General features: G+C 49.5%; 1 protein-coding gene across 7 annotated transcripts; it reads left to right on the top strand.

Moving 5' to 3' along the window:
- The first annotated feature begins 13,066 nt into the window (after positions 1-13,066).
- Positions 13,067-50,493, top strand: KCTD20 (potassium channel tetramerization domain containing 20). 7 transcript variants are annotated; one of them, XM_051855729.2, is made up of 10 exons: positions 13,084-13,204; positions 26,302-26,723; positions 33,909-34,114; positions 36,589-36,681; positions 40,841-40,943; positions 41,071-41,167; positions 41,267-41,387; positions 42,651-42,848; positions 45,495-45,605; positions 47,469-50,493. In XM_051855729.2, the coding sequence occupies exons 2-10, from the start codon at positions 26,635-26,637 to the stop codon at positions 47,759-47,761; spliced, it is 1,311 nt and encodes a 436-aa protein (XP_051711689.2). In that variant the 5' UTR covers positions 13,084-13,204; positions 26,302-26,634; the 3' UTR covers positions 47,762-50,493. The 7 variants fall into 7 exon arrangements, with proteins under 7 accessions (XP_069930246.1, XP_002714706.1, XP_051711689.2 ...); XM_070074145.1 differs by lacking the exon at positions 26,302-26,723 and having other exon boundaries at positions 13,067-13,204; XM_070074144.1 differs by lacking the exon at positions 41,071-41,167 and having other exon boundaries at positions 13,089-13,204; positions 36,589-36,862.
- Positions 50,494-53,047: the final 2,554 nt, after the last annotated feature.

The following is a 53,047-nucleotide window of genomic DNA, read 5'->3' as shown; positions in this document are numbered from 1 at the left end:
GACAAGTGAACCAGGCCGGCGCCGCGGCTCACTAGGCTAATCCTCCGCCTAGCGGCGCCGGCACACCGGGTTCTAGTCCCGGTTGGGGCGCCGGATTCTGTGCCGGTTGCCCCTCTTCCAGGCCAGCTCTCTGCTGTGGCCAGGGAATGCAGTGGAGGATGGCCCAGGTGCTTGGGCCCTGCACCCCATGGGAGACCAGGAAAAGCACCTGGCTCCTGGCTCCTGGCTCCTGCCATCGGATCAGTGCGGTGCGCCGGCCGCAGCGCGCCGGCCGCGGCAGCCATTGGAGGGTGAACCAACGGCAAAGGAAGACCTTTCTCTCTGTCTCTCTCTCTCATTGTCCACTCTGCCTGTCAAAAAAAAAAAAAAAAAAAAAAAAAGACAAGTGAACCTCCTAAGTAATTTTGAATTCTTGTAGCTACATTAAAAAGAGTGGGAACAGTGCTGTGAATAAGGATTAAGCCTCTGCGTGCAGCGCTGGCATCCCATATGGGTGCCCCGTTCTAGTCCCGGCTGCTCCTCTTCCAATCCAGCTCTCTGCTATGGCCTGGGAAAGCAGTGGAAGATGGCCCAAGTCCTTGAACCCCTGTACCCACGTGGCAGACCTGGAAGAAGCTCCTGGCCCAGCTCCGGCTGTTGCAGCCATTTGGGAAGTCAACCAGCAGGAGGATGGAAAACCTTTTTCTCTGTCTCTCCCTCTCTCTATAACTCTACCTCTCAAATAAATAAATAAGTTTAAAAGGGGGGGGGCAAGTGTTGTGGCAGGTTAAGCCCCTGCTTGGGCTATCTACACCCCATTTCAGAGTTTCTGGCATCAAGTCCTGCCTCTGCTTCTGATTCAGCTTCCTGGAAGGCAGCAGATCATGGCCCAACTACTTAGGTCTGCCACCCACATGGGAGACCGAGATGGAGTTCCAGGCTCCTGGCCCAGAACTATTTGGGGAAATGGGATTTGCAGATGTGATTAAAGTAAAACCCTTGGGGCTGACGCTGTGGTGTAATAGGGTAAGCCTCTGCCTGTGGCACCATCATCCCATATGGGTGCCAGTTCATGCCCCAGCTGCTCCTCTTCCGATCCAGCTCTCTGCTTATGACCTGGGAAAGCAGTGGAAGATGGCCCAAGTGCTTGCGCCCCTGCACCCACCTGGGAGACCCAGAAGAAACTCCTGGCTCCTGACTCCTGGCTTTGGCCCAGCCCAGCCCTGAACATTCCAGACCTTTGGAAAAAGAACCAGTGGATGGAAGATCTCTCTCTCTCTCTCTTTCTCTCCCTCTCTCTTTTTCTCTCTCCCTCTTTTCTCTCTGTAATTCTACCACCAAATAAATATTTAAAATATACATAAATCCTCTATTAAATACCAGGCACTGCACTAGATGTAGCTGTGAGCAAGAGAGAACACGGTCTCCCGCCTTGTGGAGCTGCCAGTCTAGAAGGGAAAATGCAAATACACTTAATTGGAGCCAGGAGGATACAGACCTAACCCAGTGTGGGTGGTCAAGGACTCATCTAAGAATGCTGTTAAGGTTGGGATCTAAAAGAAGACTCAGAATTGGCAGGCGGGAAGATGAGGCAGGAAGGAGGGTGTCTGGGAGCTGGAACACCAAGTGCAAGCTTTTCAAAAGCAGTCAAGAATTCAAGGCATTTCAAGAACCAGAAATGAAAACAGTAAGGACTTTCCCATCAAGACAGCCAAGATCTTCCCCATTCCACCCTTTCAAAAGTCACCCAGAAATAACAAGAAGGGGAGAAAGCACCCAGAAACACCCACTTGGCCTTTACCGAGCTGGGGGTCACCCCAAACCACAGGGGACGAAATGGGAAACGGATGGCGCTAGTGAGGGAGGTGGCGGATGGAGGGAAGGTCAAGCTCCTCGCAGGAGGAGCCGGGCAGGCCACCCTGGGGAGCCCTGGAAAGACGCAGGTGTACGAGGCCAGTGAAGTGCAGAGGAAGGTTCAAGGAATTGAGGTGGATGCTTCCGAAGAGAGATTTGTTTGCATACGCTTTAATAAGTCATGAACTCCCTGCCTGCTCCATCTAATGGCCTCAAGTTACTACTTTTACCTCCAGAGGAACCAGGAAATGTCACCTCTGAGAATTCTAGGCATCACTCAGACTGAAAGTCCTGTATCTTAACTGAAAAGGGAGGAATCGGCTAATGCTGAAAAAGAAAACCCAGGCTTCTTCCCCCTGCTCAGACACAGGACTTCCCAGCCAGGTGACACTCTCTGGTAGAAGTAGAAAGGTGGGTGGGGATGTGGGGGAGGTGCTACTTCTGGGAGAACATGAGCCATGCCAGAAAAACAGCCACGGACTTTTGAAAGTCTCCATTCAAAAAGCCTGCAGTAAATTTCTTCAGTTGACCAGACTCAAACATACACTGTCAGAGACTCCAAATAAATCTTAGAGCACTTCTTAAAATACAAATGGACAGGGGGCCGGCACTGTGGTGCATCGGGTTAAAGCACCGGCCTACAGTGCCAGCATCCCATATGGGCACAGGTTCGAGCCCTAGCTGCTCCACTTCCAATCCAGCTCTCTGCTGTGGCCTGGGAAAGCAGTAGAAGATGGCCAAATGGCTGGCGCCGTGGCTCACTAGGCTAATCCTCCGCCTGCAGCACCGGGAGGAGGCACCTGGCTCCTGGCTTCGGATTGGTGCAGCGCCGGCCGTAGCACCATTAGGGGAATGAACCAATGGAAGGAAGACCTTTCTCTCTGTCTCTCTATCACTGTCTAACTCTGCCTGTAAAAAAAAAAAAAAAAAAAAAAAGAAGAAGAAGATGGCCCAAGTCCTTGGGCCCCTGTACCCACGTGGGAGACCCAGAAGAAACTCCTGGCTCCTGGCTTTGGATCAGCTCAGCTCTGGCCATTGTGGTCATTTGGGGAGTAAACCAGCAGATGGAAGACCTCACTCTCTCTCTGGCTCTACGGCTCTACCTCTCTCTGTAACTCTGTCTTTCAAATAAATAATCCTTTATATATATATAAATATAAATGGACAAAAGGGCCTGTTTTAGAAGCACTGGGTTAAGGCACTGCCTGCGACGCCAGCATCCCATATGAGAGCTGATTGGAGTCTGGGGCTGTTCAACTTCCAATTCGGCTCCCTGCTAATGTGCCTGGGGAAGCATAGATCACCCAAGTCCTTGGGCCCCTGCACCCATGTGGGAGACCTGGAAGAAGCTCCTGGCTCCTGGCTTCAGCTTTGCCTAGTCCTGGCCATTGTGGCTATTTGGGGAGTGAACCAGCAAATGGAAGATCTCTTTCTTTGTAACTCTGCCTCCTAAATAAATAAATCTTTAATATATGTATATGTGTATATATATATATATATATATGGACAAAAACCCCAGACACCAGAGGAAAGCCTTCAACATGAAATAAAGTAAAAAGCTACAACGTGGGAGAATTGGGGCAGGGGAGACAAGGAATCATGGGAAACAGATAATTCAGGGAGCATACAAATACTTGAAAGAAGCTAGGATATTGGCCGGCACCATGGCTCAATAGGCTAATCCTCCACCTAGCGGCACCGGCATACCGGGTTCTAGTCCCGGTCGGGGCGCCGGATTCTGTCCCGGTTGCCCCTCTTCCAGGCCAGCTCTCTGCTGTGGCCAGGGACTGCAGTGGAGGATGGCCCAAGTGCTTGGGCCCTGCACCCGCATGGGAGACCAGGAGAAGTACCTGGCTCCTGCCTTCAGATCAGCGCAATGCACTGGGCATGGCGGCCATTGGAGGGTGAACCAATGGCAAAAGGAAGACCTTTCTCTCTGTCTCTCTCTCTCACTGTCCACTCTGCCTGTCAAAAAAAAAAAAAAAAAAAAAAAAAAAAAAAAAAAAAAAGAAGCTAGGATATCATCGGAGCAATGCCATGCCCTTAGGCGTTACCATTTCCCTCATGATGGTCGGGCTCTCTGGCTGCTGTGTCTCGCCAGCACCACAAGCGAATCATACCAGAAATTGCTAGCCCAGGAAAAGTTCAAACTCCAAAATGCCACATACAGTTTCTGCTGAATGTGTATCGCTTTTGGACTACCATAAGGTAAAAAAAAAAAAAAAAAAAAAAAAAAAAAAATCCAGTCAAACCATCGTAGGTCAGGGGCCACCTTTATCAATGATTGATTTTAATTAAAGATTTATTTGCTTATTTGAAAGGCAGTTACAGAGAGGCAGAGGCACAGAGAGGGGTCTTCCATCCACTGATTCACTCCCCAAATGGCCGCAATAGCCAGAGTTGCGCCAATCCGAAGCCAGGAGCCAGGAGCTTCTTTCTGGTCTCCCATGCAGGGACCCCAGCACTTGGGCCATCTTCCACTGCTTTCCCAGGCCATAGCACAGAGCTGGATCGGAAGTGGAGCAGCCGGGACTCAAACTGGCACCCATATGGGATGCTGGCACTGTAGGCAGCAACTTTACCCACTACACCACAGAGCCAGCCCCAACAGTGATTCTTAAAAATTATGTGCCTGAACTAGTTTAGTGAAAATTAAAAAAATAATTTTTAAAAGAAGCAAGACAAAAGAAAATGTGATTGGAGAATAGTAGGTAAGTGGCCCCAGATAAGAAAAGATCCACAGGCAGACGCCACTGCTGCAGGGTCTCATACCCTGCTAAGGGTTTTTGATTTTATCGTAAGAGAAATGGGAAACCATTAGTGCAAAGTGGGGAACATCTAGCCCGCAGGCCGCATAAAGCCAGCGAAATCATTTGGTCTGGGCCAGGCCAAAGCCAGGAGCCCAGAACTCACTCCTACATGGGTAGCAGGAACTCAAGGACTTGAGCCATCATCTACTATCTCCCAGGGTGCACATTAGCAGGAAGCTGGATTGGAAGTAGAGTAGCTAAGACTTGAACCAGACTCTGTCTGATATGGAGATGAGTGTCACAAGAGGCAGCTTAACTTTTCGAATAACATTTTACTTGAAAGGCAAAGAGGTGGGGACAGATAGCAAGAGAGATCTTCCATCTGCTGGTCCAGTCCCCAAATGCCCACAACAGCCAAGGCTGGTGTAGACCAGAACCAGGAACCTGGAGCTCCATCTGGGTCTCCCAGCTACTTGACGCTTGACTCTTCCCTTGTTGCTTCTCAGAGTGCATGTAGCAGGAGGTTGGATTGGAAGTGGAAGCAGGGGGCTGGGCTGTGTTGTAGTGGGCTAAGCCTCTGCCTGTAGAGCTCGCATCCCATATAAAGGCGCTGCTGTTGTCCTGGCTGCTCCTCTTCCAGTCTAGCTCCCTGCTTATGGCTTGGGAAATCAGCGGAAGATGGTCCAAGTGCTTGTGCCCCTGCACCCACATGGGAGACCCAGAGGAAGCCCCTGGCTCCTGGTTTCAGATCAGCTCAGCTCTGGCTGTTTCTGCCATTTGGGGAGTGAACCAGCAGATGGAAGACCTCTCTGTAACTCTGCCTCTCAAATAAATAAATAAGGAAGTGGAAGCAGAACTGGAACGCAAACACGCCTATATTGGATGTGGGTATCCCAAGCTACATCTTAACCATTGCACTGATTGCCTACCCCTGAATCCCTGGAGTTTATAAGTGGAACATGAAGCCGGAAGGGTAGATTTGCTAAGGAGTCTCAGAGAGTTAAAGTCAAAACAGTCCCATCAAGTCTCTTCTAACGGCTCCTGAAATGATAACTCCATCTCCTCAAGCCTTGATTTCTCCATCTGTGATATGGAGTAAGAAGCACTGAGCTGGGGCCAGCACTGTGGCACAGTGGGTTAAAGCCCCAGCCTGCAGCACTGGCATCCCATATGGGCACCGGTTCGAGTCCAGGCTGCTCCACTTCCGATCCAGCTCTCTGCTATGGCCTGAGAAAGCAGTGCCTTTGCCTCTGCCTCTCTGTAACTCTGCCTTTCAAATAAATTAAAAAAAAAAATTAAAAAAAAAGAAGGCCTGAGCTGCCAGGCTGCTGGGAGAGTTGAGCTGGTGCCTGCCTACCGGATGGAAGGCACTAGGCAAACAGTAGCTGTCGTTACAGCTCAGCTTCCTCATTTTTACATAAAAATATCGAAGACCGAAGAGGGAGTGACTGGTCAAAGGTGTCTGGGCTGGTGCCAGATGCCAGATCTGTTCCATTCCTTTTCAATCTTCTACAGAGATGGTTCCCTTCCAGGCTGAGGATCTACTAATTTTCGGCATCTTACAGGCCTACATCCATGAACAAGAAACAAAAAATAGACTAACCTAAATTGCTAAGTAAACTTAAATGTTGGGTGCTGCAGACAGAGCAGAAAAGGAACTGTCTGAAATTGCTCTTAACCTTGTTTACATGTCGCTGTCATTTGGTTTATTAAAAATCGAACAGCAGCTAGGAATGAATAACAAGCTAGCAATTTCCTTCCAGATCCATCTAAGGACATTGACATTGCCTCTGTGTGTGTGTATGTGTATGTGTGTGTGTGCGCACGCTTGTGGATGCATGAACCATTTAAGAGTAAGAACCAGCTGACTCCATGGCTCACTTGGCTAATCTTCCGCCTGCGGCGCCGGCACCCGAGGTTCTAGTCCCGGTTGCTCCTCTTCCAGTCCAGCTCTCTGCTGTGACCCAGGAGTGTAGTGGAGGATGGCCCAAGTGCTTGGGTCCCTGCACCCACATGGAGACCAGGAGAAAGCACCAGGCTCCTGGCTTCAGATCGGTGCAGCGCCGGCCGTAGCGGCCATTAGGGGAATGAACCAACGGTAGGAAGACCTTTCTCTCTCTCTCTCTCTCTCTCTCTCTCTCTCTCACTGTCTAACTCTGCCTGGCAAAAGAAAAAAAAAAGAAAAAGAAAGAAAGAAAAAGAGAGTAAGAACCTATGAGAGCAATTACGTGGTACATCATTTAAAAAAGAGAAAACCAAATATCCCCTTAAGAAGTGATGGTCAGGGCCAGCGTTGTGGCACAGCAAGTTAAGCTGCTGCTTGTGACACCAGCATCCATATCAGAACACTGTTTCAAGTCCTGGGTGCTCGCCTTCCAATCCAGCTCCCTGCTAATGTGCTTGGGAAGGCACTGGATGATGGCCCATGTACTTGGGCACCTGTTATTCTGGTGGGAGGCCTGACTTCCACCTGGCTCAGACCCAGCTGTGTGGCCATTTGGGTAGTGAACCAGCAGATGGAAGATTGAGATCTCTCTCTCTATCACTCTGCTTTTTAAATAAGTATACAAATCATTAAAAAAAAAGAAGAAGTGATGTTTAATTCTCCCCAAATAGTAACTCCACTGTCATCCATGATAATAGAACATGTTGATATTTTGTCACTGTAACATGTTTTTATTTTCATCCAGGTTGCATAATACATGTGAAGGAAACCAGTATATTTGATGTACAAGTCATTTAAGGTTGCTGTCAGGGAGAGCAATTTTATCTCAAGAAAACGTCCTTGGGTGTTGCTTTGAGGGATCTTATTAGTTTGGATGGAGTGCATATATATATATATATATTAATACTACCTTAAATTTCTCAAGAGCTTTGAGGTTGTAATGTACTTTTGCATACATTTTGATTATTTGTCTTCTCCATGACAACTTCATGGCAAAGGCAGAGCAGTTATCATCTTACAGGCTAGGAAACCCAAGCTTGTGGGTGACTTGCTCCGTAAGTGGCAGAATGGCCTCAAAAGGAGGTCAGCCGGCTCTTGTGCCGCCTTGTTTTCACTACCTCATACAGCCTCAAGAATTTGAAAGTCACTGCGTGTTTTTCTGCTCCATTCATACATCCAGAGACACTGACTTGTTTCCAAGTAGGCATCAAGAATTCCGCATAAACCAGGAGAAAGTGTAGTTTGGGCTCTGGGTGGACAAGCAGACGCAGCCCGTTTTAACTTACCTAGGTCCCATTGTTTATCTTTTTATTTGTTTATTTTTCATTACGAAGTTTCTCAGAGGGGAGATGAGAGGCCAGGACATATGCTTGGGTAAACAGATTTTGCATGTTTCCAGTTATTGCAAGTGTCGGGGGAGGGAGGGTGTGATTTGAGCAGGGAAGAGACTTTTGTGGTTTTCTGTGATGGCTCAGTGGGTACAAACCTATTTTAATTTGTTCACTGCTTCACGTCCTAGTTGAAGAATCTATCTTTGGGGGTTTGTTTATTTTTATTTTCCTTTTCAAATATGATTTATTTTAAATTCGCCTAGGGAAAAACAAACAAAAACACCTTCCCAGGACTCTCAGCATGGGGCGCAGGAATGGGAACTGTGTATTCACAAGCCCCGGAGCTGGCACCGGGCCAGTGCAGTCAGTCAGGGTCTGTCTGCAAACTGGCAACAGGAGTCACAAGGGAAAAACACTTTATCAGCTTACAACCAGCCTGTGCTGCACCCAGGCTGCCACGCTTCTGTACCTCCCCACCCCTGCCTGCCCAGGGCACTTCTAGTCCGCTCCAGACTCTCGGGCTCATGCCCTCGTCAAAACACCATTGAGAAATGCCTCCAGATTACTCTCTTGGCCATGACTGGACACTGGTCTCCTTATCCTCCCTTGTCCTATTATACCCATGCTCTCACACTCAAAATATTGAAACACAGTTCCAAAAGTGTGAGGATCTTTCAAAGGCTCTGGTGTTTCATGAGATGTTTAGTTCTCTTTTTAAGTCACTTAACCTTTTTTTTTTTTTAAAGATTTATTTATTTATTTGAAAGTCAGAGTTACACAGAGAGAGGAGAGGCAGAGAGAGAGAGGTCTTCCATCCTCTGGTTCACTCCCCAGATGGCTGCAACGGCCAGAGCTGCGCTGATCTGAAGCCAGGAGCCAGGAGCTTCTTCCGGGTCTCCCATGTGAGTGCAGGGGCCCAAGGACTTGGGCCATCTTCCACTGCTTTCCCATAGCAGAGAGCTGGATTGGAAGTGGAGCAGCCGGGACTTAATCTGAATAGTGTCCCAGAAGAGCAAATGGATATAATTTGCAAATAGCTTGGTGAGGAGAAACTATCTTTAAGTTCATGGGTAGGGCTGATCTCTCAAACTTTTTTCTTTTGAAATGCTGTAATGTAAAATAAGACATAGAGACAGCCAAGCACACGAAGGAAGTGTTTGCCGTAATGGATTACTGGTAGGCAGGGTCCTGTACCCAGCGTCAGAGAGACAAAGCTTTTCTCCTTATCCTAGAGGCCTCTTCCGTCCTCCGTTCTCCATCATAACTGCGCTCCCCACCCGAGAGGTAAGCTTTTCCCTGACTTTTAGTCACTTTCAGTCCCGTTTTTCTATAAACGTTTTAGCAGACAAAGGTGTTCCCCTGGACTGGTCTGTCTCCCTTGCCACATCCATGCCTTTATCTTTCTGTTTCTTAACTTTCTGCTGTCTCCCGCAGCACAGAGGCCTCTGGGCCTGTAGCATCTTCAGGGCAGGACTTTGCAGATGGCACGCTCCTGGTTCAGTGTGTTCTTCTGTTCCCTGTGTGTCCTATAAACTGGCAGCAGGATCTCAGGGTGGGCTCAGACTGAGGTTTGTTTGCCTCATTTTAGATGGTGTTGTCTTCCCCCAAGAGGCCCTTGATGTTCGCTTCTCTTTTTCTGGTCTTAGGGTGTGTTGATGCCTCCACTTCCGATCCAGCTCCCTGCTAATGTGTCTGGGAAAGTAGTGGATGATGGCCCAAGTGCTTGGGTTCCTGCACCCACTTGGGAGACCCAGCTGGAGTTCCTGTCTCCTGGCTTCAGCCTGGATGTTACTGCCATTTGGGGAGTGAACCAGCAGATGGAAGATCTCTCTCTCTCTCTCTCTCTCTCTCTCTCTCTGTCAGTCTGCCTTTCAAATAAATAAAATAAATCCTTAAAAAAAAATAGAATAGAGTTTAGGGGCGGCGCTGTGGCATACCGAGTAAAGCCACCGCCTGCAATGCTGGCATCCCATATGAGTACTGGTTCAAGTCCTGGCTGCTCCTCTTCCAATCCAGCTCTCTGCTATGGCCTAGAAAAGCAGTAAAAGATGGCCCAAATCCTTGGGCCTCTGCACCCACCTGGGAGACCTGGAGGAAGCTCCTGGCTCCTGACTTCAGATTGGCACAGCACAGGCCATTGCGGCCAATTGGGCAGTAAACGAGCGGATGCAAGAACTCTCTCTCTCTCTCTGCCTTTCCTCTCTCTGTGCAACTCTGATTTTCAAATAAACAAATAAATAAATAAATCTTTAAAAATAGAGTTTAAAAATCTTGGAATTTCAAATTTCTTTTTATATTTACTACATATGCTGTATTAGGTAGAACGGATAATTAGCTTTGCAATAGCCACTTTTTAAAAATATCTTCATTTTTTAAAGATTTATTTGTTTATTTGAAGGCAGAGTTATGGAGAGAGAGAGAGAGAGAGAGAGATCTTCCATCTGCTGGTTTACTCCCCAAATGGCCACAACAGCCAGAGCTGTGCCAATCCGAAGCCAGGAGCCAGGAGTTTCTGGGTCTCCCACGTAGGTGCAGAGACCCAAGGACCTGGACCGTCTTCTACTGCTTTCCCAGGCCATAGCGGAGAGCGGGATCAGAAGTGCATCAGCCTGGACTTGAACCGGTGCCCATATGGGATGCCGCCACTGCAGGCGGAGGCTTTACCCGCTGCGCCACAGTGCTGGCCCCTAAATATTTTCATTCTTAAGATAGCGTCAACCTTAAAGCAGTTGTTTGGTGTTAATGGCTGAAGGCATTGAGCCTCCGGGAACTGCTGGGGAGTTCCCCCGGGAGCATTTGGGTGGAACTGTCCTGTGTTCAGTGCGCAGTGAGGAAGAAGCTTGGGGGCCGATGCCCTGGGTTCTCAGCCTAAAGCACCATTTAGTGTTATAGCCTTGATTTCTGTACTTATGTCTTGTTTTCCTCATTGTAAATCCAAGTGTAAAATCCATCTCCCATGGTGGTTGTGAAGTCTAAGTGAAATAAGATATTGGGAAGACTGTTTTGCAATATTTACTAGTAAGCAGATACTATTTTTAAGGAGACTTAAATAACCCAGTTAATGAGATGAATTATATTGTGTATTAAATTGGCCATTACAACAGCCAACAATTCCAGGACTGCAAATTTGATATTATAAGGGGTTTCTCTGGCCGGCGCCGTGGCTCACTTGGCTAATCCTCCACCTGCAGTGCTGGCATCCCATGGGTGACGGGTTCTAGTCCCGGTTGCTCCTCTTCCAGTCCAGCTCTCTGCTGTGGCCCGGGAGGGCAGTAGAGGATGGCCCCAAGTGCTTGGGCCCATGGACCCGCGTGGGAGACCAGGATAAAGCACCTGGCTTCGGATTGGCGTAGCTCTGGCCTCAGTAGCCATTTGGGGGGTGAGCCAAGGGAAAGAAGACCTTTCTCTCTGTCTCTCTCTAATTCTGTCAAAATTAAAAAAAAAAAAAAAAGAAGAAGGGGTTTTTCAGCTTCAGATACAATACATCTCAGAGACTCAGGATTTTGAGACGAATTAAATTAGAAATAAAATGAAACAAAAATTGGCATATACTTGTGCTTTCTGTGAATATCCATTTATAATTTCTGGATGTTTACCTCGAAACAGTATCAGATCTGATGAGCTATTGATTATATGAAGCTTAGGCCAAAAACTGAACTATGTGGACTTAGCTATTAATTAAAAGCATATTATCATTTACTCCTTTTGGATGATGGGTAACAGGTGTTTAATATGTCTTTCTGTGTCCTTAATGTCCAAAATACAAAGTAATAATAATAATAGAAGACATTGTGTAAGCCTGATTCTCCAAACTTTGGGCCAGGATTTTCTAAGTCATAAACATAGAAAAATCTTCCCAGAAAAGAAAAATCTGGTCCAAGGCATGTCTTACAGGACCATCAAAGGTTGTTTTTTTTTTCTTTTTTTGAGAGGAAAGCCGTAGCACTGGACTTTATGGAAATGCAAATGCAGGCATAGTTCGGGAGATCTGTTATGCAGCTTTGCTCTTGAAGTCTGGATCCTATACCGCCGAGTCATAGTGGTTTACGTTTCTTTTTGTTCTTGAACACTGTGCCAGAGACAGTGTCAAGTGCTCACCAAGGCCACGGTTGCTTTTCCCCAGGCGCACAGGAAATTCCGCCTCACAGCCTCCGTGGGCCTGGTGACAAGTTGAGGCCAATGAAGTGTGCGCAGCAGTGGGCGGCCACCTCCGGCCGGAGCCCAGCCCGGCAGGGCGCCCAGTCCGCGGCCGGGCAGACGGCCAGAGCCGGACGCAGCTGGGAAGGCAGGGCGGTGGAGGGCTGCCAGGGCCGCGTCTCCAGTGACAACACAGGGAAGGAAGGTGGGAGCGGTCCGCCGGGCCTCCACGCCCAAATCCGAGGTGAAAACATCGCCGCCCTTGGCTTGGAAAGCTCCAGTCGTTGTCCCAATAAAGCCATTTTGCCGTTCAAGCGCCTCAGCCACTTGCAATCTGCTGGAATGGAGACTCCAACTATTTTCTGGCGTGGCCTCCACTTCGACCCCAGTCCTAACCTTTAGTCCCAGATTGGTTTTCAGGGACTCTCTTGTAAGGGAAAAGAAAATTGACTCAGAGCTTAGAAGTCACGCTATTACTAGTGTATAATGGCTTTTGGTCTTTTAAAAAGAGAATAATTTGCATCATCAGGACAATTTAATTAGTATGATAGTATTTTTAAGTACACAAAGCCACTAGAAAGAACCGGCGCTGTTTTTTTTTTTTTTTTTTTTTTCCCCAGCAGTCGTCTTAGAGCACACGGACCACATATGTGAAGTTTTTGAGTGTTTAGGTATTTTATTCATAACCCACGACCAGTTTTCCAGTCCTCTGCTTCTGGTTGCTTTAAAGTTTGTTAATACTGCGGGCATTTAGATGAAGCCCAAGGCTTGAGCAGAACGCGGCTTTCCCCCTCCTTGTTCTGGCCGGGATGCTTTCCCCGGACAGGAGCCTCGGAGCGCGGCGCGTTTAAGGAGCTCCGACCCGGTTACTTCCCGCCCGGTCCCCGCAAGCGGGTGCGGCGCGAGCTGACCTCACTGCCTCCGAATACCCGCAGCTCGGAAACCCAACCTCCCAGGCCCTGTGCGGGCGAGAGCCGCGGGCGCCGGCCGAGGGAGGAGGCGGTTCGCGCCCCGCCACCCGCGCGGGGGACTCCCGGCGTGCCCCGCGCGAGGGGACTCTTAACGTGAAGCGGCGGGTGACTCAGCCGCGTGGCCGCGCGGGCCGGGGCGGGGGGCGCGCCCTGCGGCACTGCCGGTCCCCGCGGCGCTGCGCGCGCCTCCCGGGCGGATTCGGGCCCCGAGCGCCGGAGCGCGGCGGCGAGCGACGAGTAAGTGGCGGCGCGGCGAGGGTCCGGGGGCCGAGACCCGGCGCGGCGGGCGTGGCCCGGGGCTTAGCCTTTGTGTCCCGGCGGCGTCTCGGGAGGACGCCGCGGGGCCCCGGGCAGGGCAGGGCCGGGCCGCTGCGGGACGCACGGGCGGGGAGCGGGGGTCTGGGCGTGTGGAGACGGTGAACCCCGTGCGGCGGCGGCCGCGTGCGGGCCTGGGGGGTCCCGAGAGCCGGGGGTGCTCGCGGGCCGGACGCTTGGGCTAATTCCGGCGAGTCATGGACTCCGCTGCCAAGCGAGTAGTTGGTGGGACTTCCTCCTCAGCTGCGTGGAGCGGAGCGGTTTTGCTCGGCCTTCGCGCCCCGCTGCCCCACGCGTGCCCCCGACCGAGCCTGCCTTGCAGGGCAGAGCCGCCTCGGGCCCGCCAGCCCGGCCCTGCCGACCAAGAGCCGCCTTCTGCCGCGGCCTGCGGTTCTGCCCCAGAATTCCCGGGTCGAACCGCTTTATTTTTAAACGAGAACCCAGGTTTGTTTTTCTTTTTCTTTTTTCTTTTTTTTTGAGGGGGGGGGGTGGGACTAAGCTGGGTAAACAAAGCTGTGAGGGAACTGTTTAACTCGCTCACGAAAATACGGTTCCCAGTCCCTGGTGCTCCGACCTTGTTAAACCATTTGTCTGCAACTGTTAGCTGGGGGACTGAGGGCTTGTGAAAGGGCCCCTCGGCAAAGTGCTGGGGTAGTGTCACTCGGATATGATGACTCCAGTGTGAGGACTTCACCCTTAACACCCGCCCGCCCCCAGTCCCAGGGTGCAGACTTGCTCCTTGGTCAGGTCACAGTTGCCCAGCCAACCCTAGCGCCCCTCCCAGAAATTTGAGTCTGGAGATCTGGGGGGGTGGGAAGGGGGTCCCCTCCCAGAAATTTGAGTCTGGAGATCTGGGGGGGTGGGAAGGGGGTCTCGGAGTGTGCATTTTAAAAATGGTCTCTTGCTGGACCCCACTTAGAAAAACATCACATGGGGCTAGGCTTGGGGTGTTAAGCATTTATTTATTTTTATTATGTTTTTTAAAGTTTATTTACTTAAAAGGCCAGGGGAGGGGGGAGGGGGGGGAGATACCTTCCCTTCACTCCAAGATATCCACAACGGCTGGGGCTGGGCCAGGCCAAAGCCAGGAGCCTTGAACTCCGTGTGGCCTCCCAGGAGTATTGGCAGGAGTGCTGGGTTGCATGCGGAGGTGGGACTCTGAAAGGAGGTGTGAGTGTCCCAGACCACAGATTATCCCAGGGTGCCACAACACCCCAGCTGCGGCTGCCTTTGCAGGTTTGAAGACTGTTGACTTGCTCCTCCCCTGCCCCCAGTCAGGCTCAGGAAGGCAGTGGGAGAAGCTAGTGCTGTCCTGGACTCCGACACTAGGGAAGGAAGTGACTTTTGTACATATGCCCATACTGCCTCGGTGGCTCAGAGATCCGGCGCCTCTGCCTGACTGAACTGTTCATTTTGCTGATGGAGGCAGGTTCACCATCAGCCGGGCTTCAGCAATGCCATTAGGCCAAATCAGCCTGCCCGCAGCTGTGTCTCCCTAGAGATAGAAGCAGGGCAGCCTGCGCCATGTAACTCCCGTGGTCTTGAGCTCTCCGAGTCTGGTATGTGAGGATAGCACCACAGCGTTCAGGAGGGCTTGCAGCTTTGTATGAATTCAGCCAAAAATCTGAGTAGTGCCTGTTTGTGCAAGTACTGTGGTGGGCCATTTTGTTGACAATACTGTGGTAGGGCACATGGCCGCATTGGGCCCGTGAGGCAGAAGTGAGGGCTGAGTGACCACTGCTGCTGCCTGAAGCTTTTTCTGTTTCTTAGTCCCCCTTCAGGGAGAGACGAGGTTAGTGGTAGGCCTCGTGTTCTTTTTTCCAGTCCTCGGCATCTGAGTTCTTACTCTGAGCTTTTTCTATTGATTCGCACACTGTCATGTCTTTCCTTGTGTAGTCGGGGTGTCCTGATGACTGTGTCTTCCTCTGTCCTTTGGCTAACTGGGGCAAAAAGTTTGGGGGAATTTACCAAATGGTTTCCAGTTGGAAGACCTAGAGTCCTGGAAATTTGAGGCTTAGCGATATAAGGGAACCTACTAGAAGTGTATCTAGTGCAGTTCTCTCAGCTTTCAGGTCGAGTCTTGAGAAATGAGTTGGCAGAGTTGAGGACTCCTGGCCCCAAGCCCAATACTCTTAGCACTCACACCAAGAAAAATATTTTCAAAAATAGAAAAGATCCAGAGAGATTAAATTATAAGTAGATGAAGGGAATGGAGAGACTTCCCCTGTGGCTACAAAGGCAGTATTATCTGGGAGGATTAGAGGTTGAAGGAGAATAGGATCCAGCTGTCTAGATCATCAAGAGTGGCAATATTGAGACAGGAACCCTGTGAAGCTTGAAATAAGCAGTGGAAGGACAAATAAGAGCAAGCAGGTAGTTATGTAGAACCCGCAAGATGTCAGGAACTCCGTGTTTTTAAAAATGATTTAATATAGGTTTAGACAAACACTTCAGTGAACTTTTATTACGTGTTAGATGCTTGAGCCGTGTCCTAAATCTTTTGAAGTTGTAGTCTTAGGTGTATTGTTGTTCTTACCAAGGTTAATAGGTATCTCTGTGATACAATGTAAGGTTAATCTAACTGCTAATCTGAGTCAGTAAATTTCTTAATGTTGTATGGAAAATGAGATTATTGGAATCATACATGCATTTCTGGAATAACAGGACTGAAAGTATGGTTGAAAGAAGAGGGCCTTTGGATATTTTGGTTTAGAGTCCCCAAACTAGGCATGGTTTGATTGTTCTTGTATGTTTATGAAAGTAATAGAAATAGTAAGGGCTGAATGATTAGTGTTCATTATGCACCAGACACTAAATGGTTTCACATCATTGTCCCATTTAATTATCTGTTTTATGGATAAAGAGATTATTTACCCAAAGTCTTAACACCTCATAAGAGGCTGAGCCTGTATTCAAATTTAAGTTCATCTCATTTCAAAGCCATTAAAATTTATGCTCAATAGTGGCCTACTTATACTTCTCTGGATAGTGACTGAAGTCACTCTTGCAGCGGTTCAAATCTTGGCTTCTTCATTTATTAGCCTGGATAAGGTACTCCTCGTTTTCTGTGTCTCCTAAACAATAATAGTGCTACCTCTGAGGGTTTTTAGTTAATTCATCAAGTGCTTAGAACCATGCCTGACAAACTGTAAATTCTCAGGAAATGCTGCTGTTCAGGTTGTAATTATCACTAATAGTAAGTTTTATGATAAGTAATAAATGTTAGGTAAACCACATCTCTGTTCTTACTTAATCGGGCTAGCCTGGCCAAGCAGTGTGGTGTCATGGAAAGAATCATGGCCCGGGTTGTTTTACCTGTAGTTCTGACCAGCTGGCCATAAATCTGGCTTCCCCTGACCCCTTCCTTGGCTTCCATTAATTTGCTAGAGGGGCACATAGAATTTAGGCAAACCTTCCCATTTATGGGTTCCTTATAGAGAATATGATAAAGGATATAGGTGAAGCAATGCATGGTGGGGGTATGGGAAAAGGAGTGTATGGCTTCTGTGCTCTCTGGGGCTCCCTCTAGGAACCTGTGCGTATGCACCTAGCCGGAGGCTCATCCCAACTCTGCCCTTGTGCATTTTGGGGAAGCTTCGTTAGATGATTGATTAAATCATGTCAGTGCTCAGCTTACAGGTAAACCCACTTCCCTCCCTGAAAGCTGGGGACTAGGGCTGAATTATTCCTTGGTCTTTTCTGTGTCTGACACCCATCCTGAAACTACTTAGGGCTGCCAACCTCGGGTCATCTTATTATCATCAGAAAGACACTTAGCACTTGGAGGCTTACAAAGAGTTCAGGAGTTCTGTGCCAGGAAGTGGAGACAAGAGCAAATGTGTATTTTCACAGTGTGATACCCTATTACAAATTGTTGCGGTGAATGTCTTTATTAAAACATCTATTCATTATTATTCCCATTCTACAAAGTTGTAGAAGTGGCTTTTTGACCTAAGGATACAGGCACATTTTTTCAGGGCTAATGAAATACCTTGCTAAGTTATCCTTCAGAAAAATTATAAATTCAACAGAGTGCCCATTTCCCATAATCCTGCCAAACAGTGTATTTCAGTCTGTCTATTGAATGAGCAAAAAGTAGTATTGTAGTATGCTATTGGGTTAACAAAGATACTTTGTAATCCTTTGTACCACCTATGCATGCTTTTTTAGAGTCCCGTATTATTTACATCTGTCATACTGTGGAATTTAGAATCGAGATGGTTGTTTATCATTTTACTAATGCTGAGAATTTAAAGGCAGCTTTGCTATTTTTAAGGTTTGAACTTCTGGTCAAAATGTTAAGAGGTCTGGAAACAGTGTTTAAATGTAAACCAGGGCCGGCGCTGTGGCTCAGTAGGCTAATCCTCCGCCTTGCGGCGCCGGCACACCGGGTTCTAGTCCCGGTCGGGGCGCCAGATTCTGTCCCGGTTGTCCCTCTTCCAGGCCAGCTCTCTGCTGTGGCCCGGGAAGGCAGTGGAGGGTGGCCCAAGTGCTTGGGCCCTGCACCCCATGGGAAACCAGGATAAGTACCTGGCTCCTGCCATCAGATCAGCGCGGTGCGCCGGCCATTGGAGGGTGAACCAACGGCAAAGGAAGACCTTTCTCTCTCTTTCTCTCTGTCTCTCTCACTGTCCACTCTGCCTGTCAAAAAAAAAAAAAAAAGAATGCAAGAAAACTTTTCTAAGTTTGTCATATTTGGGAACTTTTAATGTTTAAGTTTGTTTTTTAAGATTTACTAGAGTTTTTTTGAGTACTTAAAAAGGTTTGCTTTGTAGGCAATTGAAGTGCTAAAATAAGAAAAAAGTTAAGATTGCAAATGTAGTTTAATTTTTTTTCATGGAAATGTCAAATTTAGGATAAGGTGTTTTATATTTAAAACTGGGGGGGGGGGCAGCGCCTAGGCACAGTAGGTTAATCCTCTGCCTGCGGTGCTGGCATCCCATATGGGTGCTGGTTCTAGTCCCAGCCGCTCCACTTCTGATTCAGCTCTCTGCTGAGGCCTGGGAAAGCAGTAGAAGATGGCCCAAGTGCTTGGGCCCCTGTACCCGTGTGGGAGACCCGGAGGAAACTCCTGGCTCCTGGCTTCGGAGCAGCTCAGCTCCGGTCATTGTGGCCAATTGGGGAATGAATCAGCGGATGGAAGACCTCCCCCCCCACACCCCCCCCCCCACTGTAACTCTACCTCTCAAATAAATAAATAAACTCTTAAACTGGGTGGTAGGTACAAAAGTTTTTGTTATATTTATTGTTCTTTAAATCTTTTTGGTTATCATACATTAATTTTTTTTTAGTTGGGTAATTTGGTTGATTGAGTTATAAAAGGCACTATTTAGGGCCGGCGCTGTGGCATAGTGGGTAAAGCTGCCACCTGCAGTGTTGGCATCTCATATGGGCACCAATTTGAGTCCAGGCTGCTCCACTTCCTATAGAGCTCTCTTCTATGGCTTGGAAAAGCAGCAGAAGATGGCCTAAGTCCTTGGGCCCCTGTACCCTCATGGGAGATGTGGAGGAAGCTCCTGGCTTAGGCTTGGCACAGCTCTGGCTGTTGTGGCCATCTGGGGAGTGAACCAGCAAATGGAAGACCTCTCTCTCTCCCTCTCCTCTTTGCCTCTGCCTCTCTAACTCTGCCCTTTGAAATAAAATAAAATAAATGTTAAAAAAAAAAAAAAAACCCTTGGGGCTGGCACTGTGGCACAGTGGGTTAATGCCCTAGCCTGAAGCGCCAGCATCCCATATGGCTGCCTGTTTGAGACCTGGCTGCTCCATTTCCGATCCAGCTCTCTGCTGTGGCCTGGGAAAGCAGCAGAAGATGGCCCAAGTCCTTGGGCTCCTGCACCTGTGTGGGAGACCTGGAAGAAGCTCCTGGCTCCTGGCTTTGGATCGGCACAGCTTTCCCTCCCCCTCTCCCCCTCTCCCTCCCCCTCCCCTTCTCCTTCTCCCCCTCCCCCTTCCCCTCTCCCTCAACTCTGACCTTTTTTTTGACAGGCAAAGTTAGACAGTGAAAGAGAGAGAGAAAAGTCTTCCTTTTTCTGTTGGTTCACCCCACAGTGGCCGCTGCGGCTGTCACAGGAGCCAGGAGCCAAGTGCTTCCTCCTGGTCTTCCTTGCAGGTGCAGGACCCAAGCACTTGAGCCATCCTCCACTGCCTTCCTGGGCCACAGCAGAGAGCTGGACTGGAAGAAGAGCAACTGAACGGGACTAGAACCCGGAGTGCTGGCGCCACAGGCGGAGTATTAGCCAAGTGAGCCACAGCGCCAGCCTACTCTGACTTTCAAATAAAATAAATCTTTAAAATAAAAAAAAATCCTTATATAAAAAAGACACTGTTTAAGGCCTTTAGTCTCTTTAACTGTAAATATAACTGAAGATCTTAAGTCCTAATATAAATCCAAGTAACACAGATTTTGAAAACTTTTTAAAAAATGATTTATTTATTTGAAAGGCCGCATTAGAGAGAGATCTATCCCCTGATTCATTCCCCAGTGGCCGCAATGTCCAGGGCTTGGCCAAGCTGAAACCAGGAACTCCTACCTGGGTCTCCCACATGGGTGGCAGAGGCCGAAGTACTTGAGCTATTTTCTGCTGCTTTCCCAGGCACATTAGCAGGGAGCTGGGACTGGAACCAGCACCTGTGTAGAGAGAAGGAGAGACCTCCCACCTGTTGGTTCACTCCCCAATGCCTACAATGGGTAGGGCTGGGTGGCCTGAAGCCAGGAGCCTGGAACTCAGTCCAGGTCTTTCACACAGGTGGCAGGAACCTGAGGGCTTGAGCCATTACCACTGCCTCCTAGGATCTGCATTAGTAGGACACGGGAGTCATGCGCCAGAAGTGGACATTGATTCAGGCACTTTTATTTTATTTTAAAGATTTATTTATTTTATCTGAAAGGCAGAGTTACACAGAGAGAGAAGTCTTTCATCCTCTGGTTCACTCCCTAGTTGGCCAAAACGGCCGGAGCTGAATCAATGCGAAGCCAGGAGCCAGGAGCTTCTACCGGTCTCCCATGCGGGTGCAAGGGCCCAAAGACCTGGGCCATGTTATATTGCTTTCCCAGGCCACAGCAGAGAGCTGGATAGGAAGAGGAGTAGCTGGGACTAGAACTGGCGCCTATATGGGATGCTGGCACTGCAGGCGGTGGCTTTACCCATAACTATGGCACAGCGCTGGCCCCAAGGCACTTTGAAATGTTGTTTTAAAAACTAGGCCATACACCCACCCCAAGTAACTGATAGAATTTTTATGTACACAGAAACTGTTCTTCACAGTTACATTGACTTAATATAAGATTATTGGGCAACCCCATTGGTTCAGTCTCTGGTGAGGGCCTTCTTGGCTGTACCACAACTTGGTAGAGAAGCGGGAAGGTGCTACATTTTGGATATAGTTTGGATATTGAATGTCCCTCCATGTTTTGAAGGCTGGGTCCCCGGGGTGGCACTCTGGGACATGATGGAACCTGTTAGGAGGTGGGAAGGTCGCTGGGGGCATGCTCTCAGAGGGCAGTTGTGGTTACAGGTGTGTTATGAATAAAAGCCTGAGTTGGGCCCAGTCTCTGTCTCTCCTCGTTCACCATGTGACACCTCTTCCAGGCACATGCTCTGCCATCTGCATGGGCCTCTCACCAGACCTAAGCCTGCACCATGTGTTTCAGACTTTGAACATCCAAAACTGTGAGGTTTATTTATAAACCTTTTCTCTTGATTAAATCAGTTGCCTCGGTATTTTGTGATAAGGCTGAAAAACTGACCGATGCAAAAGGGGACCAGCTGCATGCAGAAGAGACGGAGTATGTGGGGTGCCTTGCTTTATAAAAGCACACTGTTGCAGGGCTAGCTGGGGCCCCTGCAAACTGCATGAATCCTCTCCAGGGGCCTAATCATCTCACACTGGGTCCTACCTTTTATTTTATTTTATTATTTTATTTTTTGTATTATAACTTTTACTGGAAGTATCTCACATTCATAATGGACGTTTTCTGGGTTTTACCACGTATTTTAATGTTCAAGGTTATTTATGACATGCGTGTATCATGAAGACTGTTCCCCATATGGGAACACTGACTATAAAAAATGGCATACCACTTAAGTGTCTTTTAATTGAAAAGCTAATAAACTGTCTAGTTAGGTTTCTCTTCCCCCAAAAAAGCAGACACCAGGTAGGCAGTAACCGAGTCTTCTAGGCAGGATTTTCAGAGCTGAGAAGATTCAAAACCAGAACAAGTCCTGCTGTGGACAGACTGATCGATATCTGTGTACTGACTACTGGCTGAAGACATCCCTGTAGCCCCACCCAGAACATTCACTTCAGGAAGCCTCATGAATGAAGATGGTATTTTCTCAGTTCTACTTCAGAAAACTTTCTGAAAGTTTTTTTTTTTTTTTAGAGATTTATTTTATTTATTTGAAAGAATTAGAGAGGTAGAGATAGAGAGAGGGGTCCTCCATCCACTAGTTCACGCCCCAGATGGCTAATATGGCTGGAGCTGTGCCATAGCAGAGAGCTGGATCGGAAGAGGAGCAGCTGGGACTAGAACCAGTGCCCATATGGGATGCTGGTGCTGCAGGCCAGGGCTTTAACCCGCTGAGCCACAGCGCCAGCCCCAAAAGTTGTTTTATTTACAATGCCAACTTTTAAATGGTCGCTCAAGTTAACTGGACAATGAACTAGACCGAAGTCGCTTTGCAAGAAGAGGGAACTCCCTGAATGCCAATTTCTATCGAGAACCCACAGTTCAGTTTTATTCAGAACAAAGAAAACAGGAACTTTACATCATACTGGAAGAAACTCCAGTTTGGAGTCTGTACGCAAACTACACATGCAGTGAGGACAATATTCTGCTAAAACAAATGGTTTGCTGTCGCGTTTGTCCACTGTTTGCCTGATACTAACAGTGTATACACAGAGCCGTGGGACTAGCGTTATGGACATTCCTTACAGGGTTATAGGGTCAGGCACAACGTCGCACTTCTCTTCACACTACTGGCTCTCTGCGCACCTGGGCTTCCTCCACTTAAGTGTACTCGCTGTTTGTAGGTCTTGCGAGTCCCCTCAGGAAACTCCCTTGCACATATTAGCCCCGATTTTGCGTCTAACATCAAGCAAGCCTTGGCTGTCTAAGTTGTTTGCAGCCAGCATGAGTTCACAAAGTTTTCCTTGGTCAATTTCCAGGAATTCTCGGTTCCGGGCAGGGACGGCATCTGCTCGGGTTTCTCTGTTCTCATGGTCTTCAGGAGGAGGGCCATCCCTGGGGTGGGCGCTCCTGACAACATGTTTTACTATTGCCGCACGAACGCTGGTGGAGGGACTGGGTGGTCACCTCCTTCATCATCCATTCCCAAACCATCCAACATGATCCTGATGGTCACAGAGGGTTTGGCATTTCCACATCAACCTCAAAAATCTCTCCGTCAGAACTCTGCAGCTTAATTGAAGGCATGGTATTCGAGTTTGTGGAGACCGCACTGAGGCTGACAAGAGGGGTGGAGGACAAGGCCACTTGGGTCCTACATTTTAAGGATTCTACCACTGTCAACATCACCATTCTGAGAACCGAGCTTCTAGCACGTGAGCCCTTTTTTAATGCAACGTTTTGAACATGACACTTCTCAACACAGAAAACGCCGGCTACAGGACAGGGTCCCCTTAGTTTACTGTGTAATTCAAGGGCCTTTCCAGGCTGGCCCAAATCTGTTTTGCAACTTTGGCTTCCGCAGGGCAGTCGTGTACAGCTCTCTAACTTACGTGTTGTCCAGCTCCTTAGACAGTGACGTGCACTGCGTTCCCCAGAGTTGCGTGCTATGATGGGGACCCTGATTTCCCTCCTGTGTTCATTAATCCTTCACTCTACTCTCCTGCTCCTTCATATAGTAATAAAGCTGTATTTTACTTTCCTGCTGTTACAGGCTGTCACCTTCTCTGGAATGTTCTTTCCCCCTTTCTCTACCAGAGTTCTGCCTAATAGCACTGGGGCATTATATAACCATAAGAAGGATGAGTAATGTCTGTGAGCTCCTGATGGGATTTCCAGGATATATTGTTCAATAAAAATACCATGGTGCAAAAGACTCGATATAGTATTCTATATTTTGTGTAAAAAGGAATAAAGGATGCACTTGTATATGTATTTACTTATTTCTGCAAAGAGAAACATGAAGGATAATTGAAAACTAACAAAGTCAGTGCTGTGCTGGAACTAAAGCTCAGTGATGATATTAAGAGGTGGGGGCCTGGGGTGAAGCTCTGCCCTTGTGGGTGGGATTAGTGCCTCATTAAAGGAGACTGAAGGAGCCAACCAGTCCTCTGCTGCTCCCCCTGCGTTTTGTACATTAGGACAGCACCACCTGTGAAGAGGCCCTCACCAGACTCCTGTCTGCTCCTGCTTTCATCCTGGGCTTCTCAGCCTCCAGGGCGTGAAAAGATAAATTTTCTTTTTTTTTTTTTTTTTTTTTTTTTTTTTTGACAGGCAGAGTGGACAGTGAGAGAGAGAGACAGAGAGAAAGGTCTTCCTTTGCCGTTGGTTCACCCTCCAATGGCCGCCGCGGCCGGCGCGCTGCGGCCGGCGCACCGCGCTGATCCGATGGCAGGAGCCAGGAGTCAGGTGCTTTTCCTGGTCTCCCATGGGGTGCAGGGCCCAAGCACCTGGGCCATCCTCCACTGCACTCCCTGGCCACAGCAGAGGGCTGGCCTGGAAGAGGGGCAACTGGGACAGAATCCAGCGCCCCGACCGGGACTAGAACCTGGTGTGCCGGCGCCGCTAGGCGGAGGATTAGCCTAGTGAGCCGCGGCGCCGGCCCGATAAATTTTCTATTCTGTATAAACTTCCCGATCTCCCGTCTCCGGTGTTTTGTTACAGCAGCACAAATGTTCTGACAACTGGGTATCTGTGGGGAATAAGTGGGAGACTGGAGGGAAAAGGGGAGGGAGCCTTCTGGCCTTTCCTTTTTATGGGACTTTAAATTCTGAACCACGTAGATGTTTACATATTCAAAAAATAATTTAAAAAATTCTGTGATTAAATACAGAGAGAAAACAACTTTTGAACATAGCACAAGGACTGTACATCCTTAGTGAGAAGTACTTCATAAGGGTAAAAAGAGCTACATCCCCCAAAACACTGAAACTCAGTAGGTTTATTGTTAATATTGGCATTATAACTGAAACTAGTCTATGAAGCAAGATTTTCAATCTCAGAGAAAAGATGTAATAATATACAGTTAGAAAAAACTGCTGTGTTCAATTTGAATTGAAAAATTTCAGTGTGAACTGAGGATTGTTTGAAAAAGAAATCTTCAACCTTTGTCACCTGGTGTGGCCCAGACACAATGGCACCTATACAGCAGCGAGGGCATTTAGTGGTCAGATGGTCCAAAAGAGACTCTAAGAGAAAATATGAGACTATTTGGATAGAATTATGGATTATATATTAATGGTATTATGAAATGTGAATTTTCTTAGGTATGAAAATAGTGGTGTTTTGTACAAGAGTTTTTTTAAATTCTTAGGCTGTGCATGCTGAATTTTGAAGGAGGTGTGTTGTGATGTCTGATTTTCAAGTGATGTGGAACCACGTGTGTACATACATGCAGTGTGGAGCCGCGTGTGTACATACATGTTCGCGTTTATACAGAGAGCAGCAATGAGGGCACGAGTGTCGGGACTGAGCGCTGGTGAATCTGAGGGGAGGGTGTGGTTTCCTCAGGGATTTGAAAAGTTCCAAAATAAAAACTTGGGGGAGAACATCTTACCTGTACTTTACGAACCCAACCCAGATTTTGTCTCTTTTATGAAGATTTCCTTTCTCCAACAACACTAGCTAGAGGTGGTTTTCTAATACGAATTTTAAGAAAGTTTATGTTTATCTTAAAGGCTTCCAAACCTGAATGCATGTGAGAATAGCCTTTGCCATCGTTCTGTGTGTGTGATGACAAATGTCCAGTCCTCACAGTAAGCCTACAGAGTCGGACTTGCAAGGGACGGCATCAGAATCTGGAACCACTGGTCCATACCACTGACTCTGGTCTCATCCCTGAGGGTTACTCATCCTTTTTATATACCCCCAGCTAACCAGCTTGGGAACTGAGCACCAGCCCTTGAAAGTGTTGCTCAGTCCTCGCTGTCTTTCGCTGCTGGCACCTGCCGTCCACACAGCAGACATTCAATAAACCCAGTGTTGACCACACAGGGGGTGCTTCAAAAAGCTCATGGAAAGTGGAATTAAAAGACAAGTTTATATTGGTGCAGAGAATTTCTGAAATTGATGTGTAATCTTTTCGTGATAGACATTCTCCATGAGTTGTGGGGACCCCTCCAGAAACTTCTGTCCAGTTTTGAGAGAGGAGAAGCTGATGAAAGTGCTTAGTACAGAGCATCCGGATACACGGTTGGAAAGCTGTATAGCATTTAGCAGCTCTAAGCCAACAGGTTTGGTTTACAGAGATACCATGTTTGTTATCAACAGATGTTAGGATTAAATGTTAACGGTGGTGTCACAATTGAGGCTCATTGATGCTGCCAGCACCTGTGTAGCTGCAGTGGAGTGGGTGGGCTTTCGTTTTGTAGACCTCCAGGGACATGAGAGCTACTCATGGGAAATGGTGACTGTAGTCAAGCCTGGCACACTTGATGTGGATAAATCACTGCTACTGCCTAGCGTCTTCCGCTCAGCACTTCTGCCACGTTGAGGCTGGGGCCAGAAACTCCACCCAGGTCTCCACGTGGGTGGTGGGAACTCTAGCACTTTGGCCATTGTCCATTGCCTTCCCAAGAGCTGAATCAGAAGCTGAGCCAGGACTCGAACTGGCACTCCTTATGGGACGTAAATGCCCCAAGCAGAGGCTTAGCACACTGCCACAGTGCCAGCCTGTAAGATTCATAAAGGAAAAGTTTTAGAAATATTGATGAAAAACCACATTAAAATGAGCTCTTGAGGTTACACATTGTGGTGCAGGTTAAGCCGTTGCTTCAGATACCCGCATCCATGTTGGAGTCTGGTTTGAGTCTCTTCTCTGCTTCCCTTCCAGCTTCCTGCTAATGTGCACCCTGGGAGACAGCAGCTCAACTACTTGGGTCCCTGCCACCCAAGTGAGAGACCAGACACAGTTCCTGGCCCCTGGCTCCAGCCTGGCCCAGCCCTGGCTGTTGTAGCTGTGTGGGGAGTAAACCAGCAGATAGAAGATGTCTCTGTCTCTCTGTCCTGCCTTGCAAATAAAATGAGCTCTCATACATTACTCCTCAGATGAGCAAAGATGAGGAAGACTGAAACCCTGAGTGTTTACAGTTCTGGAGAATGGCTGCTCCGTGCTCCTGGAAGGAGTGTAAACTGATGGGTTATAGAGCACAGTCTGGCAGCGCATATGAAAACTGAAAACGTGGTTACCCTTTTCCATAGCAACTTTACTCCCAGGAGCTTATTCCAAGGAAATCATTGTGTAGATGCCAAAGGGTGTGTACAAGATTTCAGTACAGTTTTGTTGATTTTTATGATACTTGTATCTTTTTATGTTGACAGATTTTTTTTTTTTCAATGAGCACATACTGATTTATGAGCAGCAAGACTAATAATGCTAATTTTTTGAATGGGGGGAAAATAGCCATTCAGTCACAGGGTTTCTGTATTACTGCTACAACTCCTGCTTGGTGAAACTACAGCAGAAAGTACTGGTTTTCTCTTCCACTTCTGACAAACAATGGAAGAATAATAGCTCCTAGAATCAGTAGTGAATGTGAGGTGATTTGGGGAAGCAGTATGCTGGGCTGGGAGGAAGGTGGGAATCCAAGGACCTAACTTGGAATGCGCCTCTGCCTGTTGGCTAGAGTGGTGATTGGGGCAAGGGGCTAACTTTTCTGAGGCTTTGCTCGCCTCTCCCTGCCCCAGTAAATTGAGAATAATTAAAGTACCTCTCCTGAGCTGGTTTCAGGATAGAATAGGCTAGGCTTGTAACAGCTCTCTGCAGATTCAGGTGGCTGTCTGTGGGGTAGGAATAATGGGAATCAACAGATACTGAGTGTCTTCTGTGTGCCAGGCATTGTTCTAAGCACTGGAAGTGAATTACCTTGCTTAATCCTTCTGTGAATCTTGAGTGGTTAATGGTTGGTCAGCCCCTCAGAAGTGAGGCGGTGGAGGGGCCAGTGCTGTGGCTTAGCTGGTAAAGTTGCCGCCTGCCGGGCCAGCATCCCAAATGGGCACCAGTTTGAGTCCAGAACAGCACAGCTCTGGCCATTGCAGCCATCTGGGGAGTTGAACCAGCAGATGAAAGATTCTCTGTCACTCTCACTCTCTACTTCTGTAACTTTGCCTTTCAAATAAATAAATCTTAAAAAAAAAAAAAAAAAAAAAAAAGTGGTGGAGACCGAGACATACAGGATGAAGGGTGGAGCCATCATGAAAGTATAGCTTTGGAGCAAAGCAGCCAGAAAGCTTTTAAGAAGTATCCCCATTGCACCAGTCTGCCAGATTCTTTGAGGGGAACAGCAAGGAGGTGGGAGGGGACTCTCAGTGGAAATAATTTCTTAACAAGACTCAGTTTCTTCACTGATTTAAACAACTAAGTTATTTTGGGCTTGGGACCATATTGTAGGAAAGTATTTAGAAATGTTAAGGATAGAGCTTTCTAAAGGCTTGATACTGGAGTGCTCTTAACATTTTTAGAAGTCATTTGGGGTTGGTGTTAGGTACTGCAGGTTAAGCTGTCATTTGGGACACTTGCATCCCAAATCCAGCTCCCTTTTTTTTTTTTTTTAAAGATTTATTTATTTATTTGAAAGAGTTACAGAGAAAGAGAGATCTTCCATCCACTGGTTCACTCCCAAAATGGCTGCAGTGGCCAGGGCTAGACCAGGTGGAAGCTAGGAACTTTTTCTGGGTCTCCTACATGGGTGCAGGGGCTCAAGTAGTTGGGCCATCTTCCGCCGATTTCCCAGGCGCATTAGTGGGGAGCTGGATCAGAAGTGGAGTAGGGGGCCGGTGCTGTGGCACAATGGGTTAAAGCCCCAGCCTGCAGCGCTGGCATCCCATATGGGCACTGGTTCGAGTCCTGGCTGTTCTTCTAATCCAGCTGCCTACTGATGGCCTGGGAAAGCAGTAGAAGTATGGCTCAAGTCCTTGGGTCCCTGCACCTGTGTGAGAGACCAGGAAGAAGCTCCTGATTTCGGATTGGCTCAGCTCCAGCTGTTTTGGCTATTGGGGTAGTGAACCAGAAGATGTAAGATTTCTCTCTCTGTAACTCTGTCTTTCAAAAAAAAAAAAAAAAAAAAAAAAAAAAAAAGCAGCTGGAACTTAAACCAGTGCCCATATAGGCATTGCAGGTGGCAGCTTTATCTGCCACGCCACAGTGCCAGCCCTCCCCCCGGAATCCAGCTCTTACATAGACATGGTCCTAAGTATAAAAAAGAATACTGCCTTTTCAGAAGATCATGCCCTCATCCTATCAGTCTGACTGCATTGTGCCTTTGAGTAGCACCTTGTTAAGTTTGATTGCTTCCACCCTCATTCCAACTAGTTTTTAGAAATCTGAGTAAAATGGCAGGATATTGAACTTAGTAGAATGTGATCCTATAAGTATCTTGTTTTCTTCAGAAATAATTGAGGGAAATTACAAATAAGAAAATCATCTAGAGCTTGTTTTGGATTCATATTCAAGGTGTTTGTGCCCCTGCAAGAAACCAGTGTGACTTTAGGTGCAGGGAATGTGTTGAGATAATTCTATCAAATATTTTATGTAGATTTTACAAGATGGAGAGATTATGACACCAAATAGCTGACTGTTCCAGATTAGAAAAACCAAGATTTAGGGGCCAATTTTGGGGCACAACAGGTTAAGCTGCTGGCTGCAGTGCTGGCATCCCATATGGGTACCAGTTCAAGTCCCAGCTGCTCTACTTCTGATAAGGCTCCCTGCTTATGCACCTGGAAAAGCAATGAAGATGACCCAAATGCTTGGGCCCTGCTACCCACGTGGGAGACCCAGAAGCCCCTAGTGTCAGCCTGGGCCAGCCCTGGCTGTTGTCATTTGGCGAGTGAACTAGCAGATGGAAAATACCTCTCTCTCTCTGTAATTCTGCCTTTCAAATAAATAAATAAATCTTTAAAAAGAAAACATACATACATACTTGTGCAGCTCTTTAGAGCATACACAGTGCTTTTACATAATGTACGGAACAAGTTTAACTGGCTTGTAGGTATTCTTTGCTCTACAGCTATACTATCTAAGTTCTATTTTATATATAAAGATTCATTTGTAATTTTTTTCTTAGATTTATTTTTACTTATTTGAAAGAGTTACAGAGAGAGAAAGGGAGAGACATAGAGGTTTTTCATCCGCCAGTTTGGCCAGGGCAGGGCCAGACCAAAGCCAGGAGCCAGGAGTTTCCTCTGGGTCTCCCACGTGGGTGCGTGGGCCCAAACACTTGGGCCATCTTCTGCTGCTTTCCCAGACATTAACAGGGAGCTGGATCAGAAGTGGAGCAGCTTGGACTTAAACTGGTGCCCATATGCGCATCACAGGCTGCTGCTTGCCCTTCTGTGCCACAACGCCGGCCTCCTATTTATCTGTAATTATTTGAAAGGCAGAATGACACATCATCCATCTGCTGGTTGACTCCCTAAAAGCTCACGGCAGCTGGGGCTGGGCCAGCCTGAAACCAGGAGCCAGGAATCCCACCCAGGGCTCCCACATGGGCAGCAGGAACCCCAAGCACTTGGACCATAATCCACTGCCTCCCAGGCACGTTAGCAGGAAGCTTGATCAAAAGCATGGAGTCGCTGGGACTTGAATCAGGCTCTGATAGTGGGTGTGGGCATCCCAGACAGCGGCTTAACCCGTTGCACACGACACCTGACCCTATGACTATATTTTAAAATTTCTGGTGTTTCCTGAAGCAGCCTCTTAAGTTATTGTTGAGGTGTGCAAGGATGTGGTGGATCTTTGGTTCTTGTAATTATGTGTTGCTGTGACTCTCAGAGTGATGGTGACCCAAATTGTAGCAGTACCGTATTAAAATAGTGCTTTGCTGCTGCTTTTCTCCCATCGGATCTGCTCTGAGGACCAAGATTCATTTAGAGGTGGTTACAGACCTAGTGGGCCAGGAAAATATTAGAGTTGAATGAAACATCCATCCTGGAAGAGGAATAGCCCTTGTGTCTTGTTGAAACTGGCTGCTCGGTGTAGGTTGAAGAATTTGGTGTCAGTTGGTTTACTTCTTAGGCTTCATAGGTCAGGAGATCTTTATTCTGTTGGGGGTTGTAGAGGAATTATAGTTGAGCAGAGATTAGGCAGAATGCTAGTCTGTGTCATTAAACATTAATCCTGAGAGAGTTTCTTAAAACGAGGAAACACCTGGCGAACTAGATCCTCTCTAAGAGTTTGACAGTACAGTTGGAAGAGTGGCTAGGATTGGAGACCATAATCAAAGCACCCTTTTTTGCCCTACCTGTAAGGTTTGCATTTTCTTAGAAGAGCATATATTCCTCTAATAAAAATTAATCAAATGCAGATGCCTGTTAAGTGCTCAGAAAGTCACCTTTTCACTTCTCAGAGATCTCTCCCCTGCTAAGTTCCAAGTGCATCTTTTTATCGATCCACTGTATACAAATTGAACACAGCTTTGAGCCCTGGTACTGCACACAAGGAAGGAAATGTTTTCACTGTACTCCACTGTAGCAAAACTGGTTTTCCTGCATTGGAAGGGTTGAGTAAATAATTTGCAGTCTCCTCTGTGCAACTTCGCGCGAGAGAGGCCTGCTCAAGCTCCCTGGGTTGGCCCTGGCCATCTGGGAGAACAGCGGAGAGCAGTGTGACTTCCTTCCTGAGCAGCTGTGGGCAGCAGCAGCAGAGGCAGGGCGGAACCAACTGGAAAGCAGCAGACCCCTTTCATCTTGATGGAGTTCTTTCCAGTTCCATGGCCATCTTTATCCTGTCTGGATTTCTTTCTTTCTTTCTTTCTTTCTTTCTTTCTTTCTTTCTTTCTTTCTTTCTTTCTTTCTTTCTTTCTTTCTTTCTTTCTTTCTTTCTTTCTTTTCTTTCTTTCTTTCTTTCTTTCTTTCTTTCTTTCTTTCTTTTTTTTTTTTTTTTTTTGACAGGCAGAGTAGACAGAGAGAGAGAGAGAAAGGTCTTCCTTTTTTCTGTTGGTTCACCCCTCAATGGCCGCTGCAGCTGGCGCACCGTGCTGATCCAAAGCCAGGAGCGAGGTGCTTCTCCTGGTCTCCTGTGTGGGTGCAGGGCCCAAGGACTTGGGCCACCCTCTACTGCACTCCCGGGCCGCAGCAGAGAGCTGGCCTGGAAGAGGAGCAACAGGGACTAGAACCTGGTGTGCCGGCGCTGCAGGCAAAGGATTAGCCTAGTGAGCTCCGGCGCTGGCCCCTGTCTGGATTTCTACACTCTGAGTCTCACTTGAGGGGACTGGTGGTTCTGTTTCACTTTACCAAGTGCTAAGGAAGCGGCTGCATTTTTTGTAATATAAATGTGTTCCCTTGAAGAAGGGTGATCCTGAAGAAGCTATAGCCACATGTTGGGTTTTCTATCCATACATTCACTTTATTTCTTCAGTTTGCTTTATGCTGTAAGAGCCATTGTCGGAAAATACTCTATCAAACTGTAAACGTCTCTTTAAAATGATTTATTTTTAGGTACATGCACTGATCCATCTGTTCAAAGTAGTCATTTTTATATTTCATCCAAGTTAAAACATGGGTGAAGCTGAGCAATCAACTTTATGTTCAAAACTTTTTTTTTTAAGGGCTTATTTATTTGAAAGGCATATTGACAGAGCCGGGGTGGGGAGAGCAAGAGCACGAGCTTCCATCCTCTCCCCTAACGCCCGCAATTAGGCCAGGAGACCAGAACGCCATCTGGGTCTCTCACGTGGGTAGGGGACACAAGTAGTTGAGCCATCATCTGCCCTCTGCCAAGGCACACGTGAGCGGAGGAGCTGGGACTCGGACCAGCACTCTGATAAGGAACGTGGATGTCCCAAGTGGTGGCTTACCCTGTTGTGCTGCCGTGCCCAGCCCTGTGCTCAGAATATTTTCCTCTGGGTTATGAAGGGGCTCAGACTTTGGTTCATATTACAGATGTTTATTGACACCTGCCACATGCTTGATAGGTCAGAACATTGAGAGCAGGAAAACCTGTTCCTGTCCTGGGAGCTTCTTCCCTCCTACACAGTATTGTGAAGTGTGCAGGCCATGCGCATACAAATCACTGGTGATTTAAAATAGTCTTCCACCAGAATGCCAGGTGGAAAGTAGTGCAGGGGTGAGCGCGGGCATGTTTTGAATAGTTGCAAGGGTTGCAGGATGTGATAACCAGCAGGAAGCTGTGTGTGGCAGTGACTCAGTGACTGTTGTTCATGGGAACTGTGCGCTGCTTGGGAAGGGGTGTCATGGCCTTCCAACCAGTGTGATTGTGAAGTAAGTAAGGTTTGGGGTTGAGCACAGGGTATGGAAAATGAGAGAGAGAAAAGGGAAGTTAAAAAGGAGAACCTCGGGGGCAGACGTGGCACGGTGGTTCGATGGAAGATCTCTCCCTCTCTCTGCTTTCAAATCAAGCAGTCAGCCTGACTTTCTTAAAGAACTTGAACACTGCAAGCACTAGGTTGTGTTTTGTTTAGCTCAGGTTGGCGTTACTTTTTTTTTTTTTTTTTAAAGATTTATTTATTTATGTGAAAGAGTTACACAGAGAGAGGAGAGGCAGAGAGAGAGAGAGAGAGGTCTTCCATCCGCTGGTTTACTCCCCAGATGGCCGCAATGGCTGGAGCTGTGCCGATCCAAAGCCAGGAGCCAGGAGCTTCCTCCGGGTCTCCCACTTCTACTGCTTTCCCAGGCCATAGCAGAGAGCTGGATCCAAGTGGAGCGGCAGGGTCAAACCGGAGCCTGTATGGGATGCCAGCCCAGGCTTAAGCTACTACGCCACAGCACTGGCCACAGTCAGTTTTGTTTACTTGAACAATTGGACTCTCCCTACCCGTGTGTGTCTCTGTGGTATAAACAAAACCAAATGATCACACTGCCATTTAAAATGTAGAGTTGGGGCCTGTGCTGTGGCATAATGGGTAAGGTGACTACCTGCAGTGTCAGCATCCCATATGGGCACCTGTTCAAGTCCCGCTACCCCACTTCTGATCCAGCTCTCTGCTATGGCCTGGGAAAGCAGCAGAAGATGGCTGCACCCATGTGGGAGACCTAGAAGAAGCTCCTAGCTGCTGCCTTCAGATCAGCATGTCTCCAGCCATTGAGGCCAACTGGGGAGTGAACCAGTGGATGGAAGATCTCTCTCTCTCTCTCTCTGCCTCTCCTTCTCTGTGTAACTCTTGACTTTCATATAAGTAAAATAAAATAGTAGAGTTGATTGTGTATGTGGCCAAAAGTGGTGGATTCTACATTTATTTTGTACAAAACTTAAAATTATTAAAATTATTCCCTGGTACCCAGTCTGTTAACATTCTTAGTGATTTGACAAAGACTATTTAGATCAGCCAGGTTCCTCTCAATAGAACAACACAGAAATGTGCAGATAGCCCATTGCTCCTGAGAACAGCAGTGAGAGCTGTCCGCTCTCCAGCTGCCTTCGTCCAGAGAAGTCCTTGGACACCTGTTCGGCGAGCTGGAAATCATGCATCTCCTGTCTTCCAGGATTTCTGTCTGGCCGAGCACACAGTTCCGGATACCGAGTCCAAGGATGAACGTTCAGCGCAGCGGTGACAGCGACAGGTCATTGCGGCAAGAGGCTAGCTGCCTAGCGGATGACACCTCAGCTGCTGCCCAAGAAAAAGAAACAAGTAGCCTGGCTTCCCCTGGTCTTCACAGTCTTCCTTATCCCTTGGGTCCCAGAAATGAAGGTACGGTGTTTAGCTGTTGCCTTCATCTGGGGGTTTTCTGATAGGTGAGCATGTCCTCTACCCAGAAGGCAAGAATAGAACGTTCATCTTGGTCTAGTAACCCATGAATTGGTTTAGTTTATATGTCACAAAAGCTGTCCATCACAGAAAATCTCTGCTTTTTTAATCAGTGTAGCACGTCTAACTTAGTGCTAACGGCGTAAGACAAACAGCCCCACATTTGGAGCCAGAATTCTGACAGATCTAGATTCCAGCTTTGCTACGCATCAGCTATAACCATGGACGAGACACTTAAAGATCTTAACTCTAGAAAATAAGGACGTTAATATATTTCCTATCTCGCAAGGCTGGTGGCTTGATGTGAAAACTCCTGATTTCTGAGTCCTTTTTCACTTTTAATAAGATAATTAAGCTTTATTGAAACACCACTGTCATGTACATCTGCTTACACATTGCTCTCCGGCTACCATGGCAAAGACTGACCTGCAGGACCTGCAGGGTTTTCTTTCTGGCCTTTACAGAGTGTGCTGATCCCTGTTCTAGATAGTCCTCACGACTGGGATCCTCATTTCACAGGTGAGGAAACCAAGCCTTAGAAAGCTTAGGTAACTGGCTTGCGTCCACGCTGCGAGTAGGCAAGACTGGCAGGCTGTGCTGCATAACTGACACAGAGCAGTGAGTCTGTTTTCCTGCTCGCCCACTGAGGCAGGGGTCAGGAACCCGCGAGCACAATCGCTTTTTTGCTGGGGGGAGAGCAGGCGTTCCGAGGAACTGGCTGAGTAATGCAGGCCCCTGTGTGGTGTCTCAGCATGGAAGGCGTGCGGACCCGTGAAGGGTGAGCAGATGCTGCCTGTGGATAGTGTGGAAGCTCGGCTCCTGCTCCTGCTGTGCGAACACAGGGCCTTGCGGAAAACTTGTCAGAAGCTGAAGAATGAACGCTGGAGGCTTTCAGTCTCGATTTTGGTTTGCTTTTATCTACAAACAAATAGGAAAAAATGAGTGTCCTCCAGCTGACAGTTTATTTCAGGATATCAGAGTAACTGCCAGGAGGTGCCATGGACAGTAATCAGGTTCATGAGTGACTGCGCGCAGATTTAAAACGCTGAGGGGCGGCGAGCCGTGCAGGTGTATCTAACATTTTATTTCTTTTTAAAAAAGAGCCGGCGCCGCGGCTCACTAGGCTAATCCTCCACCTGCAGTGCCGGCACACCGGGTTCTAGTCCCGGTTGGGGCGCCGGATTCTGTCCCGGTTGCCCCTCTTCCAGGCCAGCTCTCTGCTGTGGCCTGGGAGTGCAGTGGAGGATGGCCCAAGTACTTGGGCCCTGCACCCCATGGGAGACCAGGAGGAAGCACCTGGCTCCTGGCTTGGATCAGCGCAGCGCGCCGGCCGTGGTGGCCATTTGGAGGGTGAACCAGCGGAAGGAAGACCTTTCTCTCTGTCTCTCTCTCTCTCTCTCTAACTCTGCCTGTCAAAAAAAAAAAAAAAAAAAGTTTGCCCCAAATCCAGGAAAATGTTAACTAAGGTGTAAATCTAGGTGAGATGTCTTATACTCTGTGCTTCTGTATGAAATTTTCATTAAAGTTTTTTTTACGTTATAATAATAAGATGCCTTAGGAGCCTGCCTCCCTAAAAGCATCCTCTGGCCGCTGGCCGTCCTCCTGTGAACACTCCTGGCTGTCCTCTGTGCACACCCAGATTTGAGACACTGAGCTGGAAGCCCAAGTGTGGCATGCAGCGTTGTACATTTGTAAGTGCTCATGCACACTGTATTTCAGACAATAATGAGAAGAACTCTGGGAGGGACGTGGAGCGAACCCTCGTTTTGTAGGTGTTAGACCGGGGTTAGGAAAGCTAAATCAGTTGCGTAAAGAAAACAACCTTTTGGTGACAACTCGGACACAAATTGAAGTCCCTCCCATGCCTAAGTCCCAATGCGCTGGCACTTCTCTGCCCAGAATAAGACCTGCCTGGTCATCATGACAAGGCACTTTCTGTGGATTTCTAGGGAGAGTGATTCTCATGATCTGGTCTGGAAAACAACATTTAAAGCAGTCTGGAAGGCTGTGAAAATGCAGAGTTGGGGCACCCAGCAGAAGCAGGTTCCTTCAGCAAACACGAGTAGTGCGTGCAGTGGATGTGAGGGCTGGTCCGGGCGCACCGGCGCTGCGGGAGTCAGGAGCAGGGCCAGGCACTGCTGCGTCTTCTGCACAGTGTTGGTGCAACATGGACATCATTTACTTGCAAGTGTTCCAGTCATTTTAAATGTGGGCATCCCTGCCTCCATCCCCCCGGCCCACAGCTGTGCGTGGCTGCGCACGGAGACCTCAGGGAGACCCAGAGTGCTTCCAATGTGTTTGTCATTTGCTCCAGGCGACACCTGAAAGTTTGGTTTTTTGTTTGCTTAGTTGTTTGTGTTAAAGCAGGCAGGGCTTTGGCTCTTGAGTTACTTTGGTTTGTTTGTGTGATCTTTTAGAGCTTTCACTTGACCACGCCTCTCAGCCAGCAAATGTGCAGCTCTCTCACATAATGCCACTTCCCGAAGACACCAAAGGCTCCTGCTGCCAAGGTGGGAGTAAGCGGAACCATGAACCCTTTATTGCTCCAGAGAGATTTGGAAACAGTAGTGTGGGCTTTGGCAGTAACTCCCATTCCCAAGCGCCAGAGAAAGTGACGCTTCTTGTAGATGGCACTCGCTTTGTTGTGAATCCACAAATTTTCACTGCTCATCCGGACACCATGCTGGGAAGGTAACTGATGATAAATTCCGTCCAGATTCACTCTGCTCTCTCTAAATAGAAATACCTGCTGTTTATCTCGCATTGGCTGTGAAAGTGAAAAGCATTGCATTGCTGTTTTTCTACCTTCCTCCTTCCAGGAGAGAGGGAGGACAAGCTGGGAAAAGCCTTCCGTGTGTGGGTGACTTGGGGACGAGGGGGTGTGTCCACGTCCAGAGCCAGTGTAGCCAATGAGCCTCTGGGCAAGGACTCTGGGAAGTGCCCTGCCGAGGCCGGCCCCTGTTCCCCTGCATCCACGCTGCAGTCCCATTTCCCAGTTCACAGGCTAAGACCCTGGGACAAGGTGAGACCTAAGTCATGCTCTCTTTCGCTTTTAATAAAAAAGAGAATTGGGCCAGCGTTCCGCGGGACACAAGAACAAAGTCGTTTTACAAATGCCTTTGATCTGCCATCTGCTGCCAGCTCTAGGCTTGGCCACAGAAGCTCTGCTGTCATTGTCTGATGGCCCAGAACTTTGGAACGCACTCTTTATGCCTAGCTTGTTTATTGCTTTGCTCTCCCCCTCTCCGACCCCGCCTGTCAGGGTCAGAGGTCAGGGAAGGAAACAGACTGCTCAGGAGGGTGCTGGCAGAGCCCCTCCTGGACAGCCCAGGCCTTCCCAGGAGGAAGAACAGATGAGGCTGAGAGTTTAAGAACAAGCGTGCTGACGACAGTGTGCGTGGAGGCTTTGCTGTTGGGGTCTTCATCTACTTAGAAGTAGACTTGGCGCAGGCGTGCGGGGCAGCAGTTAGGACGGCATCCTGTGGCAGAGTGCCTGGGGCTGTGCCCGCTCTGCTCCTGCCTCTGGCTTCCTGCAGACGCACACTCTAGGAGGCAGCAGGTGATGGAGCAAAGTGCTTGGTTTCCTGCTACCCACAGACGAGACCTAGAATGAGTTTCTAGCTCCTGATATTGCAGGCATTTGGGAAGTCAATCAGTGGATGGGAGAATCCTCCCCACCCCCCCAATAAAAATGAAGACAATGAAAAAGGAAGTAGATTTTGTTTTGTTTAAAGATCTAACCTCACTCAGGACCTGAAGCTAACTTGAACTGAATTAGAAATCAGAACGGATCACACTGAATTGCTGAATTCTAGGCTAAATGAGATCCAGCTATCCAAACATGTGTATATTTGAACATATAAATTCATAGTGAACAATTTTACATAGAACCAAATATCCTCATATTTCTTAAACATCTGAATCAAGATGAAAGCAAAATATTAAAACATTTTTCTAATTAGCTCTATTTTTTTTAAAAAGATTTATTTATTTGAAAGAGTTACAGAAAAGGGGAGAGACATGTCTTCCATCTGTTGGTTCACTCCCCAAATGGCTACAATGGCCAGAGATGAGCCAATGCACAGCCAGGAGCCAGGAGTTTTCTTCCAGGTTTCCCACATGGCTGCAGGGGCCCAAGGACTTGCACCATCCTCCACTGCTTTCCCAGCTGCATTAGCAGGGAGCTGGATCAGAAGTGGAGCAGCCTGGACTCAAACTGGCACCCATATGGGATGCCAGTGCTGTAGGCCAAGGCTTTAACCTGCTGTGCAACAGCGCCAGCCCCCTACTTAGCCCTGTATTTTATCAGGCTTAACTTCTTGGTCTCAGATTTAGTGTCACCATTGTATACTCCTGCCCACTTCACCCAAAAAAAAAAAAAAAAAAAAATTCCTCAGTGCACGTTGGCTGTTTGAGGAATGTCACCTCTAAAAGTAGTGATCAACAGAAGAAAGGCAGTGAGCAGCCATTTATGCTAGCACTTAAGATGCCTGGGTCTCACGTCAGAGTATCTGGACTTGACTCCTGGCTGCAGCTCCTGACCATTGTAAACCTTGGAGGCAGCAGTGATGGCTCAAGTAATTGGGTTCCAGCCACCTACAAAGGAGAGATCTGGACTGAGTTGCTGTTCCAGCCCCAGCCATTGTGGACATTTGGGGAATGAACCAGTGGATGAGAACTTGCTCTCTGTCTCTTTCAAGTAAATCTTAAAAAGAGAGAAAGATGGAGCTGGCATCCCACCTGGGCACATTTGAGTCCTGGATGCCCCACTTCCAATCCAGCTCCCTGCTAATATCCCTTGGAAAGCAGCAGAGGATGGCCCAAGTGCTTGAGCCTCTGCACCTACATGGAAGACCTGAATGAAGCCCCTGGCTCCTGGCTTTGGTCTGGCCATTTGCAGCCATTTGGGGAGTGAACCAGCAGATGGAAGATCTCTCCCTCCTCACCCCCACCCTTTCCTGAAATTCTTCCTTTCAAATAAGAGAGAGAGGCAAGCATTTAAAAAAAGATTTATTATTATTATTATCATTATTTATTTGAGAGAGAGTTATAGAGAGAGAAAGGTCTCCCATCCACTGGTTTACTCCCCTAAATGGCCGCAACAGCCAGGAGCTTCTTCTGGGTCTCCCACGCGGGTGCAGGGGCCCAGGGATTTGGGCCATCTTCCACTGCTGTCCCAGGCCACAGCAGAGAGCTGGATCGGAAGGGGAGCGGCCAGGATAGGAACCCGCACCCATAAGGGACGCCGGCACTGCAGGCGGTGCTTAGCCCACGACACCAGCACTGGCCTCAGCAAGCCTTTTCTGAGTCACAGATTCTTGGCTCTTCGAATCAAGAGATGGGCTGTCCCTCGCGAGAGGAGCCTTGTTCTTTGTCCAGGTGGCTCATTCAGCTGGGTAGACTCACAAATTCTGAGTTACGTAAGTTTGTTCTGTCCTCTGGCTGCCTATGGTACTTGTGAGCCTAACCAGGGGGAACACGGGTGGGGGTCACTGGTCACGAGGGGGCTGAGTGGGGGCGAGGGTGGATTAACGCAGAGCCTTGCCGCTGCTGGAGAAACAGCGCTGAGCCTGAGGGCTGCTGGAGGGCGGAGGGACGGGCAGTGTGCCGCTGTGTGCGTACCCGTCCATGGCTCTCCTAGCTAGGCTTTAACCAGAGCATTCCAGAAAAACATCAGCATTCGTTGGTGACTGCTGTTACCCGGGTGCACTTGTGCATGATGCAGAGTGCCTTGGAAAGCATGTGACGTGGAGTCATTTTCAGACCTTTGAAAAGCAGCCACGTCAGAGTGGACAGCCCTGGTGAACCGGGGTAGCAGCACTGCCCTGCGTGTTAAGGAAGGAAATTGGGAAATCGAATCAGGCTGGCTGAAGACAGCAGGTGCCTGCCCTGCCCTGCCCTTGGTGCTGTCTTCCGGTTCCACAACTCTACACGAGTGTGTGGCAGGAGCACAAGTCACCAGATCAGTTGGACGGAGGAGAGCTAAGAGAGGGGCCAAAGGGGTGGGTAAGGGAAGCAGCTCTCTGTCCCCGCCCAATGGCTCGGGAGTTCCTGAGCCCGCTGAAGCGTGTGGGAGTGCTGATGAGGCCTAGCGCCCCCTCCTCTCCTCCTCTGCCTGAAGGAGGGCGTGTTCACTGTTGAGATCCGGCGGGAAACCACTGAGCTAGCTGCGCCGGTTACTGCAGTCATCAGCGATTAGATGCCCACGCAGACTCGGGAGTGCCGGGGACGGTGTGCCGGAGGTGGGGAACGGAAGGCAGGGACGAGGCGGGGCAGCGCGCGCCCTCGTGGCTCATCAGCAGGGGCCTGGGCAGCAGGGTGCGCCGGGTGAGGCCGTCACCACACCCTCCACGCACTCCCCACGGGCCGGGCCGTCTCTGCTGGCGCTGTTCTGTATCTGCTGCAGAAGCCCCTCCCTCGCTGCACATGAACCTTGAGGACTCGCGTCCTCATTCCTCCTTGCACACACATGCTTAAAGCAACTGCTACCTTCTGCTCTCTGAAGGGTGTTTCCTAAGACGTGCGCTCAGCTTGTGGGTGGCGGGTCCCAGTGCTGTTTGTGACTTGCACAGTGAGAGGCCGGAGTGGAACAGTGCGGGATGAGGTAGAGAAGGGGCCGTGCTGGGAGGGATCGGGAGGAGGTCACACTGTTGCCTGGCTGTCTTTCAGGATGTTTGGACCCGGAAGAGAGTACAACTTCACGCGGCCCAACGAGAAGGGAGAGTATGAGATCGCCGAAGGAATCAGCGCGACCGTGTTTCGCACAGTGCTGGTGTGTGGTTTTGCCCTTGTTTTACATGTCTTCCCCAGAGGCGTGCCCGGCCGGCCGTGACCCTGACTTTAGGGTCTCTGCTTCCAATCGTTGCCTTTCCCGCCTGTGTTCTGTTCCTGCACTTCAGGTGTGAGCTCAGTCGTCAGCAGGTTCTGATGGAAAGCGTCAGGACGGCCGGGGCCGCTTTGCCATCTGCCAGTTCGGCCAGCTTGGTGATCGCCCCGGTAGCCCCCTGCTTTCACAGGGCCGGGAGGGAGACGGGTTGAAGAAATGGTGTCCCATCTTAATGCGGCCTACAATTCTCCCTCCTCGTCTGCTTACAGGATTATTACAAAACTGGTATCATCAGCTGTCCTGATGGCATCTCCATCCCAGACCTTAGGGACACATGCGATTATCTCTGCATCAACTTTGACTTCAACACCATCCGCTGCCAAGACCTGAGTAAGTGCGGGAGCCGTGGCAGCAGCGCTTGCGCCTGAGTGTGCTCTGGAACGGACTGACGTCTGCATTACTGAACAGAAGGACCTTCACGTGTGGGTTGCACATGATCTGCTGAGGCAGAGGCGTGATAATCAGTAACCTGTTTCCTCTACTGCTTCAAAGCACTGCAGGGCAGCGGGGTAGACACAGGGAACCAGGCGGTGAGTCTCAGCGTAGCCGGACCAGCCGGCAGGTCGCCACGCTGCCTGCTTCCCTCCTGCGGCCCTGGTTTCTCCACTCTGACAAACAAGGACACTGCTTGTCCAACATGAGCAAAGGCTCACTGTTACATAGCAGTTTGGCCAGGCTTTTTGTTACAATTTTATCACTTTTTTTTTTTAACATGCCCAACAAATTGGGCTTCCTTGCTAGTTCTCTTATTTATTTGTTGTCTATTTGAAAGGTTGAGTGACAAAGAGGGAGAGACAGAGAGATAGAGGTCTTCCATCCGCTGGTTTACGCCCTAAATGCCTCCAGCCAGGGCCGGGCCAAGCTGAAGCCTGGAGCCAGGAACCCCGCCCTCCAACTTTGTCTCCCCTGTCTGTGGTAGGAACCCAGTTCATGGGCCCATATCCACTGCCTCCCTAGTGCTTTAGCATGAAGCCGGATTGAGAGCACGGAGAACTGGAACTCGAACCAGGCATTCTGATGTGCGATCTGCACATCCCAAGTGGTGGCGTCACCACTGCCTGCCACAGTGGCCTCAAAGCCTGCCCCTTTTCATTGTTTTAACTTAATGTTTGCGAAGTGCTTTACAGCTGTGGAATCACTAATGTCTTAGGCACACTAGCTATGAGGGAAGGGTGGTAACTTCGTTTGACAAATGAGAAGCCTGAAACCTTGGCTTGTTTGAAGCTGCAGGCTTTAGGAAAGCTAAGAGTAGCACTCAGATTGCCTGGCCACAGACTTCTAGGCTTCCTGACATTTTGGAAGAATTGTCCTTTGACGTCCATAATGCATTGGCTGCAAGTTGCAGCGAGGCCTTCATTGTGGTCCTCTCAGTGGGCTCAGGCCTGGAGCATCTTCGGGAGAGGACCAGTTGACGGCTCCACCTCTGGCAGAACTCAGCTGTGGCCCAGCACTGTCTGTCCGACACAGCCTCTGCTGATGCGCGTGCTCGAGGAGGCAGAGGGAGCCTGGTAGAATCTGAATGCGAACAGCTGTCACCTGTCTCTCTCTCGCACTTGACCAGAAAGCACGCTCACCTGCGTTTTCTCTCCCCAGGTGCTTTGCTGCACGAGCTGTCTAACGACGGTGCTCACAAGCAGTTTGACCACTACCTCGAAGAACTGATCCTGCCCATCATGGTGGGCTGCGCCAAGAAAGGGGAGCGGGAGTGCCACATCGTCGTGCTGACGGACGAGGACTCTGTGGACTGGGACGAAGACCACCCCCCGCCCATGGGGGAAGAATATTCCCAAAGTAGGAGAACCGTGCGTGGTGGAGATGCCCTCAGCAGCTCCGTCCTAGCGCCCACGTGCAGATCAGTGCTGAGTGGTGACGAGCGCACTCAGCCAGGCTAAGCCTCTCCCGGTGCGGCCTCCCCGTTATGCTGGGAAGTGGAATAACCTCTCACTCCACCCCTGAGGCAGCAGATCAGATGTGGATGTTGCTCTCCTCTTCTTTTAAAAGGATTATTTATTTGAAAGAGTTACAGAGAGAGCTAGAGCCAGAGAGAGAGAGGTCTTCCTTCCACTGGTTCACTCCCCAAATGACCACAGTGGCCAGAGCTAAGCTGATCTGAAGCCAGGAGCCAGGAACTTCCTCCAGGTCTCCTACGTGGGTGCAGGTGCCCAAGGACTTGAGCCATCTTCTACTGCTTTCCCACGCCATAGCAGAGAGCTGGATCAGGAGAGGAGCAGCCAGGACTCAAACTGGCACCCATATAGGATGCTGGCACTGCAGGCTGGGGCTTTAACCTGCTAACGCTGGCCCCTCCTCCTTTTTTTTTTTTCTTTAAGATTTTGAATTGGTAGTAATTCAAAATTCAAAAAATGTGAAAGAATATACATTAAAAAATCTTATTCCCACCCTGGCCCCTCTGCTGTTTTCCTCTTTGGTTTTCTGTACTTCCAAGGATAGAAGGCACATACATGAACAAATCCATACTTGTTTTTCTCAAACTGTTTTAGGGGGCCAGTGTTATGTAGTGGGTTAAGCTGTGGCCTGCAATGCTGGCATTCCATGTGAACACTGGTTCAAGTCCCAGCTGCTTCACTTCCGATCCAGCTCCCTGCCAATGCACTTGGGAAGGTGGCCCAAGTGCTTGGGTCCCTGCACCCACATGGGAGTCCCGGATGGAACTCCTGATTCCTCGCTCTGGCCTGGCCCAGCCCTGGCCATTGCTGCTGTTTGGGGAGTGAACCAGCAGATGAAGACATCTCTCTCTCTCTCTCTCTCTCATTGTCTCTCTCTAACTCTGCCTTTCAAATGAATAAATCTTTAAAAATAGTAGGATTAACTAGTGTTCATACACTGTGTACATAATAATGCAATATAAAATACATGCTCTAACCCCTAGAGTAATAAAAGTTTTAAAAAATGATTTCCTATTATACAGACTGTTTGACACTGTGTCTTACATAAGCACCTCCACATTCTTTCTGTAGCTGCATAGTATTCGATGCATGCATATGTTGTGTTTGGTTTAAGCATTTAAGTATAAATTGTAAGTGGTGCTGAGTGCAGTGAATCTCCTTTTAAACATAACCTTCACACACACGTGTCACTATCGAGTGTTCCTAGAGATGGAATGGCAAAAGCTTTGGCTTTTCTAATTTTGATAGATATCAGATTATTCTCCATAAAGGCTGTACCAGTTTGCACTGACAGGTTTGTTTCCCATATCCTCACCAAAAGTTTTAAAAACCTTCATCTTTTCCACTCTTTATTTTTTTTAAAGATTTACTTATTTATTTGAAAGTCAGAGTTACACAGAGAGAGGAGAGGCAGAGAGAGAGAGAGAGAGAGAAGTCTTCCATCCACTGGTTCACTCCCCAGTTGGCTGCAATGGCCGGAACTGCACTGATCCAAAGCCAGGAGCCAGGAGCTTCTTCCAGGTCTCCCACGCAGGTGCAGGGGCCCAAGGACTTGGGCCATCTTCTACTGCTTTCCCAGGCCATAGCAGAAAGCTAGATCGGAAGTGGAGCAGCTGGGACTTGAACCGGCGCCCATATGGGATGCCATTGCTTCAGGCCAGGGTGTTAATTAAGCTCCTGCGCCACAGTGCTGGCCCCCTCCACTCTCTTAATATGCAGATAAATTCTCATGATTGGCACAAATTTTAATTTGCACTCCTCATTCTCTTGAATGAGGCTGAACCTTTTATTTTTTCCATTTACTTGAAAGGCAGAGAGAGGGCAGGAGCAGTGGGGAGGTGGGGTAGAGCGTCCGCCCACTGATTCACTCCCCAAAGGCCTGCAGCAGCTGGGGTCAGGTAGAAGCCAGGAGCCTGAACTCAGTCCTGGTCTTATGCATGTGGCGGGGACCTAAGAATTTGGGCCATCACTGCTGCCTCCCAGGGTGTGCATCAGCAGGAAGTTGGGATCAGAAGTAGAGCCCGGACTCGGACCCAGGCACTTTGTAAGGGGATGCAGGCAGTTTAATCACGACATCAAGTAGTCACCCCCGAATTTCGTAAGAGCCAGCCTTTACCCGTCACAAAATAGGAGCTGGTCTTAGCGGTTTGTAGAAGCCCCCATTTGTGGTTGTGCTTTCTATAGAATAAGAAAATTAGTGCTCAGTAGTATGAGTTGCAGATATTTTTCCCATGTGATTGTCTTTTTAGCTTTGTGGTGATGGTTTTGGCAGAGATGTTATATTTTTACATTAATTTTTCTTTTATGGCCTCTAGGTTTTGCTTCATACTCAGAAAGACCTTCCCTACCCTGAAACTATAAAAATTTCTCTTGTGGTATATGTGTTATTTAACATTTGCCCTTTGACCCACCTGGGTTTTTGGGCATCAGTGGTCAAGTACACTGTTGGTCCTTAGATTCTGTTACCTCGTCTCCTTTCCCCTCCAGAGGCCTTCACTCCTTGACTAACACCACTTTTTCTTTTCCCCAGTTCTTTATAGCTCCAAGCTGTACAGATTCTTCAAATATATTGAGAATCGGGATGTTGCTAAAACAGTGTTAAAGGAACGAGGCCTGAAAAATATTCGCATTGGAATTGAAGGTAAGACCAACCAGCCAACAACCAGCCCAGTCAGCGTGCAGGCACTGCATGGGCCCGGGGCTAGGCTGTACCTGGGGCCCCAGCCCAGTCCTCGCATTCAGAGACCGGGCTAAAGGAGTGCGGCGTTGTTTCGGTTTGTCCTCATGTTTCAGTCTCTCTCCCGTGGAGAACGCTTTGAAACAGCCCCGGGAGCAGGTGGGGCTCACTCGCACGTTCCGGATCAGGAGCAGCAGGGGCAAAGCACAGGAGGCGGGAAGAGCGCGTCACGAGCGGGCTCCGAGCGCGTCTCGGGCCTGGCGAGGAGCCCAGCACCTCAGGATGACTGCAGTCCTCAGAGGGGCGTCTGGGTTTACCGACAGAGCTCTCCGGGACCCTGAGCATGGCTCCCAGGCCTGAGCGGGCGGCTGGACTTGAGCTGGCGCTGCAGTATGGGATATGGGATGCCAGTGTCACAGGCAGCGCTTGCCCACGGCACCACAGCGCTTGCCCCATCTCCACTGTGTCTGATGTTGGAGGGATTTGAAGTGGGAAGAAAGTTTTGAGATCATCTGTTTCTTTTTCTTTTTTTTTGTTTTGTTTTGTTTTAACACTTATTTATTTTCTTGAAAGTCAGAGTTACATAGAGAAGGAGCGGCAGAGAGAGAGATCTTCCATCCATTGTTTCACTCTCCAGTTGGCCGCAATGGCCAGAGCTGTGCCAATCCGAAGCCAGGCGCCAGGAGCTTCCTTTGGGTCTCCCACACAGGTGCAGGGGCCCAAGGACTTGGGTCATCTTGTACTGCTTTCCCAGGCCATAGCAGAGAGCTGGATCGGAAGAGGAGTAGCTGAGACTCCAACCAGCGCCCATATGGGATGCCGGCACTGCAGGCGGCTACTTGACCCCCTGTGCCACAGCGCCGGCCCCTCCATGGTGTCTTTCATCCCTTGGGAAAGCCTAGGGGCACAGTGATAGGGACCACGTCGTCTCCCAGGGTGGCCCGCCTAACCACCCATTGCAAATGTTTCCGCCCAGCCAGCGCCGCGGCTCACTAGGCTAATCCTCCGCCTTGCGGCACTGGCACACCGGGTTCTAGTCCCAGTTGGGGCACCAGATTCTGTCCCGGTTGCCCCTCTTCCAGGCCAGCTCTCTGCTGTGGCCAGGGAGTGCAGTGGAGGATGGCCCAAGTGCTTGGGCCCTGCACCCCATGGGAGACCAGGAGAAGCACCTGGCTCCTGCCTTTGGATCAGCGTTGTGCACCGGCCGTGGCGGCCATTGGAGGGTGAACCAACGGCAAAGGAAGACCTTTCTCTCTGTCTCTCTCTCTCACTGTCCACTCTGCTTGTCAAATAAATAAATAAATAAAAGAAAGAAAATGTTTCCGCTCATCTGAAACCCTGCCTTCTGGCTCTGCTCATTTGCAGCATGGGACAGCCTTCTAGGTATTTTTGGCCACATCCCTGTTTTGTAGGCCAGCACGACACATGTGCTTGACTCTCTCACACAGCATGCCTTCCAAGCAACAGAACCAGAGGACTGGGGTAGCCTTGCCCTGGCAGGATTTCTCTGTGGTGCTTCTACCAGCAACTAAAGTCTCCTGAAACTTCATTTAAGAGGCTTCTCTCCTCCTCCCATCGCAAGGGCCGGAAGTCTCGTCACTCTCCTCTGTTTGTCCTTCGGGGCACCAGAGCTGCTCACCTGAGCAGGCGGGGACAGCGCATGCAGGAGGCTGGGCAGGGGGCCTGGAGCAGTGACAGGTCACTCCCCACATGGTTCTTCTGGCTGTCTTTGGGTTTGGAAATGAATGTGTTAGGAAGCAGAAAGTATGGCTGCAAGAGTGTTCCCAGTTGCCAGAGTCCTGAGAGCGGCCTCCTTCTGTGTTTCAGGCTACCCTACCTGTAAAGAGAAAATCAAGAGACGACCCGGGGGGCGGTCCGAGGTGATCTACAATTACGTGCAGCGCCCCTTCATCCAGATGTCCTGGGAGAAGGAGGAGGGGAAGAGCCGCCACGTGGACTTCCAGTGTGTCCGGAGCAAGTCCCTCACGAACCTGGTGGCGGCCGGAGAGGACGTCCTGGAGGACCAGGAGGTCCTGATGCACCACCCGCCCCAGGTCGACGAGCTCGACCGGCTGAATGCCCCACTCTCTCACATGGCTTCCAGTGACTTTCAGGACTGAGCCAGCTGTGGGCCCACCGCCGCCTGAGCTCCCGGCCTGCCCTGGGCAGAGACCCGCTTCTCCTGGCCTCTCCCGTCCCCGGCGGAGATGAAGGAGCACTCACATAGCTACTGGCCAGCTTGGCAGCCGCCCGGCTGATCTAAAACAATGGGGCCTGGTGCTGCTCACTGGGTCTGCGTAACCACAGAAGCAGAGGAGTCGGGACTGCGCGCAGTCCTCCCCTTTCTGCTCTGGTCTTGGCTTCTGCTGGTCGTGTTCCACGCCGGGCACACTGCCTAGCAGCAAGGGGACCAAACTTAAAGATGACAGCCTCTGCCTTCTAAAGGCAGGCACTCGTGGGGTGCTCAGCGGAGCCACGGAGGACGCCCCCGGCTGCGTCCGCGGAGAACGTGGCTCTTAATCACGACGTCCCAGAGGGGATTCTTCCGAGCTGGAGTCCTCGTGAGTGCCGCCAACAGTCCAGAGCCACACGACGGGCTCTCCGGCAGGAAGAGTAAGGGTGCAACTGTTTATGAAACTTTTAGATTCAGTTTTTCAGACTCAGTCTACGGGTGATCATTTGGAAAGCAGCTCAGCTACAGGAGCGTGGCCCCACATCGGGCCAGCTGGGTCATTCTGGCTCGGAAGCTGGTGCGAAGCCGCAGGTCTGGACACCCAAGGGCGGCCCGGTGCCGTGGGTGTGGCTCGGAGAGCTGAGCTAGGACTTAAAAGCTTTCAAGATGAGTGCAGCAGTTTTGTTTTATCAGGAGTTCCAGGGGCTGGGAGCCCCCTGAGCAGGCTGTCCAGCCGCCGGCTTGAACAGGGGAGGCTTCCCCGCAGCGGTGTGTTTCACCTGGGGAACTAGCCAGTTAGCCACTCACCTGGTAAGAAACCAGCACTCACGCCACGGGAAGGGTGGGCTGGGAGCAGACTGACCAGCTGTGGTGACTGCGGGTGTAGGCAGCCCGGGCACTCCCCGGCCGCCGTGCCTCGAGCTCTCCATGGCTGTGAACAGCAGAGCTAAGCCTCAGCCTGGGGCTCCAGAGACTCCGGGGAGTATCTCCCACCCTGTGGGAGAAGCTGACCCTCCAATCACCCGCCTCAGCTGCACCCCTCACTGTGAAGAGACAGTTACCTGGAGTTCTTGGAGTAAATTCCATTCTTCCAGGATACTGGAGGACAAGCTCCTTGAATGGCCTGGCCCCAGGCCCCAAGGCAGCTGGGAAAGCCCCTCCCAGGCCCGGGGGAGGGGGGGTTTCAGGACTGCTCTGCGGGTGTGAGCAGGTCAGGGTGTACTCTGCTGTTGTCCCCTGGCAGCTGCGCCGCACGGCCATCGAGGCTGGGGGAAGGCTCGGGGTGTGTGTACCAGAAAGCAGCTGGCTCACGTTTGGGGTCAGATTCGGCCGTTGTCCTCGCCGGCCCCGCATTCCCGCCGGGGGCAGCTGGGCAGCCTCGGCCAGCGCTTCACGGTGCTTCCGGTGAGCCTCTCAGTGGATTTTCATTACCACCACAGAGGACGCCGAGCTGTCATGTTTGTGTGCCCTGTGACACGTGTGACTTCGGTGCCGGCTTAGGTCTTGTTAAACTCTGCGTGTCCGCACACACAGCCGACACCTTGGTTAGTGCTTACTTGGTGAAATGGGCTTGAACCCTTGCTCTGTGTCAGTTTCCTCAAGCTTTCTAGGACTTTACCCCCCGAATTGGGTTAACAGGCTTTTGGCCCCGACCCTTGAGGTGACGTGTGTCTCCTGGCGCCACCCAGTGGTGGCGCCTGCAGGAATAGCTGGGGCCACAGGTTCTTTCTAAAGGAGGAAAATTTCTGCACCGACCTAGAGCTCAGCATCACTGTAACTTGGAGGCGCCCTCAGCCATGCCTTCCCCGTTCCTGGGGTCAGGACATCCCATAATGGCGAGGCCTCAGTGGGCTGCAGTCATCCCCGTACGAGCCAGTTCCTAGCCAGATGGGCAAGAGGCATTTCTCTCCACTCAGAGGTGGGATTGGGTTTGGTGTTCTTTCTAAGTGCCTAAATAAGCGAGCTAGGTTGTTCATCCAGAAACACTTTGATGAGAAAATGGTTCTACCCAGGCTGTCGCTCAGAGCTCATCTGAGTCGGGTCGAGAGTCTCACCACATCATGTAGTGCCAGTGAGGAATCGTGTTGTGGGGCACAGGAGAGGAAGCAGTGTTAACACGTGTCGGGTTATTTCAGGATTTCTCCAAAGTCCAGGAAAAGAGAACAATGACAGCAAAATGTGTAAGGACGACAGAAAGCAGCTGCTAGATTTACTGTGTGGTAGGCGACAGCCAGTACTAATTTTAAACTAAATTCCAAGAGTCCAGAGTGATAGAGGATGGATACGGGTCTATGCACGTAACTGTGGGATCAAGCGTGGGCGGAGATGTACTTGGAAATAGTGCTCCAAAGCGTCTGAAATCCAGTACCCAGAGCAAGGCTTCAACAATCATAAAGTTTTGTTTTATCAAGTGTCAATAGAACGTTACAAACCAAGGGACTTTGGCAGTCTGTGCAGTGCTACTTCTTGCCTCATTTTGGAACTGTTCAAACGGGGAGCGGGAGCACAGCTGTGCTCTGGGCGGCCCCCTGCAGGGGAGCATTTTCTCCTAAAGGCAAAATGCCTGTAGGTTTTCTCTCTACGTTGTATCCATTTCGAAAGTTGCACTTGTTCACCTACCAGTGTTTACGAAATCCTGCATTTGGGATTCTTTTCTATAATAAAATATTATCATTTGTGTGTCCGTGTCGTTCTTAGCAGAAATGAAACCAGGTGTGGGGATGTTAAAAGGGACTGACAGGGTACTGCCCAGTGGCCAGAAGCGCGTGCTCCTTTCCAGGAGGAGACGGGGCCTCGCTGGGGGCCTGCAGGTCTTGCCGCTCTGGTATTTACAACCCAGAGGTTCCAGAGCCCTTAATGGGCTGCCTTCCGAGGTCCTGGTTGATTTGCACTCAAGACCATTTGAACACAGATTCAACTAAGCAGAACCCCACAAAGCTAAATGAAAACTTGAACGATAAAGCCGGCGCCGTGGCTCAATAGGCTAATCCTCCACCTTGCGGCGCCGGCACACCGGGTTCTAGTCCCGGTTGGGGCGCCGGATTCTGTCCCGGTTGCCCCTCTTCCAGGCCAGCTCTCTGCTATGGCCAGGGAGTGCAGTGGAGGATGGCCCAGGTGCTTGGGCCCTGCACCCCATGGGAGACCAGGAAAAGCACCTGGCTCCTGGCTCCTGCCATCGGATCAGCGCGGTGCGCCGGCTGCAGCGGCGGCCATTGGAGGGTGAACCAACGGCAAAAAGGAAGACCTTTCTCTCTCTGTCTCTCTCTCTCACTGTCCACTCTGCCTGTCAAAAAAAAAAAAAAAAAAAAAAACTTGAACGATAAAGGGATCCACACACTATGGGGCCAGCGTAGTGGGTTAAGCCACCACCCGCAGCACCAGCTTCCCATAGGGGCTCTGGTCCATGTCCCGGCTGCTCCACTTCTGATCCAGCTCTCTGCTGTGGCCTGGGAAAGCAGCGGAGGATGGCCCAAGTCCTTGGGTCCCCTGCACCCACGTGGGAGACCTGGAACTGTCTCCTGATCAGCACAGCTCTGGCTGTTGTAGACAACTGGGGAGTGAACCAGCAGATGGAAGACCCCGTCTCCTCTCTCCAGCTCTGCCTTTCAAATCAATCAATCAATCTGTAGAGAAAGCAAGTGAGGAGGGGCAAGTGTTGTGGAGTGGTGGTCAACGTGACACCTTTGACACCAGCATCCCTTATGACAGCCCATTTGAGTCCCAGCTGCTCCACTTCCAATCCAGCTCCGTTGAAAGTGTTGGGGAGAGTAACGGAAGTTGACCCAAATGCTTGAACCTCTGTCTGACCCAGAGAAAGTCCCAGGCTCCTGGCTTTGGCCTGGCCCAGTCCCAGCTGTTGCAACCATTTAGGGAATGAACCAGCAGATGATTCTAAATAAATAAATAAATGTTTCCAAAAAGGGTCTTTGAAGGCTTCATTACAGAAGTAATGAGTTGAAGCCACGGTGTTGGGGAGATCAGCAAGAGGTGAGGAGTGAGGGGCACCAGCATTTAAGTGGCAGGCAGAGGAGCTGCCAAGAAGGCAGTCAGGGTGGGAGAGTTTAAAGAAAAGTTCCCCATGGGAGGAGTGCAGCAGGTATCCACTAAGATTGAGAATGCAGACTCCACTGGAGAGGGCAGAACACCAGCGGCCAGAAGAGTAACTTCCATAGAAGTGAATGCTCACGTTAATACTAACACGCTTGCCCACGGGTCAGGTTGGAGGGGAGAGGGAACTGAGGACGTACGTACCAAGTGGTGGCAGTGTCACGCCACTCTCCCCAAAGTGGTATTTACTACAGCTCCATGCCTTCACCACAGCGCAGGCCCCAGCTGCCAGCCCTCTTTCCCCTCTGCAGATCCCTACTAAATAAGCCACTCACACCTGTGGCGGCTGGTCAGCACGGCTGCCTGCCTGGCGGTCTCCCCACTGCACACCCACAGCCCGGGGCCGAGCTGAAAGTTTTGGACAATTTGGTGTTTGTTTTCCTGAAAACAGGAGTGAAAAGCATCATGGAGGCTTTCTTTTTTTTTTTTTAAGTCAAGACTGACCTTGATAGACCATTCCAGGGAAACATGAAGGAAATCAAAGTAGCATTCACTGGACCACGTTCAATCAAAACATCATTTGGGGGCTGGCACTGTGGTGGGGCAGGAAAAGCTGCCTCCTGCAGCACCCGCATCCCATATGGGCGCTGGTTCCAGTCCCGGCTGCTTCACTTCCAACCCAGCTCTCTGCTGTGGCCGGGGAAGGCAGCAGAGGATGGCCCAAGTCCTTGGGCCCCTGCACCCGCGTGGGAGACCAGGAAGAAGCTCCTGGCTCCTGGCTTCAGATAGGCCTAGCCTGGCTGTTGTGGCCATGTCGGGAGTGAACCAGTGGATGGAAGACTCTCTCTGTCTCTCTCTCTCTCTGCCTCTACATCTCTGTAACTCTGCCTTTCAAAGAAAAATGTTAAAAAGAAAAAATCTTTTGAGTTACAGGGACACCCAGAGAGACAAAGGATATAGAGTAGCTCTGTGCTGTGTTATGCACAGGACTCGTATGATGCCACAGGTAAGTCTTCCAGTTAGCAATCAGCTGTTTAGAACCCGGATATTAACCCTGAAGGAACTCACCCGAATCTCTCTTTTGAAAGCAGTTCTAACAAAAGTGAGGTACTGAAGAGAATTCTGATGCACTCAAGTCAAGAATGTGCTGCAGGACCTAAGTACTGTTTCACTTTCACAAGCACTG

Source organism: Oryctolagus cuniculus, chromosome 5 (assembly GCF_964237555.1).
Source record: "Oryctolagus cuniculus chromosome 5, mOryCun1.1, whole genome shotgun sequence".
Classification (NCBI taxonomy): domain Eukaryota; kingdom Metazoa; phylum Chordata; class Mammalia; order Lagomorpha; family Leporidae; genus Oryctolagus; species Oryctolagus cuniculus.
This window is presented reverse-complemented; position numbering and strand designations above follow the sequence as displayed.

Coding starts and splice junctions, on each gene's coding strand:
- KCTD20 (XM_070074144.1), top strand. CDS start 26,635: ATGAAAACTGAAAACGTGGTTACCCTTTTCCATAGCAACTTTACTCCC. Junction 34,115..36,588: donor CTTGGGTCCCAGAAATGAAG/GTACGGTGTTTA, acceptor GTGATCTTTTAG/AGCTTTCACTTGACCACGCC. Junction 45,606..47,468: donor TATTCGCATTGGAATTGAAG/GTAAGACCAACC, acceptor TCTGTGTTTCAG/GCTACCCTACCTGTAAAGAG.